General features: G+C 40.6%; 3 protein-coding genes and 1 non-coding gene across 6 annotated transcripts; 2 read left to right on the forward strand and 2 right to left on the reverse strand.

Annotated features, from left to right (window-relative positions):
- The first annotated feature begins 4,524 nt into the window (after positions 1-4,524).
- On the forward strand, positions 4,525-8,577 carry LOC133902968 (protein CUP-SHAPED COTYLEDON 3-like). The gene is made up of 3 exons (XM_062344297.1): positions 4,525-4,986; positions 6,173-6,438; positions 7,944-8,577. Exons 1-3 carry the CDS (start codon positions 4,815-4,817, stop codon positions 8,400-8,402), a joined length of 897 nt encoding a protein of 298 aa, XP_062200281.1. The 5' UTR covers positions 4,525-4,814; the 3' UTR covers positions 8,403-8,577.
- Positions 8,578-9,056: 479 nt separating this feature from the next.
- Positions 9,057-9,130, reverse strand: TRNAN-GUU (transfer RNA asparagine (anticodon GUU)). The gene has a single exon. It is a non-coding gene; the product is annotated as a tRNA-Asn (tRNA).
- Positions 9,131-12,116: 2,986 nt separating this feature from the next.
- Positions 12,117-41,372, forward strand: LOC133903285 (transportin MOS14-like). Of its 2 annotated transcripts, XM_062344587.1 has the most exons (27): positions 12,117-12,506; positions 14,417-14,494; positions 14,839-14,901; positions 20,515-20,562; positions 20,641-20,787; positions 27,908-28,039; positions 28,728-28,768; positions 31,128-31,219; positions 33,564-33,691; positions 34,471-34,546; positions 34,638-34,758; positions 34,834-34,933; positions 35,072-35,153; positions 35,261-35,343; positions 36,558-36,677; positions 36,865-36,916; positions 37,173-37,328; positions 37,694-37,817; positions 37,925-38,006; positions 38,111-38,199; positions 38,281-38,355; positions 38,458-38,512; positions 39,070-39,189; positions 39,263-39,355; positions 39,437-39,582; positions 39,740-39,917; positions 40,672-41,372. In XM_062344587.1, the coding sequence occupies exons 1-27, from the start codon at positions 12,378-12,380 to the stop codon at positions 40,951-40,953; spliced, it is 2,892 nt and encodes a 963-aa protein (XP_062200571.1). In that variant the 5' UTR covers positions 12,117-12,377; the 3' UTR covers positions 40,954-41,372. The 2 variants fall into 2 exon arrangements, with proteins under 2 accessions (XP_062200571.1, XP_062200572.1); XM_062344588.1 differs by lacking the exons at positions 12,117-12,506; positions 14,417-14,494; positions 14,839-14,901 and adding an exon at positions 19,556-19,740.
- Positions 41,373-53,703: 12,331 nt separating this feature from the next.
- On the reverse strand, positions 53,704-55,839 carry LOC133902953 (protein G1-like5). 2 transcript variants are annotated; one of them, XR_009907171.1, is made up of 3 exons: positions 55,528-55,839; positions 54,399-55,315; positions 53,704-54,159 (listed from the first exon to the last, which is right to left on the reverse strand). XR_009907171.1 is itself a non-coding variant. In XM_062344281.1 (2 exons), exon 2 carries the CDS (start codon positions 55,313-55,315, stop codon positions 54,698-54,700), a length of 618 nt encoding a protein of 205 aa, XP_062200265.1. In that variant the 5' UTR covers positions 55,528-55,839; the 3' UTR covers positions 54,225-54,697. The 2 variants fall into 2 exon arrangements, 1 of the variants encoding a protein (XP_062200265.1); XM_062344281.1 differs by lacking the exon at positions 53,704-54,159 and having other exon boundaries at positions 54,225-55,315.
- Positions 55,840-72,089: the final 16,250 nt, after the last annotated feature.

Consider the following 72,089-nt stretch of genomic DNA (forward strand, 5'->3'; position numbering starts at 1 on the left):
GATGACTGATTCTTCCCGTGTGGCTTATAAACCAGCAATGATGCCAGAAGCCACCTCTTTACTGGAGATGTTAGAGTCTTTTCATATGGGGTAACCATGATAGTGACTCTCCGATGCTCAGGTGAAGGTGCCAAAGGTGCAGACGCTAGAGACGGGGATGCCAAAGTCGCAGACGCTGGAGGCGGAGGTGCTAGAGTCATAGACGGTGAAGCACGATGCGAAGATGCCTGAGGCAGAGATAATGGGCAGGGCAAAGGTGTCTAAGGCAGAGAGGCTTGGCTCTAGGGCGGAGGTGCCTGAGGTAGAAATGCTGGGCGCAGGGGCGGCCGTGACACTGGCGATTGTGACTTCTGATGACTGAAGATGATATCTCGTCTAGGCCACAGAATGAAGTTGCCAAAAACCTCATCGAGAATCTTGATACCCTTAGGTGTGTTGATGTCTAGCTTGTACTTCATGAAAAGGGGTTGTACCAAGTCCATTTGTATCTTGGTGTAACTGGCTGGAATGTCTTGATTGTGAAACATACGACCTAGAATGGCCTAGCCCATAGCAGCCTCGACAGTGAAGTCTCCCTTACCGACCAGAACATGTAGCATGCAAGGGGTAGCCTCTGTGATATCATCCATAGCATATCTCTGGTTATCGACCTGCGTGGATCCGACGCTGCTCCAAAAGCCTGGGCTGGTTGGTTGCTCTATCATCACTAATGTCACCATTTCCTTCTCCTTTTCATTCCTTTGGTCACTTTCGTGGTCTTGGGGCTTTTGAAGGCTAAGTCCCTAGACTCGGTTCGTTCTGACCTAGCGTAGACCCAGTTCCTACTTCGCTCGTCACAATTTTGTAATCATGATTGATGAATCCTTTCTTTCCTTTGGTCCCTCTCCTAGACAACCTCCCCTCATATCGAGATACAGGTACACCAATCGATTTAGTATCTTTTATGTAATTGATTCAATACTCAACGACTTCTGTACTTAGCCCTCGATCATGGAACCCTCTGGGTGAGCATGATTTCGTACATAGCCATTGAGAATGCCCATGTATTGCTCAAACGCATACATCTAATGTAAGAATACAGGGTCCAGTGCAATTATTTCATTCACGATGTGAACCAAGAGGTGTACCATGACATCGAAAAAGGATGGAGGGAAGCACATCTCAAGGTTGCACAGAATCTCTATAATGTAACTATGTAGAGCACCCAGTTTTTTAGCATTGATCACCTTCTGAGCAATTGCGTTGAAAAAGTAACACAACCATATGATGACCACATTTATGTATCCTGGCTTGATATCCCTGATTGCAATAGGGAGCATCTGCATCATCATCATGTGACAATCGTGAGACTTCATGCCGATTAGCTTCAAATCTTTCATTGGGACTAGTTTCTTAATGTTGGATGAGTAACCAGTTGGGACTCTCACCCCACATAAGCACTTGCATAATGCCTTTTTCTCCTCGGGTGTCAAAGAGTAGCTAGTCGGGGGAAGATAATGTTTTCCATTTGGTCTGTCTTCAGGGTGTAGCTCTGGCCTGATTCCAAAATGCACCAAGATCTTACATGACTTGATTCCATCCTTTGTCTTGCTCGGTATGTCCAGTAAGAGGCCAAGGATGCTATCACAAATATTCTTCTTAAGGTGCATGATATCGATGATGTGGCGAACGTCCAAGTCCTTTCAGTAGGGCAAATACTTAATGAAAATCGGCATATTATTCCACAGCATGCCGGTCGACGTCTCACTTTTCTTCCTCTTTTTACCCTTTGGCGGCTTCCCAAAAACAACCTTGATGGTCTTGACCATTTCAAACACTAGTGCCCCGCTGTGAGGTTTTGGATCAGTACCTTCCTCAATCGTGTTATCAAAATGTTTCTTCATCTTGCGGTATCTGTGAGTTTTGAGTAAGAACCATGTCGGTGTCGCGTGTACACTACCTTCTGTGAGTACGGAAGGTACACATATGTGATTTCATCCAAGCACACTGCACATCCTTTCTTCCCTTTAACCTATGTCGATAGGGAAAAAAAGTCAGGATAATCACTTATGGTAATTAAAATCATGGCTTTCAGCATGAAGTACTGTCTTCGGAACTCATCCCACACCCGAACCCTATCGTTCCACAGTTTCGTCATATCTTCTATCAATGGTTTCAGAAACACATTTATATTGTTGCTAGGTTGTTTCGGTCCTTGGATAAGAATGGACAGTATAAGGTACTTCCGCTTCATGCATAGCCATGCAAGAAGGTTGTAGGTGGCCAAGACCACTGGCCAAGTGTTATGTGAGGTTCTCATGTCACCGAAAGGATTCATTCCATCGGTATTCAACATGAACCTTGCATTCCTTGGTTCTTCAGCGAAATCTGGATACATGGCATGGAACTTTCTCCATTGGCTACCATCAGCGGGGTGTCAAAGCTTAGTTCCATCCTTCTTGCGCTTATCGAAATGCCAACGCATCAGTTCAGAGTCCCTAGAGTTCGAGTACAAACGCTGCAAGTAGGAGATCACTGGCAGGTACCACATCACCATGGCAGGACTTGTTCTCTTCTTCTCCATGTCGGAAGAAGTGTCTGCTTTGTCACGACCAACATTACTCTTCTTCTTCTTCGCGTTGACAGAAGCATCTTCGTTCTCACAATCATAATTCCTCTTATACCGACTCGCATTGCATACTGGGCATCTATCCATAGCTTCGTACTCTTTACGTTAGAGGATACAGTGGTTCGGACATGCGTGTATTTTTTTACATCCAATGACAATGGGCAGATAAGCTTCTTCGCCTGATAAGTGGTGGTGGGCAAGGAGTTAGGCTTCGGAAGCATGTTTGCCAAGAGACTCAACAGGTCCAAGAAAATCTTGTCGGACCATCCATTGCAGGCCTTCAACCTTAGAAGTTCAAACACTGAATGCAACACTGTAAACTCCTTATCACATCCCTTTGATTCCTCATACAAAAGTTCCCTTTGATGCCTTCTGTAACGCCTCAAAATTATTTAAACCCCTTGTGTCCCTTAAACCATGCGGTTCTGTGTGGCGTAACATTTCCTCCGGATCAAAATCAGTATCATCATCCACCATAATATCAGTGTTGCCTTCGAGTCCCTCATCATCACCATCCACTTGATCAACAACGATGTCGTCGTTTGGTTCGCTTGTACATTGTTCGCTATGATTGGACCAACATGTGTAATCCTCGACAAAACCTCTCAAGATCATGTGTGATTTGACCCATAATTTCTAGTTCTTGCAGTCAAAACATGAACAATATATTTTCTTTGTCTTCTTAGTCAAAGCATCCTTATCGACGGCTTCAATAAAAGTAGAAAGTCCTTCGATGTATATTTCTCCATATCTCGGCGCATCGTACATCCATGCTCTGTCCATCTTTAACTTCAACAATAAAATTAGATGCATAAATTAATTAATTAATAATAAAATCATAATTAAAAAAGACTTTTTTTAAATATAGAAAAAAATTGGGCATGTTATGATCATAATATGTCTACGCAATTGAATCTACATTGGCCTAAATTTATGGCTAAAAATAATATGGATTCATTACTCTCTTCCTATACATCTAGATCTAGATTTAAAAAATCCCCATTCATGATAAAACCTCCTATAGACTAAAAAATATCAAATTGAAGCTACATTTTTTAAATATAATGCAAGAATTATGTGAATCTACACAGTTGAATCAACATTGCCATAAATTTTAGCTAATTTAAGGATCTAAATGGCTAAAAATATGAGCACTCTAGAACATATTTAAACCTAAATATGCCATAAATCTAAATCTATACTTTAAAAATATGCTACCTAGGAATAAGATACTCTTACCTTAGATGTCTTCTCCAAAGAATTCAAAAACAAAACGCTCTCCCTCTGTTTTAAAATTTCACAACCGCCTTTTGAGCTGTACTGTTTGAACAACAATGAGCTTGGTTTGAACCGAGCTACCCGCGGACAGGCACTATTTATGAAGATATTACCATAGGCGGTTTACATAATAAATCGCATATGGAAATAGCTCTATTTTTATAGACGGTTCACATAAGGAATCGCCTGTAAAAATAGATATTTTTTGAGATAATTCCTTACGTAAAACACATGTGAAAATGGAGTTATTTCACAGATAGTTCAGATAAGGAACCGCCTATGAAAATTAATTTTCACAGGTGTTTCAAAACCGTAAAGGCTGTAGCCCAGTACTCATACGATTTGTCATATGAATCGTCTATAAAAATAAAGCCTAAATATTTTAAAAAAAATAGTTTTTATAATAATGTGTTATAGCAGTTCCGAGAATTATGCAAGTTGATTGATGTGCGGTGGTGCCCCGAAGCTAAAGAGTTGCAGAGCTAGCTACAGAGTTTCCTTGCGATAGTGGGCCTGTGAAACTTCTTCCAAACACAGGAAGCGTGAGGATCAACATTTTTTTGGGCAGACTGACACGCCGATCGACAGGGACACATTCCGATATGTCTTCTATCCCTCCCTAAATCATCAAGAAAATAACTAGCTGACGCGGCTAACGCCACTTCATCAATGGCCCAGCTCTTGATTAATTCGCTAGGCAGGCCCGTGTGCCTCTTTCGCTCTCCCTATATATAAGCCTCCATCACTTCACATGTAAAGAAAGTATTGTTGCATCATTCTTTCACTTGCCTCTTGCAGCAAATTATAGTATTATTTGAATCAGAGGAATTACAGCATCTCACAGAAAGAGGAGAAGGAGAAGAAACTGTTAGCGGTGGCCTGATTTGGAGAGGATCCGAGAGGGTACGTAACATATATCATTCGATTAATGATGGGGCTGAGGGAGATGGATTCGGCGCTGCCACCGGGTTTCCGGTTCTACCCGAGCGACGAGGAGCTGGTGTGCTTCTACCTGCGCAAGAAGGTGGCCAACGAGAGGGTCGCCTCAGGGACCTTGGTCGAGGTCGACCTCCATGCCCGCGAGCCGTGGGAGCTTCCCGGTAAGATTAATGGCATCTCCTTCTTCTTTTTCGTCATCCTCTCTCTCTTTCTCCTCCTCTCTGTCCAAATCGAATCCAAGGCACCACCGAGCTTCGTTACACCTTTCATGTGGAGCTTCGTTACACTTATCCGACAAGAAATTTCACTACCTTAAATCCGTTATAGTTACGGTTAACCGTTCACTACTAGAGCTTCTGTCGCCAGTTTCCTGTCATCAGTTCACCAACTTCCTTGACCTTCTAACACTGGGTAAGCATCAAACCCCATACATGATCTTACAACTTTGTGGAGACTTATGTTTTTAGTAAACAGTCGTCTGAGCCTGGTCATGACGATCTCTCTCTGTGAGAGGCACCTCTTCTCCCAAAGTTATAGAGCTATTTTGTCGAGTTCCTTAAATAGAGTTGTCTCGCATTCATAGGTATTCTCTACCTACTCACGTGTGTCAGTTTTAGTGCACCTGTTCTTTTATTGAAGATTGTTCCAGCTTTTCCTAATAAGAGTATGGCATATGTTACATACTTCAGCGCCTGATCCGAGCCTTGTATAGGAATGGCTAGTCCTCATATAGGACTTGCTAGTTTGTATATACGTGAAAATGCATCATATACATATAATAAAAATTACCTTGAAAACAACATGTTCTTGCCAAAAGCAGATCCATTTTTGTGCTTCTCATCGTTGTCGCTCCTGATTAATCATATCAATGAAACAACTTTATAGCTAACCATTTAATCCCTTAGCAAGTTGCTTTAAAAAAAATCTATGCGTACAAGTCTGGTCGTATTTTAGGCTTAAAAAAGACAAGTCACGCAGGATCGATCATTCGGTCGATGTTGCTTCTAGCTTTAAATTCGAAGATACGGTTAGATAGGGACACATATAATTATAAAGACACATATAATTCGTTCGGGTTACTTGGAGCAGATGCTTATTAGCACCAATTATTTGTGATGTCTCACAAAGCTCCAACTCGCAAACGGCCAACCTGTCCACTTCTAGGGACATAACAGCGTCACTATATTGGCATTGTAGCACTTCATCACATGTGTACATGTGTACATCCAGTCACCCCCTGTTATACCTATGTGCTTCACTATAGACACGAATAAGGATATATAACACCCTAAAAAAATTATATAAGCAGTGGTTTTGATGAATGTCCTTGTAAAATTTTTTTTCCAGATGTAGCTAAGCTCACTGCCGAGGAATGGTACTTCTTCAGCTTTCGGGACAGGAAGTATGCCACGGGTTCGCGAACGAATCGTGCGACCAAGACGGGTTACTGGAAAGCGACGGGCAAGGACCGGATGGTCCATGAGCCGGGCACGCATGCATTGGTTGGCATGAGGAAGACGCTGGTATTCTACCGCGGCCGTGCTCCCAACGGGCAGAAGACCGGCTGGGTCATGCATGAATTTCGCCTCGAAACACCTAACACGCCATCAAAGGTACACAGATATATATATAGCTTTGATCATGAGACATAAATCTCGGGAAAAAAAATTCTAAAGGATCCGATCTCACAGAAAATCATCCTCTTATGTATATCACGTGTCTCTATTTTTTCTCTCAATTACACGTATCAACTGTTATATAAAAATAATAATAATATAAATCAAAATCTTATAAGGATTTTTCAATCCATAAATCTCTAGGACTATAAGACAGCATATGCTAGCTTGGCTGTACTAGCTAGCCCTCTGGATCATGTGTTGCCAAACAAGACAATGTTTAATTCATGCATTATTAGCTCTAGGCACCGCACATTCTCACACAGATGTTTTTCCTTATATAAAATGTATTTTCCGATATTTATAAATATGTGTACGTGAAATGTTTCCCGAAGAGTATAATGGCTAGAATAGTGCATTGCGCCGACTTGGAAAACGACGAGTAGAAAAGGATGCCAAACGCATGCATGCATGTTATGCTCAGGGTTGAAAAGTACAAGAGAAACTTTTCGATTGCGGGGGCTTCATATGCATACACGTGTAAAAAAAATCTTTGGAAAGGCTAAATGTCGTACAAATGAAAACTAGAGGAGAACTCATTAGAAATTGTAGCCACGGACGGATTTGTTAGGAGATTTATGCTCACCGTGATTATAGAAATATTGTCATCTTCTTCTATGAGCTTAGGGTTCGGAGTTAGGTTAGGATTCTGGACTTAGATGGCACTAGATTTTGAAGAGATTGTTAGTGAGGTCAGCCAGCCCGATGATAGTAGTGTGTGGCAAGCGGGATGGCTAGGAGGTAGTGACGCCACCAATGGATGGTAATGGTGATGAGGGTGTTGAGCTCATAGTAGTTAGGAGAGGATGCGGTCTAGGACGACGGATCTGATTACGATGATATTGTCAAAGTTAGTTGAGGTGCCAGTGAATGCGAGGAAGCACACATCCATGATCAGCGATGTGAAAGAAGATGTGCATGGAAGCTGAGGTGGAGGCGACAGGGACAGCGAGGGCCAGGCAGTAAGGGCAGACCTGAGCCATTGGATTTCTATCCTAGGGTGCAAAAATCGAATGTTTGGGGGGTGAAAAAAACTTGCGACGGCTAATTAGGGCATGTTTGTTTCAGCTTCGGATTGTAGCTTTCAGCTTTTACAATCCGAAGCTGAAACAAACAGACAACTTTTGGTTATAGTTTTTTAAAATCTGCTGGTTGGATTGTGGGAATCTGAGAGGTGGTTTTTCTCAGCTTTTGATAAATTGTGAAAGTCCATTTTACTAAACTGTCCACCAATTTTTTTTAGAATCTACAGTCTAAAAACTTTTCACAATCCAGCTTTTTACAATCCAGTTTTTCACAATCCAACCTTTATAAGCTGCTTTTCAGAATCTCCAGCTGAAACAAACAGACCATTAGACAGACAAAAAAATATCTGCGGAAGCACCTTCAAGTGTGAATGCATCTGGCATTTCCTCACATGCTATTGCACGTGTGGCATGCAGGAGGACTGGGTGCTAAGCAGGGTGTTCAACAAGAGGAAACCGTCAGAAGCTGAGCAAGGCAGCAGCAGTTGCCACAACCATGCCGCCATTGCCGCTGGCGCTGGTCCCTCCTCACTGCCGCCTCTCCTCGACTCGCCGTTCGACCCGACGGCGGACAAGTTCTACCAGCGCCAAGCAGCGACGAGCAGCCATTGCGGCAGCTCCGGCGCCCTGCTGATGAACCAGCTGGCAATGCTGCAGCAGGACGGCTTCTTGGAGTACTGCTTCCCCTTGGTGCGTGATGACGTGGCGGAAGGGGCCCACAGCGCCGGCTGCACCAGCGGCAGCGATGCGATGGTCATGGCGCCGGAGCCGGCGCTGGGGCACGTGGGGTTTGAGGAGCACGGCATGGGGGAGATAGAGATGGAGTACTCGCAGGCGCAGGGTGGCTACTGCTACAGGGACATGCTCTACTTCTAGCAGGTAGCACCACGGCCCACATGGGGCTCATTGGGTGTGTACGTATTTACGTCTGGATAGTCATGTACTCATGTGGGCATGGTATAGAGTCTAGAGGGGTGTGATAGTTTGGGTTAACTAGAGTGTACTTTAGTGTGATTTGCGAATATATGTATGTATATCAGTAATTAGTTTACCGTGAGAAATTTAGTAATTCGTTTGATGTATTTGATTTTTTAAGGAGTTTAAGAGTATGTTTGGATTGTACCCTATCTAGCACCGTCAAAATGATGGCTCACCCAAAATTAGCGAGCGATTTCTTCACCCCTAATTCGCCACATGGGCTTAAAAATGAACCGTGTGACCCAACGCTGATATGAACGAACCAATAATTAGCGCTCATCCAAACAGCCACCTCATATTTTAATGGCTACGGGCGCCAATCCAAACTAATCCTAAGGTACTCACTTACTTGTACAGCCTAGGGAACTTGGGAAGGCCGGGTCATGATGAGTTCGGCTTCAATATCCAAATTGCAGGTTCATTTGTTATCGACCGATTTGCGTGCGTCTCAGAGAAAGAGGCGAATCAGGCCCTGATTAACTGGGCCTGTTACATGGTGAATCATCCCAAAAAGAAATGGGTTTCAGTCTGGAGGCTGCAATAAAAATTGACCGCTAGAAGGAGGGCTTGAACCTCCGACCTTGTGGTTAACAGCCACACGCTCTGGCCAACTGAGCTATTCCAGCTGATACAATAGTGAGCCATGTAGTATACATTTCATTGTTTACGAGCAACTCAATAGTTTCAGTACCCACTCCCTGTTTGCAAAAAATTGTTCACCAGCTTCCTTCTTCCGCACTGGCGGGCGTCAGGCGTCAGCCCTCATACATGTCTTACGACTTTGCAAAGACATGAAAGAGAGGGATTCAAACCCTCGTATAAAAAAAATTGTACAACGGATTAGCAATTTGCTGCTTTAGTCCTTTTTTTCTTTTTTTTTAAATGTATCTATTTTTTCTTGAATTTTACTAGTCATGGTATGAGATAATGTTTGGTAGCTTTCTAAATGAAGGAAAGGAACGATTATATTGGATTTATCCAGTACCATTCATGCATTCTGACAGGCTACGTCATAGAAAAATAAATCCTACCTTCGCTAGTCATAAATACTTGCCATTTTGACTAAAATTCGATTAAACTTTTAAAACTTTGATTATCAATAGCTTCTGAAATATTTAGTTTCAAAACATAAAAATAATATGTATAAATTTTATCTTGAAAAATACTTTCATAATATTATATTATATTAGATATTATAACTATATTATAATATAGAATAATGATCAAAATTTCACATCGAAGAACATAAAAAGTCAAAAATGATAAATATTTGTGACCCGAGGGAGTACAAAACTTTGCACTACTCTGGTACATTTGTTCTACTACTCTCTATGCGCATTCAATGGAACAGTGCAAAATTCTATGAAATTCGTGGAAGGTGCTATGTTGCAATTAAGCTCTAAACATGCAACAGAGTGTGGTGTTACCAATAGGGACACGCGAGCAAAATGTATAGCGCCCAGGTGCAAAAGCTAACCCTTAGCAACCAAAGCCGATGGAATGCACAATATTGAGGCAAGAGCGCTGCTCTTCTCACTTCGTACTCTCTTGCAACGACACACTCTCCCCTGCTTTTAGCCGAAAGCTTCTCCCCCAGCTACTCTAGAAGCCCCAAAAGCCAAAAGCTTTTGGCACTCCAACTACTCCTAAGAGCTCCAAAAGCCAAAAGCTTCTCCAAACAAGTCGTATTCTCCCACAATCCACCATCCCCACAATCTCATTTTGTACAAGTTAGAAACTGGTGGGAGGAACTCGGACGATTGTTGCGGGTCCGATTTAGGGGAGCTGGAGATTATCCAGAATCCACTTGTCTGAGAATCTAGCTGGATGGCCTAAGAATTTGTTGCTGTGAGAAGTGCTGGTCTAAGCACCTATTTGAGATAAGGGATGGTTCATAACTAACTTATAGATGATTTTTATCCTTCTAGCAACAAGAAATAGCTTCAGCACAATGCAAAAATTCAGCTCTTTAACAAAAATAAAAAACAAAACAAAACTAAAAAACTTGTAAATATGCAAGGGAGCTAAGAGAGTAAAACTAGAAAGAGATGAATATAAAGGTAAGATGAAACACAATATTCATTACTTATAGAGGAACGTCTTATTTTTGAATGATTATAAAGTGATTTTCGATAAACAGCTCTTATCTAAACCATAGGCTAAGCATTACTATCTCTCTTCTAAAACTTTAGAACTCAACTCTCAAATGAATGGCCAAGTAGGCTCTCATAACCATCCTCTCATATTTATAGGTCCTGTGAGCTTTCTTACATCTCAAATTTTCTAAATTTCTTACATCATAAGTTTTCTAGATTGCTTGCATCCCGAGTTTCATAGATTTCTTGTATCTCAATTAATCTTATTGATGATAACAAATGTATTTTGTCTTGCGATCTCAACAGCTGACAAATCTCTCTCACTCTCGATCCCTCAAGCCGCCTTTATCACTTGTATCGGTATCCTTTTTCATTTGACTTTATCAATACATCGTGTTCATCTATCTTCTCAAACTTCACTTGCTCTCCACATGTACAGCTAGATCACCTTTGACTTCCCTCCGCCTCCTTAATCGTCTGACATCAAGCACCCCGCTTAGCTCCAATCATTCCGTCGTCAACTGCAAAGTTGCACCTATCACCTACATATCATAAGACAAGCATACAAGTTTCTCCAACTTCATTTCACTACTAGAGAAAATATTTGCATAGACGGTTTTTAAACTATATGTACAAATAGTTTATACTGACAACTCGTGATTAGAACCGTCTGTTCTAATCATTTATATAGACTGTTCTAATGTTTTAGAATCGTCTGTACAAATAATTAGTACAAACAGTTGTAATTTATAACATTTGTACTATAGAAAAAATAAAATAAAATAAAATTATAACCCATACTTTGATAATTGACTGAACACTATACTAAACTTATACAAAATGCGTAGATCAACGAACTTTGATCAGACAACATAAATGAATTACTAACATTAAAAGAACATACAATCGGAGATCAATTGTACTTTTACAATTAACATATAAAACTAGTAGCAGCAAAACATACCAAAATTGAGCAGGAAACTGAAAATGTATATTGCAAACTCATTAAAGATTATACATACGCGAACTGCATCAATATTAAGCTTAGTATTTTTGTCTCCAATAGACATTATATAAATACATATGTCTAATAATATAAGTGTACGCGTGTCTGTAAATTATAGAAATGTTTAAAAAAAGAAACCTATAAACAACCACATAAAGCTCCTACCATTATATGAGCACCGGGCCACGTGCATAGACAGAAAGACAACTCACGCCAAGCACCATGACCCATTTTAATGCGGAAAAACAAAAGAAATAACTTTTTAAAATTTCATCTATATTCAAGCTTTACATCTACTGTGTCAATAAACACTATCTAAATACATACCATACGATGGTGTAAATATATACGTATATCTACTCGTTATCTATATTAAAAAAAACCTATAAACAACCGCATAAAGCTCCTACCATTAGATCAGCACCAGGCCCAAGTGCATAGACAGAAAGACAACTCACGCCAAGCACCATGACCCATTTTAATGCGCAGAAAACAAAAGAAATAAAATTTTTAAACAACTCCATCTCCTCCATCTCGACTCGTCGAATCCCGCACGCACGCGCAAACAAGCACAGACAGACTAGTCCCCTGCTCCCCACCACTCCCCTCTCCGTTTCAAAAATTTCCACTCTAAAACTCTACCCATTCGAATCTCCCAGCTCCGGCCCCGCAGATCCAGCGCGCCGGAGAAATTCACCGGGAAAACACATCGCGCGGCGCCGGCGGCGGAGAGAGGAGGGGCAGCAGGTGGGAGCGTAGGACTCAGGCGCCATGGAGGCGCAGGGGACGGCGACGGTGAAGGAGGCGCTCGCGGCGCTGTACCACCAAACCGACGACGGCATCCGCACCGCGGCCGACCGGTGGCTGCAGGAGTTCCAGCACACGCTGGACGCCTGGCAGGTGCGTCCGCTCCTCGATTCGATTTTGATTCGCCCCCTCCCGAGCAGTCTAGTCGAGGGTGATGGGATTGATCCCCGTGAGGTGGCGATTTCGAGGGTGGGAGGCTGCGAATTTGGGTCGGTGCCGAGGTGGGATTTGGGTGCATTTGTGTGGATCCGCCCTGAACTGGGGCAAAAGTGCAGGAAGCGGTCCTGTAATCTGTAGTATGGTAGGTTCATTGCAGTGGTTGGGAAATTGCGGCTAGTTTTCTCGGAGCAGGCTTTCGTTCTGCTGCTCTAGTGGCTGTGCGTTTTGTCTGCTCCCGGCCTGAGGCTGCTGATGGAACAGGCAATGTAGCATTTCCTTGGTCTCTATTGGTGCGTCATAATTTAGAAAACTTACAAGAGTAGAGCTTAGCGTATTTTGGCAAGGAATCCTATCAGTTCCTTTTAGATTAGGCTTGATTTTAGCTGGTTACTGTAGGTTACGGGCCGTGTCGGAGTATTAAGTAAGGGATGTCTTGCCTAACGAGTCCTACGAGAGATATAGCGACCGGTGGGGATATTTTCTGAGTCCTGGCCCATCGCACGACCAGATCAAGGCTCGCTAGACTAGCGTCGTCCCACGAGGGATATGGCGACCGACGGGGATATTTCCTAAACTCTGGCTCATCACGCGACCAGATCAAGGTTCGCACGACTAGCGCGAGGCTTGCGCGACCAGTCTTCTTGCGATATATTGTGATCCCACGACCAACCCTTCTCGAGGCACCTCCATACCTAACCTATCTAGTCATATTTATTGATTTATATTCAAGTGTTTTCCTTCTCGAGGCACCTCCTTTAGCGACCAAAGTCGTGGCTGGTGCAGATGGACAGTGCCCCGTCCCATAGTATTAAATGCTACGGAATAGGGTTTTACGGACCAACTTGGCACCGTGTGACAGATGGGACAGGGTCTGCAGGACGACTAGGCAAGTGGATGAGTTCGCAAACGGACTCACGGAAGGTTAGGACGGAACAACTTAGCAGATAAGCTTGTGGCTCACGGCTAGGGGACAGGCAGGGCTACCGAGATAAAATAAAAGCGGAGGCGTCCAAGAGGATGGGACGGACCCTGTAGTAACACCAGTGCAAGGTGCAGCGCGCACGCTCCGCGTGGTGATGTCCTGAGAAAAGAATATCTAGTTAGGTATGGGTCTACTGAAAGGGATCACTTGTAAGTTCTCATTCTCTTGTATATAAAAGGGGAGGACCGGATCTAGATTTCGAAGGGAAACTCATCTGTAACTAGTTCACAAACACTCATAACAAAATACATAGGATGTAGGGTTGTTATCCTTCGGAAGCTCTGAACCTGGATAACCCCTGGTGTTCTTGAGTTCATCACACCGTAAGCGTCGTTCACGGGCCTATCGAGTGGTATACCCCGGAATCATTGTCTGGGATTAACCCACGATATACCATTTAGATGCCATAAAACTGAAAATTTTAGGTTCATTCAAGCGTTGTATTGGACTTTGCTGCAATTCCGATGTGCTGGACATGCAATTACTTGCCATCTTAGTTAGGTTCTCGCTGTTAGGTTTGATTGTGATGTGATGCTGCGGCTATCCAAGCTCTTGGACTGACCACTAATAGGCGGTGATTGAAGAAGATGAAATGAATGTTGAGCTTGTGTGCATTGATGATGCGTGCATTTGTCACTTGTTGGGAATTCACCAAAAGTTGATGCTCTCTCAGTATTTTTAATTTCTTGATCTATTGTGGGCACTGTGTGTGTTCATATAAAATTTAGAGTTCCCTTTTCGATTTTGAACCTATTTTGGTTTATGGTAGGTGATTTTCCCTTTACATTGTAGTATGTTGTCATTTTATTTGTGGCAAGCCACTTGATCACGTTTGAACGTTTTCCCCATTCTCCTTACGCAGGTAGCTGACAGTTTACTTCACGATGAAAGCAGTAACTTGGAGACTCTCATATTTTGTTCTCAGACCCTTAGAAGCAAGGTAAAAGCATAACTACAATTTGCATGAACTATATAGAAATTTTATAGTTAACTTAGGGTCTGCTTGTTTTAGCTTTAGATTGTAATAATCTAGTCCAGTCTGTAGAATTCGTGAAAGCTCCTTCCCACCAGATTGTGGATTATGAGATTTTGTAGTACAATTTGGCTTATGAATTGTGAGAATCAGCCTTTATATTGTGATACAGCCTTTATATTGTGATAGTTTGTTTTTGCCTTTGCTTTTAGGGATAAAATCCATAATCAAAATAAAAAACAAACAGGGCCCCTAGTTCTCCAGGTGGTTTTTAAAGTAATCTTAAATAAATCATTCTGTCCTATTTTTAGGTGCAAAGGGACTTCGAAGAGTTACCCTCGGAAGCATTTCGACTATTACAGGACTCTTTATACGTAAGTGCCATCTTTTGAATTTCTTTTACAAAATATCAATGTTTTAAATAGAGGAAAGCGGTTTGCTAGCAGCCACCCTACTTTGTGGCATTATTGTGGTTCGTTACCTTCAAAGTGGCTTAACAATACCACATATAAATATTTGTATATGCGACATGAATTACAGAATACAGCACACAAATAAACTTTTGAGTTTCAAATATATCATATTATTTTTCATAGAAGGGCATATTTTTTAGGAGTGTAAGCGATTACATGTTAATTGAACAAAACAGTGAAAATAAATCTACAAGCATATAACATACATGCAGGGCTGTTCAGTTCGGTGTATTAGGTATTTCGGTATAATACGGTATTGTATCTTTGGTTAATATGGTATTTTATAAAAATATGGTTTGGGATCGGTAAATACCATTTTATTTTGGTTCGGGGTCGGTAAATACCGTTCCTACCAAATTTGACGCGAATTGAGAATGAGAAGACGTAACACGGCAATGCCACACATCATCAGACGTCACATGATTCACATATGTTATGTACTTCTGCTCAAGCTCAAGTGTTAAGGGCTTCAGCCAGCAGCAGCAGACCAGCAGTGCAGTCGTGCAGGTGCAGTGCAGCACAACATTCACTGCAAGCCTTAATTCTGCAAGTGCTATAAAAAAAACTTCATTCTGCAAGTGCTTTACAAAGATTAAGTGATTCACGGATCAATTTCAGAGCTATACCGCATAGCACATACCAACAACATGCACATCTGATAAAATTCAGCACAGGACACAGCAGTACAACACATTTAAGATTTAAAAAATAATCCATAGTGGCATAGTGTAACAAACAATCCAGTGAATCCACGAACACTTTTACAGTCCATACTAAATTACTAAGAAACAATCCACAAAGGCACAAATAGTGAGTCCATACTAACAAAGAAAGTTTATTCTACTAACGAACAGTCCAATACTCCAATTGCCCGAGATGGCAAGATAAACAGTTCAACACATCAATCTTCAACCATGAATGATGCATCTGAGGGAAAGGTACTTATTGTTGGAAGATTGTACCCATCTTGGCCTACAGTATCCTCAATGCCTACATGACACAAAGAAAATAGTAAGCTAAACATTACTAATAAACAGAAACAAGATGCATCGCAAAGTAATGAAAGTATAATACCTTCAAATTTAGACAAATTAGGTATATCTTCGTCAATGTTTTTACGTTTCGAACCCCGCAACCAATCTTGTGCACAAATCAAGCATTCAAGTGTAAGTGGAGTCAAGGAGCTTCTAAAATCATCAATAACATGACCACTAGTGCTAAAAGTTGATTTTGAGGCAACAATGGATATGGGTATTGCTAATATATCAGCAACCATTCGTGAAAGGATAGGAAAACACGCTGAATTGTCTTTCCACCAATTGATAATGCCAAAATCATCACATTCCTCTTCTACATCTTCACCTAGGAACTTGTCCAATTCAGATTTACCATGGGTGGTCTAACTTCACTAGAACCCCTCATTCTCTTGTTGTATACAGACCTCATAAAGTTCCTAGAATCAGATTTTAATTGCTCCGTAGCACTAACACTAGTAGTTTGTGAATGTGATGCAGCCTGGCCTCCAACTGGAGAGTAAAAATTCGTGTATTCACCAAATAGATCAGAGAGTGCCTTTTGTGCCTTGATGGCTTCATCCATATCTTTTCACCAATACCCAGGCTATATGTCGAGAGAACAATGCCATACAAATACTGTGATTGCTTGTTCCTTGCAGTTTACATCAACAATACACAAAAATCTGGTTAGCTAATAATAAACAAGAACAACAGCCGTATCTTGATAATAACTTAATAAGCACAAAAAAAAGATAAGACTATAAGAGAGGCTTGTATGGTTGTACCTAGGATCAAGCATAGAAGCAATAAAAATCATGTCATTCATCTTCAAGGAATCTCCCAAATACTTGTCATATTTTATCTTCATTTGAGCAGCCATGTGTTTGAACATATTATCATCATCATCCTGATGTTGGCTCATATTGGACAACAAATAATTCACTCAAGCAATATCTTCAAAGAAAGTGTTGGAAGTAACACACTTAGAACCTGAAACCTTTTCCGTAATATGTTTGAGAATTTTCTTGAACTATTCCGCAAACACCCAATCATCATGTGTTGGTATTCCTGTAAGAGAATTCAGTTCTTCGTTATAGGAGGGTTCCTCAATTCAAGCCTATCAAATGCCCTCTCAAACCTCTGGGCAGTCTCTAACATAAGATATGTGGAGTTCCATCGAGTGCACACGCCAAGACACACCAAACCTTGTTCTTCGACCTTGCTGATTTGCACACAATGCTTGAACTTATTCATTCATGAAAAGGAGCTTCTCACGTACCTGATGGCATTACGGATTCGGGTGATAGAAGGGGCCATTGTCTTCAACCCGTCTTGGACTGCAAGATTCAAAATATGGGGAGTTTCTCATGTACTTGATAGCATTACGAATTTGGGTCATAGAAGGGGCCGTTGTCTTCAACTCGTCTTGGACCACAAGATTCAAAATATGGGCTACACATCTCATATGGAGATATTTACCGTTCGCAAAAGTGCCACCTCGATTAGCTAAAGAACTACACATATAGCCTACATCCCCATCATTGTTGTGAGCATTGTCTACGGTAATAGTGCGCACATTCCTAATGCCCCACTCAATCAAACATTTGTCTATTGCTTTTCCAATATCTACCCCTTTGTGATTGTCCACTAAAATGAAGTTAAGAATTTTCTTGTTGAGTTGCCAGCCTTTATCAATGTAGTGTGCAGTGAGAACCATGTAATTTTGGTTTGTGAAAGAAGTCCAAGTGTTAGTTGCGAGGCTAACCATTTGACGTGAATCCTTGAAATATTTCTTCAACTTAACTTTTTCATCTTCATAAATACATAGAATATCTCTATACATTGTTGTTCTAGATGGAGGTTCAAACTGAGGACAAGCTATAGACATGAAGTCCCTAAAACCTTTTTTTTCTAGAAATATAAAAGGAAGCTCATCTATGATAATCATGTGTATAAAAGCTTTCCTAACTGCTTCAGCATCCCATTGCTAAGGAACTACTCCCTCCATTTCGCAATGTTTGTCCATGGCCTCGGGAGTATCTGTCTCAAATTTGTTTGTCCATTGCGGTAACCAAGGATGCTTTATGTTCTATTTTCCTGCAATGCTCTTGAGTGCATGCATGCATTTACTCCAACGCTAGTGAATTACTTGCACTCATCCTTGCATTGATTAGGGGTAGCATGGTCATCTCACTGTATTTTTTCACTCGATTTCAGTATTCCTTAGTTTGTACGCAATGGTGGGCGTGGACAAACATTGCGAAACGGAGGGAGTAGAGAAGAACTGTACTACTTTGAAAGCTTAACTGCACTTGTATTGACTTGTTTCTATCAGGATGTTTCTTGCAAGTTTTCATATGAGATCTCAAAGAGGATACATTCTTGGTCGATTTGCAGCAAAGCACCGAAGGGCAATAGTGTAGGGGTTGTTTGGTTCTTGTCCCCAAGAAGCCAAGTCAAAATTTAGCCACGCCTTCGAAATTTGGCTTCCGTTTGAATCAATGCCAAAATTTGGTCACGCCCCGAAAAATTTAGCCGGCCAAAATTTTCTATAGCAAAACTAGGCAAGATTTTGGCGTCTAAAATAGTCGCCCCATTTTTTAGCGGGCCAAAATTTTAGCTTGGCCTCAAACCAAACACTAATTGATATGACCAAATTTTGGCTTGGCTTCTTGGAGGTGAAAACCAAACAACCCCTTAGCATGGTCTATGTCATCTTTCAGTCGCGTGAAGTGTTTCCACACCTTTGATCTAGTAGACATTTTCCGATGGCTTGCTTCAGATGCTTCAGCTTCATCGGGTCCAATAGTTTCATCATTTAGTGACCTCGTACCAGCACTAGGATGAACACTAGCTATATCATCAGACTCAGACACGGGACATTTGAAATGCACACAAAAAAACGAATAAGCAATTGGTATTTCAGTATTTGATAGAAAAAATTAAGAAGGAAATTACATTGCACGATCCTATTGACTCTATTGCAAAATCACCTTCTAATTGAGACTTCAATTTTGACAATTTCCGAACAAATAGCAGCCCAGCTTCAATATCCAATAGATCTAACAAAAACAACCAACGCAAATACATCAGTTAATCATTTGCCTTTGCACCAGCAACACAACAACATGGCAACAGGCAACAACAACACTCTCTTAGATGGCAATTGAAAAGAAAGGCACTCATACAATCACACAGATGCCCCTAGTACTACCACTGTAAGTACTGTTCATAGCAGCATCTGTATGTGCTCGCGTATAAGTTTTTCAATTGCCAGCAACACACACACTCTCTCTCTCTCAAAGTCTTAAACAATCATACAACAGGAGCAAGATCAACACTCACTTGTCACCTTGTTTCAACTTGCAAGTTCCAATCGAGCGTCTGCTGTCTGGGATCTGCCGAACTGAGAACTAGAAAGTGGTTTGGCGGCGACGCAATCGGCGCTCGGCGGGCTTGTGGCGGTGCAACACCGCAATGGCGCACGTCATCTGCATGTGGCAGCGGCGCACCGCACAGAGCACCCAGCTGCTAGCACAGAGCAGACTACGGTTGGTGCGTGGTTGCGTGAGTGCGTGTGGACTACGGTCAGCCGGTCAATCCAATCGACATTCATGTCTACATAATTAATGTCTACCTACAGCCGGTCAATCCAACAATCGTGTTACAGTTCAACAATGCAGGCACAGCCAACAACCCACAGCGGACAGCCTCTACCTCACAGGTCACAGCCTAGACAAATCAGTATCTTCGGTTTTTTCGGTTTTCAGCTGGTTTTTACCAAAAATCCCGAACATTGGAAAACTATACTTCATGTCTACCTAATCGAAAGTCGAAAAACTGGTCAAACTAGTTGACCGATTCAATTCGGTATTTTTGGCTCGGTATTTTCGGTTCGGTTACAAAGTGCACAACCCTACATACACGTGCATCGTACCAGAAAGAAACAATTTCAAAGGCATGCAAGTTAGCATCTATACCCTACCCAATTGCACAAAATGTAGGACTAATAAGATTCTAGTTGCATCTAACCATGCTAAATATACAGCTACACATTTCCAAACTAAAAGCTATTTTCTAGCCTCTAGCCGTTTGTCATCTGTCTCACTCCCAATAGGGGCAAGGCCATTGGAATTATTAACCCTCAAGATTTGGTAAACTACTATACAAGGGCACATTTCTTTTCATTGAGCCGAATAAACACCTTTTTAGCCCTTCCAGGCCTACCAAACCGCTAAACCTCGAAATTTGACTGCTGCTCACAGATCAAGGTAGACGTACCACTACCTTGGGAGTGGCTGCTACTTAGATACAGTGCAGGGTATAATTAATGCCACTTTGCGTGAGCTATGAAATAGGATCAATTTTCAAAAGTTCTATTGCAGTGTATACTATGTTCTCCTATCATAATTTCTTGATTTGTTTGCCTTGTTATAAGATCTGGACAACCTTTTTGAAGAGCTCTGTTTCTTTTCATTTAACTTGGCTGCATCTGCAGGTATTGCTGAAAAAGTTTAATAAGGGACCACCAAAAGTTAGAACACAGGTAAATTAAAGAATTAAGCAGGTATTGTTTATTCTAACACAATTATTGTGACACTACCACTCTTTGTATCACCTTCAGATTTGTATTGCAATTGCTGCTCTGGCTGTGCATGTACCTGTAGAGGACTGGGGAGCTGGTGGAATTGTGAATTGGCTAAGCGATGAAATGAAAGCTCAACCAGAATTTATCCCAGGCTTCCTTGAGCTGCTTATAGTTTTGCCGCAGGTACATAGCAATTTTGTTTCGATATGGATGTCTATAATAGCCTTTGTTCTTTTACCATTGTTCTGATATCTCCAAGTTTCTTTTTGTCTGTTTCTAGTATCTTAAATGTCTATGAGCCTATTCATGAGATAAACGGGTCATTAAGGAACTAATTCACAACTAAAAGTTCGATACGGTCATGTGGGAATACAATGACGTTTTTCACGCTTTTCTCAAACACTGACGATCCTATGTTAATATGAAAACATGATTTTGTCACCTTGTACATTGGGCTTTCAGCCTCTCTTCCCCCACCCCTTTTTTGTTTCATATCCTGTGCAGGTGACAGTAAGATTTGTCAAAAACTGATTTGAGGGAAAGTAAAACAGGGGCTCTTTCTTGCTCTCACCATTTACTTTACATAAAGGAGTTTTAGTAAAGAAAGAATGGTTTTATGAAATTGAAAGATCACTGGTTTAGAAATATAACATCGAGGCTTTCTGATTTTAATACCACTGGAAGAATCCTCCATTAACGTTTATACCACTTTTGTCAAAATTAGCCTCCTGTCACCTCTGGCCGTCCTGCCCATGCCGAGGGCGTGATCTGGGACCAGCTGTGCCACCCGCGCACAACCCAGCACACATCAAGGCGCTGCCAGCCTGCCAGCTGCCCACACTCCAGCTCCGATACTTGTCCAGCTGCCTTGCATGGATGGCCAGATCCAGTTTAGCAATCATAGTTTTGTATGGTGCTAATGCTCAGTTTAACTTCGATTTTCTGCTTGCCGTGCTATGCGGCTGCGGAGACTCTGAACTGCCAATCAGAGAAGCCAAGGACGACGATGATGGCTTGGGGAAGGTGCCCGTGCTGTTTTGTGGTGAGGAAGAAGAAAAATGCGTGGTTGCATGCTGCAATTGGGAGGAAATCGAAAGCTCTCCAGTATTCAGTTGTTGTATTTGAATTCTAATCTGTGATCCTTGTGCTGCACATGGTGCTCGTGTGCTTTTAGCACGATGGAGAAAAGGGCTTCGTGGAGATTAAGATCTCACAATAGAGGTGATTTAGTCCAGAGAATTGGTTCTATACTTGGTTGGTCTCAATCACGAGGCATGTGGCATTTTTGGAATTTTACATTGGATTTTTGGCAAGGAAAGAAGGGAAAACTAGAAAAGGGTTGTCGCCAGTGTTACATGGACATGCGTGTCCAAAATTCTTTCCAGTGTTGACATGTATCCTGGTGTCGACGCTTGTCAGACATGGCACAACACACATCGGACTCTTCCCGAGCGACTCTCACCCTTTCCATGGTTGGAGAGGTGAGAATGGAGAAGCGTGTTCTGTTTGCGTGAGGAGGAAGAAGGGTAAAGAGACTCGTATTGGGAGATGTGTAGTAAAGGTTGGGAGACAGGGGGAAAGGAGGGAGGTAGAGAGCAGCCGTTCAGCTTTTTCCCGCTTTGCAGGAGACTTTGCTACTGTGCTGCACTGCTGCTAGACTTTTCTTTGCCTTGGGACTATTGTATGGGATCTTCTGTGGCTCTAGTTCGATATGTGGTGCGTAGATCCTATATCTATATTCCATTTAGTGATCTGGAATATGCAAATGTAATTTTAAAATTAAATATAAATATATATATTTGAATAGTCCTTGAATCCTATATTTTCAAGTTTGCCAAAAATTGGACACCCATATCCGTGTCGGACTTCGACACCCACACCAGTGTCCCGATAACATGGGGTATCGGGAAACAACAGAATGGTAGAAAGCAGAACAACGACATATTTTGGTGGTATTGAAGTGTACCGGTTCTTTGGGTGGTATAAAACTCAAATGTATGGCACTTGTGACTCCCTCCTGTCACCAGAACATGACGTTTTGGAAGATCCAATCCAACTATTAAAACTTTGACTATCAATAGCTTTAAAAATATTTGTTTGAAACATGAAAACCGCATGTGTAAATTAGTCTTGGAAAATATTTCCATAAGATCATTTTTTTTTTATTTTATATATGTAGTCTAAGAAAAATAGCGGTCAAAACTACGTTTTGGAGATCGTGTCTGGTCTAAAACGTCAAGTATTTGTTGTTAGAAATAATAACTTGTATTCCTTGAAGGCGCCAAGCCAATTTATATACATGTACATATGACAATATGTAAAGAGCCCCTTATATGATGGGGATATTACACAAATGACTATATTTATGTCTAACCCCCCCCCCCCCTCAAACTCATGCGGGATCAACCACACTGAGTTTGGAGAGATAAAACTTGTGTTGAGCTGTACTCTGTGCTTTTATGAAGAAATCAACCAACTGAAGCTCTGAAGGAACATACCGAAGAGCAATCACCTCATCTTATATGTGTGTCCGTGTGTAAAAAGCCTCCACATCAATATGCTTGATAAGCTCATGTTTCACCGGATCTCGAGCAATATTAATAGCACATGTACTGTTTGAGTAAAGAGAAGTAGGTACAGGAGACAAAACACTAATATCCTCAAGTTACTACTGTAACCAACTTAGCTCCGATGTTAACAATGCCATGTGTGAGGAACCATTCAAATAGTATTCTAATTAATCATCAAGACGATTATTTACTTAATCACAACTATGATGATTAATCGGAATACCATCCCGGTAGTCCCGACACACGTTTTGTGTCCAAGATTGGAACACATGTCTTTCCAACATATAGCATCACAACAAAACTTAAGAAAGAGCGAGCAATTAAATTATATTACAAGTTCTTAAGCATTCAAACATTTACAACAAAAGATTAAAGAAACTACACAGCGAAAAAGTAACACTTATCAACACCAAAAACTAGGTAAAGCTATATGCCCTTAGTCTCCACCTAAAAGCACGTCACACGAGTAGTTTGCACTACTCATTCTTGCCACCTATATAGGCGGATGTGAAGTAGCCAAATATGAGCTCCTCACCGGTAGAACCTGAAAGAGCAGCATGAGTACGAAGGTACTCGTAAGACTTAATCCATATTGAGTACATATAATTACCCGACTCCAAGGATTTTGCAATTGAGTCATTAGCAAGGAGTAGGCCACAAGATTAAGTAAATTCATATGTGTAAGCAATCTTATCACCTATGTGTGAGCACCTAGACTTAACTATATATATCTTTTTACTCTATAACCAACAACAGGAACACAAAGGTAACTGGAACCATAACAATCATAGCTGTGAATATAACCATCTCAACCACAACCCAACATACCCTACATTCCCAAAGTCGAAACTCTACGACTACTAAAAATGGACAGAAAGCATGCTCATGACTGAGAGTGTGATAATTCGAATTTTTTTTACATCCTGCAGGGGTACTCCTGGATCCACACGACATGAGACCACCACCCACACAACCCGTCAGTTGCGAGTGATGATTCACGTACCAACCGTTCATGTACCTACCCCGAACATTTGTTCCCATGTCGAGTAATGCGGAGGCCACCTAGATCCCGAGCGTAAGATGACTTACCGGTCACAATCTCAGGCGCCCCTAACAGCATTCTCGCTCACATCTCGACTCATGGGTGAAATGAACGCGGCGACTTACGGTACTTGGTTTACCCGTCTCATATTCGGGTATGTGGTAAGTACGGAACGTGCTTAAGCTAACTGCAACAACGATTGGTGTTTAACCAATGCAAGCGGTCTACGGTATCTAGGTTCCTCTCCCGAACTACACCGATGAACTCCTCCGGTGAAGAAAATGCCCCTAGCACCGCCAACATCTCGTGTAGTTCTCATATTTCATACATCCTAATATCATAATTAATATCATTGTGGACAATAAGTAAGCTCTAAGCTCACGAATAATGGTTGCATCATCGCTCGACTTTTACCGATGACCTATGCATTCCTAAGCATTTCGAATAATTCTTAAGTTAGACATCAACAATGTTATTAAGATTATAAGGATATGAATCATCAATAACTCAAGGTAAAGTTAATGCAAATCAATATAGGTTCTACCTATATAAGCCCAACATCAACATCGCTCAACATGCAAACATGCATACGCGACAACTTATCAATTTAGACTCCAGTCAATTCAACTAAAGGATGCAATATGCTTAAATGCTTACCTTGCTGCTCCAGGTGCTTCGCTCACGATCAGAACTGATTCAGTGTCAATCTCGACCACGAAGAAAGACGACGCATCACTCTCTAAACAAAATACGAATGCATCGAATAAATAATCAAACGATGAAAAAGTGTGCATATGATGCATGCTTGAACAATAGTAGAGCACCGTGTTTCAAAAATATTTGCAAAAGACCGCCAAAATATTAGGGTTCCGAAGTTTGAAACCTCGGATAAGACAACCTAAGTGCATATAACTTTAAGTGGCTGGTGGTCAGATCGCCGGCGTGTAGAAGGTTTTGGCCTCTGATGGTCAGACCGATAGTATGTCGGTGATCAAACCGCCGTCTAGTGGTCAGACCGGCCCTAATGGCGATTTGACTCATGTATAGGGGTTTGAACTTGATGTTCCGGTCCTAACTACGGTTAGACCATTAGACCTTGTCGGTAGCACCTTTGCGGGGTCGTCGACGAGGACTCCGGCGAAATCTTCAACGTCGAAGGGCACCAAAGTACTCCACAAAACTAGGGGAACGTTTTACGTGTTTGTTGGACAACATGCACGGTCCAAACACGTAAAACCCCCAAAATGAGATCTAGATCTAGCTTTCACTAGGGTTTCTCGATGAAAATTACAACGGCGATCACCTAAGGCTTGGAAACGATGCGAAAACGGAGGGGATGTTTACCTCGGCGTAGAGGAACTTCCTAGCGGATTGGAATCCTCTGGGAGAGCTTCAATTCTTGGATCAGGCTCCTGGAGCGGTGTTGGAGCTCGCGGTGGGAGAATGCCCGAGGAGACGATTTCCACGGGGAAAAGAAGGGGAAGAAGTTAAGGAAGTCTTCGGGAAGCTCGGACAAGTCTTCACCGACGATCTCCGACCTTCAAACGCGATGGACGGACCTCACCTTCTCTCTGTAGGGTTTAGGGAAAACGGGAGTGAGAGAGGGAAAATGAGAGAAGGTGAGAGAGAGACTGATCGATCCTCTTAAGTGAGCCTCTGCGCTTCTGGCAGTCAGACCGCGGGAGACCTCGGTCAAACCGCGAGAGCGGTCTTGTGTTGAAAACTTGATTCTATTTCCCAATTTCTTTTCTTACAGAGAGCTCTAAACTATATCCAAGTACTTTTGAAACATGTTTAACTTAATTTAACAACCAAATACGTATAAACATAACGTCATGATGATTATGCATGTTAATTACGTAATTAACATGTTGGGATGTGACACCATGGCTCACAACTCAGCCTTTGCACTAGAACGTGAAATTGCGGTCTGCTTTTTAGTCTTTCAAGTAATGAGAGAACCACCAACCACCAAGGAGAACACAATAGGTAGAAAGAGACATGTGATCAGAAGGATCACTAGCCTAAGTAGCAATGTAGCATCAGAATAAGCACGAAGCTATAGAGAACTTAATAATCTCAGAAGAAAACTTAGGCTCCACATTGGCAACCAGAATAGCCATTGCACGAGCATCATTATCCATCCACTGAGCACAGTCTATCATGATACAACTCCTAAGCTTCCTGGTAAGCGGAGACAACCTTATCATAAGCAGCGGTGGTGGCTTCAGTAGCTGCTTTGTCTCCTTTGTTGGTAGAAGGATGCAAAGGTTCTGTCATAGGATGAGGGGAAGGCGGACAAGGAACGTTGCTGGAGAGAACACCCTAAAGACGAAGCCCATGCATGTGAATGTGCATATGCTGCGGGAAATCCTGGTAGTTAGCACCATCAAATATCACCGAGCATTGAGGAACTGAAACAAAGCTCGATGACATCCTAAGGAAGGGACGAACGACGGCGAGAGCGCAAAGAAATAGCAGCGGGCAACGGCAAGAGTGCAAAAATAGCAGCGAGCAACAGTAAGAGCGCGAGCTAGTAGCGGGCAAGTGACGGCGAGAACGCAAAGAAAAGCGGCAGCTGCTGCGGGTTGAAATTAGATAATCAACCGATGCGATTATAAGATCAGGCCTCAACTAGATGACACGACCGAGTGGCTTCTCATCCAGATCCAGGCGCCTGGGCTGGCGGAGAGCGGCGCAGTCCAGGGTAGAGCTGGCGGAGCAGCCGAGTCGGGAGGCTTAGGCGGTGCAGTCTGGATTGGGACAACCTTGGCGAGGAAGGCGGCGGGGGTCGGTCACGGAGATCAGCGAGCCAGGAGAGCGTAGCAGACGGGAACATCCTGTTGAGGTCTGCTGACTTGAGGATGAGGCAGATGCAGTAGTTGGTGAAGCTGACAGGAGGTGGTCTTGACGGCGACGGTGTGGTCAGAGCAGGTGTGGGCGTCGTAGGGGAAGCGTCGGCTTCAACGTCGCTAGGGGAAGCGCCGGCTTCAGCGGCATGGGCGAATCACCAGGCAGGGATGTGCGGGCATCCGGTCGAACCAGAGGCGATGGGCCGGAGAAGAGCACGTCTAGGCAGTGGGTGAAAGGAGAACCGGTTTGCTGATGGAAAGCAGCCAAGTTGGGCAAGAAGAAGAATACGTGGAATAGATCTAGATATGATGAGTTGTTTCAAAAAAAAAAAAACTTAGTTATAATACCATGTTAAGGATAACAACTTGTATTCCCTGGAGGCCTTGAGCACTATATAGTATATATAAATGTACACGTTACAATATGCATATAACTCTTATATGATGGGGATATTACACAGATGACTATATATATCTATCATTTGTGACTGGAGGGAGTAGTAACAAAGAAGATTTTTGACGAATCACATTAATGAGCACGTTAGAGTTTTTTTTCGAAGGTTTTGCATATCTTTCCAGACATTCTTTTTAAACCATGAACTACTACTTTTTTTTTGTTATTTTGCCATGTCAATCGTGTGATTATGCTCAACCTCAGCTTGTGGTTTATGCCAACTGCTCATTTTTTTCCTAGCTCATATTATTGCATTAAATGAAGATTTGTCCATTCAATTTTAGTTATCAGCAGCGACTCGTGTGTTACACTAATTATATATTATGTTGTGTGTTGGTCACTTGGTCTTGGTGAAATTGAACTTTGTCCATTTTTGTGGTGACAGGAAACTTCTAGTTATAAAATCGCAGCTCGTCCTGAAAGGCGCAGACAATTTGAGAGCAACCTTTGTTCATCTGCTAATGTTGCTCTTAATTTATTCACTGCTTGTTTGGTTTTTGATCAGCTGAAAGGACAGGTCAATTTCCTCCTCTTCAATATTTCCTTTTATGGTCCTTCGGTGCTAAAATGCTGATGAAAGCAAGTTATGCTTGCACATCAAAATCTCTCAAGAGAGCATAGCTAATTTTTTTTAACCGAATAGAGATCATAGCTAATTTATTTATTACCTGTTCGCTTGCATGCATCTGCGAAGTGCTTCCATGATTTGGTTCTCTATGGGTTACTTTCCTTTCTTCATGCTGTTGGGACATAAATTTGAACTAGTAGTTGTCCTTCAATTCATTTGATGGTTGTCAAATGATGTCTTCACCTCTTCAATAACTTCTACTATCCGTATTGTACTCAGGAGGCATATTGTAGATTTGTAGTTTCTGGTCATTACTGTTTATATTCTGGCCTCTGCACTATGGTGTTTAACCAAGAGGTGGAGTGTAATGTGCTATCCACTATGCAAATGTGATGTTTTATGTTGCATACCATAGTTCACTTTGTATAAACTCCCTTATATGTGTGTTAACAGGCCTTCTATCTTTTCAAACAGCAACCTCACATCTTTCTTTTGTGATGTGCCACATCCATATTGTCACTTCAATATAATTTCTTTTTGAAATATAGAAGTACATAAACATGCGATTCCTAGATACATTTCTGCAGTGAGATGACCATCTGCATTTTATAGTTGATCTTGATTGTTCTGTTTGCAGGTTTTGGAGGGTTTTGCTTCTTGGCTTCGCTTCTGTCATGGGTATGCACCTTCTGTTGTTTTGATATAATGATACTTCATTCCTCGAAAGTGTAGCGGTTGTTGTACATTGAACAGTTTGTATTCTTACACTACTGCTATCTAAGGGTCTGTTTATTTTAGCTTAGGATTCTGAAAAACAGCTTCTAGATTGTAGATTTTAAAAATAGATTGTAAAAAGCTGAGGGTTGTTTGGTATTCTACATTTTGGGGTGGGTTGGATGTTTCCTTTGGGTGCGTAATGTCCGTAATACCTCTAGTTTTTTCTGAGTGCATATTTATGTCTATTTAACCTTGTCTCCCGGAACATGTGAAAACATCTTCCAACTATAACGGTTTCAGTACTGGAATTCATTTTCATGCAAATAAATCGAGATGCATTCTCCTTTCCAAACTTAGAACTTGAAATTTATCTAGCTATTTTTTATGCAATTATGTGCACAAACATTGAAACAAAGAACAAGAATGGAACCTGGTCCAGGAATTAGATTAAAACATAAACATAGATAAGAAACACATCGCGACTACAAACTACAGATGATAACGTAAAGTTCATAGAAAGGGATTCTAATGTTATAGTTTGCTAATATAAGAGTGAATTGCACAAAATAAACAAATATTGTGTCATTTGTAACACAAAACTACAAGTACCTAGTAACACAAAATTACAAGAATTGTGCACTAATTTCACATAAAACCCGGTTTTAATTAGATTCATTCCAAAAATGGTCTTATGTCTCTTCAAAAATCCTAGAACTTTTTGTACGTGTTTCATAATCTATATACAACCTATTTTAATTGGATTCACCCAAAAAAGTTTGTAGAATTTAAACTAAAATTCTCCAAAAAGGCTACTTTTATAACTCCTAACAATTTTTAGGGCCTCAAATAAAATCCACAAATATGGGAAATTCACCAATATTCTTCTTATATGATGACCTAATTTCTAAAATTATTTCTAGCCCCTAGGTTATATGGTGAAAAAGTGAGTTCCTTTATAAATACAGCATTTAAATAAAGTATTACAAAGAAACTCACTTTTTCACTATATAACTTAGAGCTGCAAATAATTTTAGAAATTAATCCATCATATAAGAAGAATATTAGTGATTTTTTCCCATATTTTTGGGATTTTATTTGAGGTCATAACAATTTTTTGGAGTTACAAAAGTAGCATTTTTTTTTTGGAGAATTTTAGTTTAAATTATACACAGGTTTTTTTTTGTGTGAATCTAATTAAAATAAGTTGCACATGGATTATGGAACACGTATAAAAAGTTATAGGATTTTTGGAGAAATATAAGATCATTTTTGGGTGAATCTAAATAAAATCGGGTTTTATGTAAATTTAGTGTACAATACTTGTAGTTTTGTGTTACAAATAGCACAATACTTATAGTTTTGTGCAATTCACTCCTAATATAAATTTCACCGAATTAAGCTCTTAAAAAGTTCACAATCCACGATGCCAATAACTACAAGAACTTAAGTATTATAGCCCGTGTTCCAAAATAAAAAAAATCAGGGACAAGGTCCTCCATTATTTGCCTATAGTTACACTTCGAAGTCAAAGCGAATGAAAAATGTAATACCCTTGCAAGTTTGCAATGTAAAATATTTATTTTGTTACCATTTACAACCGAAGAGGATTAAGCAACATGTCGAGATGGTCCTGGACCATCTCCTAGAAGAAATCGTTGAGGATAGTCTCGTAGCTTGGCATCTTGGCGTAACCTAGGCGCGTGCACGTGGTTGAGCTTGGAGACGACCTGGAGTATGGAGATGCGGTTGCAGTGGCTGTCGATGGCATGGGGCGGGTCGACGACAGGGATGGCTAGGTAGCATGAGGTGAAGGTTGAGCTTGCGCTAGTTGTCGCCGTAGAGCTTGTGGATGAGTGGATGAGGAGGTGGAAGGGGCCCTGGTCGTCCATGGGCCATGAGGCGTCGACGGGGATGAGGTTGATGCTGCGCGTGGCGACCCACGAGACGAGGGAGGGCTGGATGAAGCTCTGCTGCTTCTTGGGCATGAGCACGTAGCTGATGGGAGGATACAAATAGAATAGAAGGACGGGGAGGAAAAAAATAACAGTTCGGGAATAGTAATGGTATTTGTGGGTAATTACCCTAGGCTTGTGTGGGCACTTCTATTTTTTTTCTATAGTCACAATCTGTAAAAAACTGGTGGAAGGCATCTTATAAATTGTGGTAGAAAAGGGGTTTAGATTTTGAAAAGAAGATTGTACAATCTACTTGTTTGTTTTAGCTTCAGCTTTTAAAAGCAGCTTTTTGTAATCCCAAGCTAAAACAAATAGGCCATAACAGTATCGACTTCAGGAATTGACTAAAGTCTTCTTTCTGCCAGAATCTCTGCATCTGAACTCGCATCACATTGTTTGGTCCATACAGCACTCTCTTCGTTGAACTCAGATCAATTTTTGGAGGCAGCTGTAAATGGTATTGTTTGCATATGCCTGTAATTTCTTTTGTATTGTAGCTAATAGCTATGGACCTTTTGTTACCTTATAGGTTCCTCTCCATCCTTTTGCCACATTCGACTAATTGCCTCTTATACACGCTTCTGTGACCATTTTCTGGTGTGCTCTTTGTATCATGTTTATACCTATTCAGTTGCTGAGACTATCAAAGCCTGAGATGTCTTTATTTTTTATTTCTGAATGCTAATTGCACATTCAAGATCCTGTGCACAGAAACATATTGCAATATTCACAAATTTCTTGCTTTTTTATACCAGTATCTCCAGGTGACGTAGTAGACACTAGACAGTGACACTGACACGGTCTTAACATGACTTTGATCACGAATTTCCGTCATATATATATTGGCAACCTAATAAAATTATAATAATATTAAAGTATTTCAAGGCAAATCAACGCATGTCATTTACAAGTGGTGATCTAGATATCCATTATAGATATTTGTTGATCAAATATAGAATAGTTCCTTTTTGCAAGGCGAAACTATAATAGTTTGACTGCATTCTAGGACTTCACCTCAATATTTTTTCGTGCCTGGAGGAAGCATGTAGGTAATGTTTAAAAGGAAGAGTAGCATATAACCACTTTTATCTGGATGTAACCAGCTAATAATATTGTTTTCTGCCTGGAGGGAGCATATGTATGATCAAGTTTAATAGAAAGAGTAGAATATAACCATTTTTATTTGGATGTAACCAGCCAATAACATACTCATTAGAAATTGCAATGTAACTGGTACCAGGTTCAGGTTCCAGATATCAGGATTCAACCTGTTTCAAGTTTCAGCAGGTTTCTGTTGAAACCTAGTGAAGGTTTCAAGTTTTTAGCCAAACACTGCAGATTTTGGTGGATTTCAACATGGGTTCAATATAGGATCCTATAAGTTTCAATAACGAAACTAACTTCAGTGTGGCTTTTAAGAGGGTGGTGAAACCTGGGTGAGTCTTAGGGCAGGATAGGCCTCGTGGATATAGGATCCTATAAGTTTCAATAACAAACTAACTTCAGTGTGGCTTTTAAGAGGGTGGTGAAACCTGGGTGAGTCTTAGGGCAGGATAGGTGTCGTGGAGATAGGGCTCAAAGGTGGTAGTGCAATCTACATATTTGACTCAAAGGTATTAGTGACCCGTTGGTTGGAGGTTGGCTGAGTCTTAGGGCAGGATAGGCGTCGTGGAGATAGGGCTCAAAGGTGGTAGTGCAATCTACATATTTGACTCAGTATTAGTGAGTGACCCATTGGTTGGAGGTTGGCTGTGGCATAGAAGGGGCTCAATGATGCAGCACACCTAGATCCAGCTCCAGGGTTTATGGTGGCTACCTCGCTGGCGTGCACATACTCACTTCCTTGCTACAATCATGAACCGTGACTTCCTTGTGGGCTCCCTGTGCAGCACTCTCCCTGCATTCTTGTACTTGGCAACATCATGTTCTCCATGTTCTCACAGAAGACGAAGCTACTGAACCTGGCAAAGCAAACCCTCGTTCTATCCTGCCCGTCACAGAGGTCACAGGTTTGTGGATTGAAGAGGGCAACTTCTTTTCAGATTAGGCTGCGCTTATTGCCAACACAGGCGGAGCTTTTCTGGCTTAGTCCAGATACAGAAACTGCAGCCATTTCTTTAGCAAAAGCCTCAACTCAAACCCTAGAGCTTCTTCATCTTCTCCATAAGGCCTCCCACGCCCTGTACGCCTATGTTCCTCTATCATTATTGCTCCACGACATGGAAAGTCCAGGCTATTGCTCATGTCACCAGCGCCACTACTGTCAAGATTGCGAGTGTCAGTCCTGCAGTTGCCGCTTGCCAACGAGTTAATGGCTTTCCATGGTTGTATGACTGCTGCGCTCATTGCCTATTGCCAAGATTGGGGTCTACAAGCTGGCATCTCCTTCACACGCCATTTTCGTGAAAATTAGGGTTTGCCTTCCTCTGCACTGCCACCTGCCGCTGCATGAAGTATCCTATCCGCTCGGCTCTCATGCATGATTCTATTAATGAGTTCCACTGAGATTAGATTGACCTGAGTATGCCAGGATGGTTAGTAATATGCCTTTCTTTCTTGCTTAATAAAAGGTAGAAACATGTCTCTAGTCTACCCCTCTTGCTTGGGACTAAAGGCTTTGTTGTCAGTAAGCTAGTAAAAGCTGGTTTATTGGATAAGCTAAGCTTGGCCAAACCTGATCTTTCTCAGTATTACTATGAATGCCTGCAGCTCTTTATGCCTAAGATGACCAATCTAGTAATCCTTATATGTCTATGGTTTCGTTGGCAGCTCACTAATATATTTAACCTTCAACTTTCCAGTTGCATCTGAACTGATAAATGTTACTGTATCTCGTGGCTCCGGTGGTTTCGCTGAACAAATGCCGCTGATTCAAATTCTTGTCCCTCGTGTTATGGGTCTCAAAGAGCAGCTCAAAGACTCATCTAAGGTATGGTATCTCTGACCATATTCTGCATGGATGTTCATTATATCTATTTGCCAAATTCTCCTTGATCATGTTTTGGCATTTAATTATGTCTTCATGCTTGTACATATCATTTGGTTGGACTAATGTACTTCGTTGGTGAACCAGAAAAACTTGATTTGTCTGGTAAAATTATGGCACTGCTATCGTAACTTACAAGGACTCACTCTAGCTCTCTTTTGGTTACCTTTCATTTGGGATATGTCACTTACTTAGAATTAGTTACCTAAACTCAATATTTGTCGTCAGTTGCGTTGGTTACCTTCCAAGATTTCCTGGCTAAACCAAACTTTTTTAATGCTTTTTTGAAGGTGCATGTAATCTGAGTTAACTAACGCTACCGAGCTTCTGAAATAATCCTATCCTACAATAAAAAAATACCAGTTGGCCATATCATAGTAGAAGGTAAAATTAAAATGTGGATCTTTACCTTGCTTTTCACTCTGAAAGGGCACTTAATGTCATGCAGCTTACAATAACATCTGAAACATGCAGCATGCATATTCTATTCACTTGTTTACTTTTATCTTTTTATTTTTATATTTATATATTAAAATGTGGATCACTATTGTTTTCTCATCATCTTTTTAGTTGGATCCTGTGGGTTTCATCTCTAGCCTGTCCCAACTTGCTTGGGACAAAGGCTTTGTTGTTGTTGTTGTAGCTTCAGTGTGTGGTAAATATGTATGTGTGCATGTGTTGTTTTATTGCTATCTTTGATGGCTAATTGGCACATTTTTCAGGATGAAGAAGATGTAAAAGCTATTGCTCGTTTATATGCAGACATGGGTGAATCCTATGTCGACTTGATTGCCACAGGTAAATTTCATGGATGATGATGATGATCGCCATTGAGATTTGTCTCATGACAGTGACCATTTATTTTCTTTTAATGTGTGAGCTTTAACAGGCTCAGATGACTCAATGCAAATAGTGAATGCACTACTCGAAGTTACTTCTCATCTGGAATTTGACATTTCGTCCATGACGTTTAATTTCTGGCACCGTCTTAGGCGTAACCTGACCAGGAGGTAATTTACTAACTTCACAAAAACATTACTAGTTTTACTTGAGAAATAACCTAATCAATGCTTCACATATTTTAGGGAATCTTATGTTTCATATGGATCTGAGGTGGCAATTGAAGCTGAGAAAAACAGAAGATTGCAAATCTTTCGTCCTCCATTTGAAATTCTTGTCTCTCTGGTATGTATTTGAGGGTGCTGAGGATTGTTAGTACAATTGTTTTCTGTGTATAATCTGTCATGTAAATAAAACCTGCAACACTAGCAGAATTTTTCATTTCATGTGTCTGGCTTCACATTGTTTTGATCTCTGAATCAGGTCAGTTCCCGAGTTGAATACCCTGAGGACTACCACACCTTTTCAGAGGAAGACCGCAAGGATTTCAGACATGCTCGATGTGGTACAGTAACAGATTTCTTTTAGCTCATCTCCTGTGGCAGTTCATGTTGGCTATTTTTGGTACACTAGTACACTTGTAAAACATATTTAGGGCCATTTTTTTTTCAGCGGTTAGTGATGTGTTACTTGATGCAACCGATGTTCTTGGGGGTGACTCAACACTGAAAGTACTTTCCACGAAGCTAGCTCAGGTATAATTAACTATTTTTCTTCTTTTATTGCTGAGATCTTGTGCTGAGTCTCTTCGTAGGTTTGGTATTTTCCTTCCTCAATGAAATTTGTAATTTGGTTCAGTTTCTTGGTTACTTTGGCATCTTGTGCTCATTACTACAACCAGAATCTCTTCTCAAGAAGGCTTTATTTTTTAATCAGAACCATAATTTTATGTCTGGACACATAGTCTCAACAGGATGGTAGTGTGTTCTAATATAGGTTTTGTGGGCCTTTTTTTGTTGATATTAAGTTTCTGGGGCTAGTTGCTCAGTAGTATCACATGACCTTGCAAGTTAAAAACAGTATTGGTACATCACTGAGACCTCATTTTAGATGTTACTAGTGTATTTACCACACTTTGCTGTCGGTTGCTTGAATGATGTCTAATCACCTACGCATGATTCTAGATTATATATAATTTTTATTCACCTATGAACATTAGTGTGTTATAGAAATGAATATATTTTCATGACAGGGCCCCTTTTCATGAAAAATTGTGTAAGGCTTCACAAACTTCCACCATTTCAACCTAACCAAAGCACCTCTTAAGTACTTGGGATCTGGTGGTTAACATTCTTAATGATTTTGATCCGATGGTTGTAGTTTTAATGGTGACATGACATATTGTGGATGCTGCGTTAGGAGACAGTTTGAGAGTAAATAAGAATTTTCCAACCCATACATCTACAGTGTTACTGAACTAGTTTTCCTTGCATTAAATGATGGAACATATGAATTAAATCCAATATTTGTAATTTGATTAATCCGTCTTTTCTGGTTGGGCTTGTTTTTCGTACTTACTAATTTGTATGACAAGTAGCCTTTTAGCTGTGTGCATGGCTCATGCTAATCACAGGAAATCATTTGTTTGGCACCTAAACAATGCAGACAATGTGGAGTTGGTTCATCCAGTTAATCTAAATTTACTTGGATATAGTGAATGTATATTACATGGGGCTCACTTTTAACCTCGTATTATAAGTTCGTTTAAACTGTTTATCCACCTCTTGCATTTCACCATTTGTCTTCTAGTTTTAAGTTTTTATGCATATCTGTTTTCGAGACAGTAGCAAAATTACAGTGATGGCTATTAACCTCAGCTGTCTTTCACACTGACTATTACCTACCCAGATTTGCACCAAAGAAATTTATTTAGTGCTCTATGATAAAAGTTTTACTCTTTTGTTTTTAGGCATATGGAAGCTGCAGTAGTGAGCAGAACCCCAAGTGGCAACCTGTAGAGTCTGCCCTGTTCTGTATACAAGCGATTGCGAAATCAGTCTCAATTGAAGAGAGAGAAATTTTACCACAGGTATGAATGGAATACTGAGTGTCTCCTAATGTTGTTGGTTGGTGTTCTTCCTCAACTAGACTAGATTATCTACAAGATCTTCCTCTTAATGGTTACCTTTCTCTGTGCTTGGAACATGAATTTGCTGCTGTTGTTTGTTCTGGATGCTTATTCGGTGTTGATAATGTGCTGTTATTGTTTTCTGAAGGTTATGTCACTGCTTCCCAGCCTTCCTCACCATGAGCAGTTGCTGCAGACAGGTTTGTTTCAGTTTGCAGATAGTTCAGAAGTCCTTGATCTTTGCTCAATGTTTTTGATTTTACACTGTCTCTAGGCGTAGCTTGTTATCTCTGTTGAGATGTTAGTGTTTATGGTAAGTTATGGCTGTTTGTTCCCAGTTACTGACCATTTATTCTGACTTTGGTCTTTAAAACCTGCATGTTTTCTGCGCTGCCATTGCTTTTTGGCTGTTTGTTATTGAGCTGCTGGTTACTCACTTTGATAATATACTTGCAGTTTGTTCAACCATTGGAGCATTTTCAAAATGGATTGATGCTGCGCCAGCTGAACTGTCCATTCTGCCACCTTTGGTCGGTATTCTCAATAAGGGTATGAGTACATCAGAAGATACAGCTGCAGCTGCTTCTATGGCATTCAAGTATGTATGTGAAGGTATGTATCCGCATATGCTTAACAGAGTCTATCATAGAGTATCAGTTTAACATAATCATCTTCCATTGTTCATATATGTCTTTTTAGCTTGGTATTGTTGATATATTGCCTGTAAGTGAAGGAAAAATTGAGGATCTTCCACTCTATTCAGGCCATTTATGATTTGTCACACCATTGTCTCGTTGACAATGCGGCCACGTTGAGTGGCAAATTCTGAAGTGCCATTGAATAGGGTGGGAAAACCTCAAAATTCCTGCTTGTTTTGAATTTGCCCAAGGATGCGTATTGATCTCATAAACTATTCTTTAAACTGATGTCATAAATTATTGACAGCTTATTTAATTTGTCTTTTTTCCCATGATAAGACTGTAGGAGTAAGTTCTCAGGGTCATTGGATGCCCTTTTCCAAATATACCATATTGCAATCAGTGGAGTTGGTGGTTATAAAGTTTCTTCAGAGGATTCGTTGCATTTGGTTGAAGCCCTAAGGTTACTTGGTTCCCCAATTCAGTTTTGCTATTTTTGTTAGTTAACCTTTTTGGTTGTACTCTACATCTCATCTTACATGCTTTTGCATGCTGATACACTCCAATTAGTGTGGTTACTACATCGCTTCCACCAGAGCCTGCTACAAGAGCCCTGGAGTTGATCTGCCAGCCAGTAATTAATCCATTGCAAGTAAGTAGCAATCTTTTTTTTCTCGAACGCGCGTAAGTAGCAATCTTTGATAGTCAATAGATCAGTCTGATGTATCCATTCTAATTTGTTTAATTCAATAAAAGGAGTTAATCCAGCAAGGTGATCAAGTTCTTCAACAAGTTCCTGCTCGGCAGTTAACCATGCATATAGACCGATTATCATGCATTTTCAGGTGGTGACTTTTCCATTTGTGTATTCTATTATTTTTGCCATCGAATATTTTGTTTTTATAAAATCCTCCAAATTTTTGCAGCAATGTGAAGCATCCAGAAGTAGTTGCTGAAGCTGTAAATAGATATTGGCCTACACTCAAAAGTATCTTTGATCAGTAAGTATGGTAACATGGTGTTATTAGCAGAAGTTCCTATTACTGTTATATGCATGAATGATTATATCTGCTCATACTTTATCAATTTACTCTTCTGTGCAGACGGGCATGGGATACACGTACCATGGAGTCATTATGCCGCTCTTGCAAATTCGCTGTGAGTTTATCAGTTATTTATGTACGGTACTAATTGTTTGATGTAATTTATGCTCAAATCTGATGCAAGTACTGACAGGAATTTGTTATAGAACAACTATCTTTTATCAGATATATTGTTTCAAATAACTCTGGTTCCTGACCTTCCTTGGCATTGTTACTTGTAACTATTTAACTGAAAACCAGAAAATCTTTCTGATGCTTTCTGAGTAGAATGGAGCATGTGCCACTTGCTAGTGCACTAATGAAGCACATGCCCCAGTGTGTTAGGCATAAAGATGTGTCAGGTACTCTGTATCCCCTGAAATTCAGGGATTAGTATATTAGTATTTCAGTACTTCCCAAAAGGTAAAATGATATTGCACTAACAAAGCTGTGCCCGTAGTAATGGAGTAGCAAGTGATTGCAAATAAGCCCTTATTTTGATTCAAGTTTGTGCTTTTCACTTCTAAGGAGAGCGCTGAAGCTGATTACAAATATCTAATATGTTCATTTCAATATCATCTGAATATTGATTGAGTGCTAACTTTGTGCTAACTTTCTTTTTCTGGGGAGTAGGTAAGGACATGTGGAAGGTTCATGGGAATAACGATCGGTGCAATGCTTGAAGAAATCCAAACTCTATATCAGCAACACAATCAGTCTTGCTTCCTTTACTTGTCCAGTGAAATTATCAAGGTAATTTTATTTTCGAAGAGTCAAGTAATGAACTTTTAACTGTATTTTCTCTCTGACATCTTTTTCTTTACAGATATTTGGGTCTGATCCATCTTGCGCGAACTATCTTACAAGTTTGATACAAATACTTTTCAGCCATACAATACAGCTTCTCCGAACAATTCAAGTATTCCTGCCTTTCATTCCTAGTGTGACAGTAACATTGACAACAGAAAAATTGACAGAATTATGTTATCTGCATCTGCAGGATTTTACATCTAGACCAGACATAGCTGATGACTGCTTCCTGCTAGCATCAAGATGTATTCGTTACTGTCCCAATCTATTTGTACATACAGAAATGTTTCAAAGATTGGTTGACTGTGCAATGGCTGGTATTACTATACAGCACAGGTAATGTCCTGAAGATAAACCAACAATTGAACAAGATCACCAGATACTTGAACTGGCTCAACTCTGTAATGCTTTATATATGGGCATGATTCCTGTTCCTTGCGTTCTATCCTGCAGTATTGAATTCTAATTTTGTTGCCTATTTTTTTTATATCAGGGAAGCCTGCAAATCAATATTGTCTTTTCTGTCTGACATCTTTGATCTTTCAAACTCATCTGAAAGGGGAACGTACCGAGAACTTATTAACACAATCGTACTTCAGCGTGGTGCAACCCTCACTAGAATAATGATTGCTGCCTTAACAGGGGCGCTGCCATCTGGTCGTTTGGAGGAGGTACGTTGTATGACCGTGTCTAATATGGTGTTCTCTTTTGCTCTACATTGTTATGCTTCTTGGAAAGATGTGAACCAACATTCTTTTGTGCTATCAGATAATTCATTAAAGATTGATGCAAGAGGGAATTGTAGCCCACATTTTTTCATAGAATATTGTAGAACACGTCGTTTTGTGACTTCATTGATATTACCAGAACGTATGTTTCCAATTTGGTCGCCAAAGTACTGGGAATTCCCTTCTGAGCAGCTCATAGCAGCATTTTGGATTGGAATTTCAGTTTCTTGCTAAATTATCTTATTAGAATCCTGAATTAGTCACTATTTGCCCATCATTGTTAGTCATTTAAAAAATGACTGTAACCCCTGAAGTCCTTCGTACTAGAGTTGTTTACATGCAGCTTGTGTTCCTTCACATTTCTGTCAGGTCCCAGGTGCAAATAAGTCACCTGCCTTTTAACTTCCCCCTTACATCACATTTTGTCCACCCCCCCAAACACACAAAAAAAGGTAAATAAACCGTTCTTTTACACCCTGCTGCACATGGTTGGTCCGCTCCAAGTGTAAGAGTCGTGGTGTGGACAAACAAGTCTGCACTTTGGTATGAAATGGAGGGCATGAAATCACCGACTGCACTTTGGTATGCAAGCGGCCACTGCACATAAAACTAGACCCACAAACACCAATTGTACCGGCCTTACTCTTAATCATGAAGTGGATGGATGTATTTATATCTTCTACGTGTAATTTTGCAGATCTCTTACGTTCTGCTGTCACTTAGCAGAGCGTTTGGTGAGATGCTGAATTGGGCAAGGGAAACCATTAATCTTATACCACCGCAAGCCCTAACAGATGCAGAGCGATCACGTTTCTTGCAAATTATATCTGACGCGGCATTGGGGTCTAGTCTTCATACCATAACGGATAGATTTGGGGAAATCTCAGATGTTTGTAGACGAAACAAAACGGTGCAAGACTTAGTTCAAAGTGCTTTGCGGCCTCATGACCTGAGCTTCACGGTGGTTCCACAGCAATAGTCATAACTGGATGTTTCCGCAAGGCCAGTTGAAAAGGCCAGAGTCGTGTCGATGCATGACTCACATCATCTTGGCATTTTTTTATTTTATACAGGTTTGAGTTGCGGTGTCATACTATTCAGATTTGTTCAGAGCATAGATAGGTCGGTAGCCATTGTAATTCTTTCGGGTTTCACCTTTGTACATGTGCCATACATTGTGTATGTGGGGAGAAAAGTTGTGTTGTATTATCTCGAAAGCAGTGTTATACTGGTATAACTGGCAGATCACGCGGAATGGTGATCTACCATGGGCCTGATTTTGCTTTTGGCCGGCCAGCTTATTTTTTTTGTAAAGTGAGGTGACCATCCATTTTATCATGTAAACTTATACCGAATGTTCCAGGATGTCATGAATCATATCTCAGTTATCTTCCCTTAGATTCTTTTCTGTGTGAGCCCCAATGTGATGGTCTTCTGGTCTAAATAAACACGCTGATTTTCTCCTACGTTCAGAATAAACTAGCAGATTCCTTTTTTTTCGCACAGAACATGAGAACATGACAAAAAGAAGACTAAACAAATTAGATTCATCAATTTTAGGCATCTTAATATTTATTTATGAATTTATTAATATTTAATATTTTTATTTTGTTAAGGGGAAAACGGTAGTATTTTTATGTATGCACATAATTTTAATATGTAGATGACAGTAATACGAATCTAACAAAATTTGTTTCATTTTTTTTAGTTTTAGATATTTTTCTGTGCATTTTAGATTATTTCAGCTGATTTATCTGTAAAACTATTATACCTTTCGCTATTTTTCTGGAATTTCTAAAAATTGTATTATACAGATACATATATGTATATGTATACGGATATATACGTATACATATATATATATACATATGCATATAAGTATATATGTGTATACATATGTTGGTCCCACATGAACAGTAGCTACAATGCTACGGGCCCTGAGAATCCAGGGATCCCAGGCACTTTAGTATAGAGTAATTGATGATCGTGGATAAAGGGGGGCAAGGAAGTTCTGTCGGCATGACTGAACTTTGAACTGACTTAAATCCCTAATATTTGTCACTAACAAAATATTTTGTAATGCCATAGCTAGGGTTCTATTATTGTTGAAATCCTATTTAGTACTAACCTCTGTTTCTATTTAACTGACTATTTTGACCAAAACACAAATCCCAAGGCAATCATCATTTTTGTATGAAGGGACAAAAATACCTCTGAGTAAAAAATTAGGGCCCATGAGTGAAATGGTGAAATTTCTAGAAGGAATTCGTGCAGTCGTCTGACGCGTGTGCTGTGCTAGGGGCAAAAGGAAATAAAATCTTGAAAAGCGCGTAGTGCTAAGTATTTAGAAAAAAATAAAGTGGTCAAGAAGTATTCAGGAACAGAGGTCGGTATACTAGGTCACGGAAGGCACGTCCATCTTTCAAACTGAACCACAGTCCAGTGGTCTTGGAAAGCCGTTGCCTGCAACGATCCGGCTCGTCACACTCTGTTTTGGAGGCCCAGAAGATCTGACAACAGAAGAAACTCGAAGGAAGGACACTACACGGTTCACGAGTCACGACTTATGCACGGACCAGAACAGCTGCGGATGCTGTATCACTGGGAGTCTGGTACCTGTGAGAATGGACATGACGACCGGTCGAACAATCTCTCGATCGGGAACACATGCATGCAAGGTTCAATTCAAGGAACGGACAGGAAGGAAGGCAGGCCCATAATCAGACACGTGACCTAGAAGCAAGCAACGTACGGAGTACTATCGAATTTTCAAGAGGCTAGGGCAAGCTCTAAACCGATCGACAGACATGACCGGGCAAATAGAGAGAAAGAGAGCAGGTCGATCGATCATTGACACGGGACTGATCAAGCAGGTGTTGGAGGCAGTGACACTATTGCACGAAGCACGGTAAAAGGAGCAAAACACACGCGCATGACACTATTGCAGCACAGGAGAATCGCGTTCCATCCGTCTGGAGCTCCAAACATGTCGCGAACAATCCATCGGCGTACAGCTTTGATGGAATCGCCCGCACCGCTGACGCGCCCCTTCGGGAAAGACAGGGACACATCGCCCGTGCACGCACGCACGCACTAGTCTCCAGAGGCAGCCGGTCCGGTCATTGGTCAAGCGTCAGTACCAGAAGAAGCTTGTTTTACCAAAAAAAAAAAATAGCTTTTTGATTGATCTTAGAGGGCCGTGAAACAATTAATTGTATTAAAATACGTACCTCAATAAACTAACATCACATATATATATATATATATATATATATATATATATATATATATATTATATGTTTGTTTTTAACAGTAATTTCTTACTTTCTTCTTCTTAGATATTACTAAGAAATAAAAGATTGGAAATGGCCTAACATCTATCATAATATAGGACGACTATGGATATGACTAGTTTTTTGTGCTCATTTGCTTAGGTCACTCGCGAACTCAACCTTGAAAAGTACATGTCCTACAGTACGGATTCAGAAAAAATTGACGGCATATTATATATCATATATACTGTATCACAAGTATAATAAAATTAAGATTTAAATTAAACAAAATACAATACAATTTGTTCACAACGCTACCCGTTTAGGTTCGATTCTTGACCGGACATATGTGTCTTATCGGGGTTTTCCCCTTTAAGATACATATGCGTGTTCAATGATACTGCACATTTTCACGTATTGAATATCTTAGCCTCGAAATCCCTTCTCAGTGTGTGTATGAATATGGACGCATATATGTGGGTATTGTGCGTCCTCTTTAAACCCTCTAAAAATAGTTGATCATCCATACAATTTCTCAACTTATTCTTCATAAAAAGTAATAGCAGAAAATACTCTTTCGACAGTCATTATAGTCACCAGTAGAAGTAATACCAATTTGAAAAGAAAATATATCAAGTTGTATGTCAAATACTTTTGTGTATGAATAAGTTTAACACAGAGCTCACCAAAATTCTTTAGATTATTGAACCTACTATCACTTCTTCTGTCAATAATAAAGTTATTAAGTTAGAAAGAAAGTCTTATCAAATCTACACTTGAAAATTCTTTGGAATAAAACTTAACAATCAACCGTAAATAATTTGAATGTCATTACTACAGGTCAAATTTGAAAAGCTAGGTCACCTTAATCACCTTATACTATGAAAAAATAGCCAGTCATGTTCTTGGTAATGCAAATTGAAGCTCTTGTTTCGGTACAATGGTAATCGAGGTTATACATTAGTTTTGCACAAAATATTCCATGCACAACATAAAAACTGGATCGGAATACTTTGAGCTTCTAATCAGATAGCGGTGTTCAATCGCCAAAATCTAATTTAGACAATTTAGCTTCGGTTCATAGCACGGCTTAAATCACTTGGGATTTTTATCTACCACTGGTGGGCGTGCTTCTTGCCGGAGGCAGCAGGGCGACGCTGTCACGTGGACCGGATGTTTGGGCGAGGACGCTCAGCGCGACGGCGGCTCCGGCTCTCCGCGACTGCTGAGCGACGGGACGAGCAATCGAGTAGGCCTGCAGCCTGCAGGGGCGCAACTGCTCTGGCTAAGCGAGGCAGCTCAGCAATTGTAGATGGGTGGGTGCCGGGTGCGTGGGCGTGAGGGTGAGCCGGCGAGGGGGCGCGGTGCGGAGTGGATGGTGCGCCATATGCTGCCACTGCACAGTCAGGGAGATGGACAAGGGAGACCGCAAGCGGAGCTGCGGAGGCAGAGCATATTGTTGCGCAGCGAGGGCATGTGCCATCGTGGGTTGGAGTGCACATGAGCTGGACTTCTTTGCGCTGGACTGGATCCACTAATTTCTAAAATTTTTGGGTGTTCCCGGACCCACCTGGTGACCATATTGGATTCACCCCTGATGGCCGCCTATACTTTCTGATTCTTGGTATCATCTTACTGCGCACACATCATCAAGTTTTGCCGAGGTGAGGTGAGGTGAACTCTCCTACAGCTTTGACTGGCTAGGGGAGAGTAGTTCCATCTAGCCAGCCTAAGTTGAGTCCTCCCTCCTCCCCTCCTACAACTTAATGAGATCTCCGGGGACATCATTCTTCTGCGGTCTCATGTTTTATAAAATAATATTATTTTATTAGAAAATTGCAAAAATATAATTTAAAATGAAAAATTGTAGATATAAATACCAGTTGGCACTCTAATTGCCGATTAGTCCCTTGTTAGCTATCTGATAGTCTATCAACATTCGATATGCCGACAAGAAACCTGTCGGTATACTAATTGCTGACAATTCCTATATCACGTAGACGATATTGAAAGGAAAAAATCACAACTTTTTTATAGAATCTCGAATAAAGATGATTTTTATATGAACATTGTACATATAGCCGGTATCAACAACTTTACGATTAAGCATTTTTCATTTGAATCCATTTAAACTCCAAAAAATGGCTAGAGATTTTAGATCATTTAACTGATTCAAATGAAAAAGTACTCAACTATAAAGTTGTAGATATCATCAATGGATACATTTTTCTTGTAAATATAATCTTCATCAAATATCATATGAAAAAGTTATAATTTTTTTTAGTAGCATCAATGGGACACATGATCTGTCGACAATTGATATACCGACAGGTCCCTTAAGAATTACTTGTTGGCATATCAAATGCTCGATAGGATATCGAGATTGCTAACAAGAGACTACTAAGCAATTGAAGTGTTGACTGACACCTATATCTGTAATATTTCTAGTTTGAATTATTTTTTAAAAATTTCTAATAAAATAATATTAATTCAAAAAAATATTTTTTTAATCTTGCTGAGGCGGAAGAGCTGCAGTTGGTCGGCGGCTAGGCCAATCTTCTCGAATCACAACTGTAGAATCCGGCGTTCTACATGATCAACTACAAATTTTAGGCCTCACGCTTGGACTCAGTCCACAGGAAACCTAGCTATGAAATTCCCACGTTTAAACTGAGGCCTTAAGTTCTAAAAAGAAGAAGAGGGACATGAACCTAGGACAACACACCTAGCTCTTTTAGTAAAATGTTACCTGGGTTCTATTGTCGGGTCTTCTCTAGAGTTGAAGCATGCAGGAACAAGTGCATATCCATTTTCTGTAGTCATAGGGAATCTTTGGAACGCACGATTTAAAACACATAGTAATAGGAAAAATGCTGGAATTTGATGCCACGTATAGTTGATTCGTACATGAACTAAAAATAGAAGAGTTGTGAAAATAGTTGTTTGGATGCTCTTCGAAGAGAGTGGGAGAGACAAAGACACATTGTGCTTCGGACTTCAGAGTAATTCTTCGAAAAACTTCACTTCAAAGCGACTCTTAACATGAGGTTTGACCACATGTTTAGAATCCTCATAAAGGTGGAGGAAAAGTAATGAATCTTTCAAGCAATCCTATTTTCGAAAGGCTTCTTATTCAAGTCCTACAAAATTCCGTTGAAAAGTCTTTGTTCCTTGGAGACCTTAACACTTTGTCCACAAAGCAGCCCAACAACCATGGGAACCGTATCACCTGGCTTCATGGTAGTTCACTGTATCGTGAGGCGTTAGATCTCAAATGAACAGATACGATTTATACTACAGTATGTGAACAGTAATATTACTATAGTAGTTAAGATATGGTACTCTTTCTGCAGTGTTTGACATTAGTTACTGTTCATCACCTCATAAATTATTATTCATCTCTGACTTAAGGGGGGGGGGGGTAAAATAAGAGCATTTGGATCCACAACCATGGCCGTAGATAGGTTATAAGCAGGATACGATATTGAAAAATCTTACCTCTGACTCCAATACCCAATCTAAATGTTCCATTTCGCAGACCTCAGATGCCCAAAATTCAGGAAAGAATCAGGGCTTTGGAACTACTAATCAAGCATCTCCAATGTGAAATCGGTTTCCTTCAACTATCTCCAACAGAAACTTTAAAAACTTATCCCTATAATATTATTATAATATTTTCTAATATTATTAAAATACTCTTTATTTTTTTTATCTTAACAAACAGTAGTTATCCTATTTATTAGCTTCCATTACTTCCATCCTGGGAACAATGTTGCGGACGTCTATTTCTTCCAGCAAAGTTACGTTATTCTCTCTCCACACCGATTCACTGTAACAGTCGATACAGCATCTCTAAAGCACTTTGTGGGCAACATCAAGCAGCATCCTCACTAGCTCCTTCACTGTAGCAGTGAGTCTAGCCTTAGAGCAACTCCAACCGGCTGCTACTCCCTTCCTTATCCTAAATTTTAGCAAAAACGGCAAAAAAAAATCTCTCCAATCAGTTCTCTATCCAACTTCCTATTTTTAGACTCCAGATTTACTCTATCTTGCTCCTCACATCTAGCAAATGAGAGAGGTTCACTATCCACTGGTATTGCTCTTACACAGGTGAGGAGATGAGAGGGAGAGAGAGAGCAGGTGAGAGCTGATAGGTGAACATGTATTGTAAGAGTAGTTACCACACAATCACACATATTGTAAGAGCACTTACCTCGTAAGCACATGTGTTATAAGAATTTGTAAAAGTAGTTACCACATAAGCACATACGTTATAAGAATAATTACCATATAAATATACATGTTGTAAGAGCAGTTGTCATTCAAGCACATATATTTTAAGAACAGTTACCATATAAGCACACATATTGTAAGAGCAGTTATCATATAATCACATACGTTGTAAAAATTTATAAGAGTAGTTATCACATAAGCAGTTGAAAATATAGTCTAAAAATAATATCGTTTAAATATAAAACTGTTATTTATTGACTACAAGATATTAATAAAATAGAGGTGAGTGATTATCAGAAGGTAAATTTAGAAAATCGGTTAAAGCACCTTAAAAAGTAAGGAAAGAAATCTAGATTCAAAAGAATAGAGAAGAAAAATAGAGAATTAGTTAGAGTTGCTCTTCCATCCTTGGTTTGCCTCTTCCTGGACATGGTTGCCTTTTCATGAGCCTCCTCACCACGGCGCCACTGGATGCCGTTAAAGAAGCCATTGGGGAAGCTTTGCATGTCACATCATCTGTGATGAATGATCCCGTCAACCTCCAGCGTACAAAAGGAGCGGCCCTCTTTTCTTTACCATCTACACCTTTAACGATCGTAATACTGAAGTCTACTCTACTTTTAACAAAAAGATTCAAATGTACTCCCCTCCTTCATTCTCAAACTGTTTTAAAATGTCGATCCATAATCGAGGACGACTTAACATTTTTTGTCATGTAAGCCTGTTGCGGCCCTCTACTACCTGCCGAAGGAGCAATTTCTAGTACATACTACACATCTGACAGTGAAGTTCCGACACAGGGACACACAGACAGCCACCTGTCAAATCGAGTCACATGGGTGCTAGTAGCATATACGGCAACCGTTGAGGAATGGTGTTGTACTGTTGTCTCATATCCCTGATCCGATTTCCATCCTCCCGGCAGCAGATGGGGGACGCGGAGAAGGTAGAAGATGTCAGTTCCCTCCAGTTCCCACGAACACAAATAAGAAGAAACACACAGAAGACAACTTACGTAGGTGGAACTCAACTCCTGTTATCCTCCATTATGGAGGCACACAATTTCATTAAATAAATGAAAATCCTCCTGGAATATTTTTGGTATTTGCCCAAAAAAACCCCTTAGAGATAAGGTTCTCAACACTCGAGCGAATATCGTGACCAACTCATGCCTCATTAAAACTGTAAAAAATATAGTGAAAAAATAGAGAAAGAGCACATAATTACTGCCAATGCATTGCACTTCCTCGTTAAAAACTTTATGTTAGAAGCTTCAAATGTTAACTAATTATAATTGTCTAGAGTAAAGTGTTTCGAATTTTCATGATGCAAGAATAAGGGACACAATTCAAGGGCGTTCTTCCCTAAACTCTCTGCAAGTCTCTAAGTTGTCACAATCTTTTCAACACATCTTGGGATGATATTTATTGATTGAACTGGAATTTCTACTTGGATGAGTTACCTTCCCGGGACTACTCAGAAGTGGTCTAAAATCTTGACTAGATGACCTACCTTACTTGGAGACTTAAGTTATCACTAAAGATTGAGGCAGTCTGTTGAGATGCTTTTCTTGATCAAGCTAAGTTTCTTATACATATATGAATCCCTAGGGATCTCCTAAACACTCAGGAGTATACGGTCTTGTTCATAAAATCGATGGTTTACCGATAGTCGACACCACCAAAAGCTAATAAAGCATGTCTAGGTGAGTTGTAAATAAATAAATAAGTTTGTTATGGCATCTCCAATAAATACTCTAACAGACCATCCCTCATAACAATATTATATTATCTCATAATACTATTACAATTCTCTTCATTTTTTATATCTTTAGCTTCGGTTACTTTCTCTCTCTTCAGCCCATAATCAGCTTCGGTGAACAGGAATGCGGCCCTCTCCCCCTGCCACATTTTTGCCACCCCTATCTCTCCCCATTTTCCTGTAGCGAGCGATGCCGGCGTTGCTAGCTAGAGAGCTGATGCGGGACACCTGAAGGAAGCAAATGAAGTGGATAAGGCAGCAACTAGCAAGGAGGACACAAGTTGGCCGTGCCTGCTGAAAGACCTGTAACCTAACCGAAATAACTCAAATAATTGATCAATGAACCAAACTAAGGTCTTTTCGACCTAATCAAAACTCTCCTGTAATGGCTATATATATGTAGTATGTACGGTTTCTCATGAAATCACGTTATGCATCTCTCTCTCTGCAGGTACCGACGGTGCGCGAGGTGGTGCCGTCAAGAGACAGGGTGGCCGTACACGGGCGACTATTTCTTGCATCAATGAAAGATATTTTTTTAAGCCATCAACGAAAGAATTGATCAGATGCCTGCTAGCTAATTTGAAGGGGTAAGTTTTGGTTGCATGTGTGGTCAAACTATTAAACTTTAAACATCAATTACTGTAATTTTTTATATCGAGTTTGTACATTTGAAGATGAAATGAATAGATATGTCCCCGAAATTAAAGTAGTTACATTACATTATAACTTTGTTATATTTCATAACTGATAAGCATATATTATAATAAAATAGTAGTCAAATTAAATTGCCTTTAGGGACTTCGTCCAACGTAGTGCATACATTTAGTCTATTTTAATTTCAACTAGAAATATCACCTCAACTATTTAGATTGATCATATGAAATTACAGTATGATTTTGTCATAAACACTCTTATAGGAACATAAATTTATGGTCAAGTTGTAGTCCGAGGCGTTTATTAATGTCCAAAAGAGGGAACGTTAGTTCTAGTCGAGGTTTTGCCATTTATATACATAAATTATAAATAGTTAAACACTGGAAGTGTGTTTAATTTTGAACTCTGGAACTTCACAGAAACAATTCATTTCGGGCAAGAACTACATAAAAATTACATATTCCTAAACGGAGTGGAAAGATGTTCACAGCATGGTTCTGAACTGAAATATACAAACAACTACACTTAGCAACTTATAGGATCATACTGTTTACGAATGTAAGTACTATATGTTTAGCTACAGTTTTGCACATAAATCTTATTTATCTTAATGAAAAGGTGTTTCCCTCAAGAAACGAGACACGAATGATGTCGAAGTACGTACAGTCTTGAGTAGAAAACTCAACCTTAATCTGATCTAAAATAAACTTCAACCATATATATATATATATATATATATATATATATATATATATATATATATATATATGTGTTGTACATGTCAACAATAGCAAGCAATTAAAAAGTGGAAATGGGACTACTATGTTGTGGATATGTAGAGTCCTATACTTCGTGTGCCAACTGCCAACTAACAAAGACCCCACAGAGATAGAACTGCACCGTCACTGAAAAGATATCCCTAAAAGAAAGCTCAAATGATGCTGTATAGATACTGTTCAAACTTCAAATGCACTCCAATTGTATAGCTCAAAGCTGAATAGTATGCATTTTATAGCAATATGTTGTGGGAAGCGACAAGAGATCGAGTGTGTGTATGTGCAGTAGCTCAGTTTCTGTTGGCTGAGAGTCTGGGAGACTGACACTGGGGTTTTCTCTCTTGCATTTAACCCATGGACAAATGGCCACAATGCTAGGGAGAACACCCCGTTGGCAGCTAGCGAGATCCTTGCAAAAGCTTTACAGCCATGCTTCGATTTGATGTGAGGGAAGCAGTGGGATGGGCATGTACTGGTCAATCGTCTCTCTTTTTTGGGATCAACAGAAGCACCAATAAAGGAAGAAAGCAAGCAAGCATGCAGTCTGGCTTAGATGGTACACTCCTGTTACACTGCAGACTAACTGCCAAATACACTACACCGCACTAGTCTTGTTTTCCTCAAATACGAGGCTCTATATGTGCTTGGACTTGCATTGATCACTCCATGTATAAACCACAAAAGCTAACTTACACATTCAACTCGGAATGATGCAGCAGGCAAAGCTTAGGCAGCCTGCAGCAACCGGACAAAACTTCTACTTATAGTCTTCTACCTACTACCATAAAAAGCACAAAATGTATATGGCAGTGAGGAAGGCATCCTAAATAGCGACCAGTATAAACTTTGCAGACAGAAACACAGACTGCACTCACAGACAAAAACAAACGGTACTGCTACAAACTGAAGGTCCCGTAGAATGTTGCATTCATGAGAAAATTAGGTTCTTTTTTTTTAGGCTCTTTTCTTTCAACGTTCCATCTCCTAGCTAAGGTAGTGTTTCCTATGTAAGGTAGTGTTTAGTTAGCTAATATTTAGCTAAGGTAGTGTTTCCTATGTAAGGTAGTGTTTAGTTAGGTAATATTTAGTTAGAGAGTGAAATAAAACTATATATATGAAGATAAGATAATTTTATTCATATACATAGGATAAAATAATGGATAAGATGAAACAAATCTATTTTAATACTTTGATCTTCCCGTCAGTGTCACATTTAAAATGAAACGACTATATTTCACTAGTTTTTAAACGATTGTGTCTCGAGTCTTTAAAAAGTATTTTCTAATTCCAAACTATTTCATCTCACTCCTCTCCATCTAAACAGTTTAAAAACAAAATAAATCCACTTCATCCCATTACATGAACATAAACCAAACACTTCCTAAGGCACCGTTTGGATCAAAGGATTTTCACAGGAAAAACGAAACAAACCAAAACGGTGGAAAGGAAGACGAGCAGAGCGTTTGGAACGAAGGAACCGAGCAATCCCTTTCCTCTGGAATACTGTAGCTCGGATGAATTAGTTATTGATTTTCTCGCATTTTTGATTCGGTCGGTTACCGAGCGGTTTGGCTCGGTAACCGCTCGGTTTTCTCGATTTATCGAGCGGTTTTATCGAATTTCAGCGCAGTTCAACAAAAAATCTAAAAAAGGGTTCAATCTTGTAAAATCAATAACTAATTCATCCGAGCTTCAAATCAAGTGAAACAAATTTTGTTGGATTCCTTGTAACATGATCTACATGATAAAAGTATTTATACTCATAAAAAAGTTCAAAATTTTCTGTGAGAAATTTTATTTGTTAAACCAAGGTAAATGCATAGTTTACTCTTTGCTAATCCAAAAATCATGAAACTAATTTTGTTAGTCTTCTTACATGATCCTATATCTTTTAAAAATATATGAACTCATGAATTAGTTATTGTAACATGCATGATTGTGTAAATGTGTTGCGACTAGATTAATTCATAACTGATCCATCACACCTTAAAAATTAGTGAAACCACTTTCATTAGCTTATTTATATTATGATTTACGTAGAAAAAATAATAGTAGACATGAAAAAATTAATTACAGTGATTTTTCTTAACATATTCACTTTATGCTTGTGAACTTTGTAAAAATCATAGAGAATTTAATAAAACTCTAAATAAAGTGAAATCAATTTTAAAGGTTCTCTTAAAATACGTTTTATACAAGAAAAATATGTGTTTGCATGTTACACTTTTCCTTAACGTGAGTTAATAATTGAGCTGCACGTTTCAATTTTTTTCAAACTTTTTCCCTATAGAATATGATGCAAACGACATTATTTTTGAAATTGTTTTTCACAGAAGTTCTTAGAATTGTGTCTAGTTTTTTTTAAGATTTGTTTTTGAATTTTTTTGAATTTTTTTTATTTTTTCGAATTTTTTGAATTCAAATTTCGGTTACCGAGCGGTTTTTGAAATCGGACCGGACCGGGAAGGTCGGTAACCGCGATTTTTTGAACCCTGCTCCCACCTATGGTTTTCTCTTCCTTCGCGTAAGCCGAGGCAGACGTTGCAGCCTGTGATGGCGCGATGCCTTTCGATTTCAACCTCGTGGGTCGTAGGACCGTCGCTCTCCCTCCAACAATTGATCTCTAGTTGCTTAATCCGAACAACCCAAAATTTTTACAAAATTTTTATTACTGTGTTTTAGATTCACATAGTTTTTCACTTTTTACTCTATCATATCCCTATATTTTCACCATTCCTTTATTTTGCATTCCTTCTTTCCAGCCTAAGCATTCCAGCTCCTAGCTCTATTAAGCATCTAGTTTTAGTCTAAGAAAAAACATGATGAGTCAGCCAAACCACCCTCAAGATAGGTCACCCAAACACCCTCTATGTTCAGATTGCTCCAGCTCTACCAATTTTTAGAGCTAAAGATAACCAGCTTTAAGAATTCTTCTAGCCAACTAGACCTTTAATAAGCTGTTTTCTTACTATTTTTTTTTTTTGCAATATCCTATGAAATTTATGCATTTCAAGCATGCCATAAATTAGCACTAATACATCAAACAACACATGAAGAGCATAAACTGATCTCATTATCCTCAAATTCGGCCACTGAACACACACGAACCAAACCTTCATGATTAGAAGCTAGTAATCTGCTTCTACTATATATGCATACATTCCAGTCGGTGGTCTCCATGGCAGGCACCCATGATGACCAGGCAACCCTAGCTACTTATGGTATGAGCAATACAAGTACCATAAAAAGCAATGCAAAAGAGCCCCAAAAGAGCAGCAGCAGAAGCAGCCTAGCAGGCTAGCACACAGCATCGCCATCGCTGGCTGCAGGCCATGGACCTTTGAATCCATCCATCCTTGACCCTCATCAGCAGTACGTTGATTCCAAGCGAGGACGATAGAAGCTGGCATGACTCAACGCATCACACCACCTACTACTTGTGGCAAGAACGCAAGAACTACAAGAACATCACACCAGCTACCTGATCTACTTGTTGCGAGAACAAGACGATCAGGTAGAGAATAGATCAGCAGCGAGAAACAAGCAAGAAAGAATCATAGAAGGTGATTAACTGCACCGAATCGATTAAAACAAGCCATGGAGCTACCAGATGGCATATCATCACAAACAGCATGAGGAATTACACAGGGAGGAGCAGGCCAATTGAGGAAATTAATCACCAGCAAATAGTAGTCATCAAGTTGGGAAATGATCAGAGAACTGACCTAATTAAGGAGGCAGTAGCAGTGCCAGTAGCGATAATAATACCAGTAACAGGCATGAAAGAGGAAGTGACTAACTTGTAGCAGTAGTCCATGAACTAGTCGTAGCTAGACTGCTAGAGTAGCTAGGGATTGTAGCAAGAAGAACTCGCTAGAGATGGTGGTAGTAGTAGTAGATGAGGAGCTAGCTAGAGCCTAGAGATCGATGGAGGCGAGTAGTGCACGCGGCAGCACACATGGGGCGCGGCCGCGTGGGTGGGTGAAGGCGCGCAAGCAGCTCCGGCGTTCTTGGACATGGATGGTCACGCCGCGGCGCCGGGCGGCGGCGGCGGAGGCAGGTGGTGTTGGCCGTTGCCGTCATGGGAGGAAGAGGAGATGACGGCGGCGGGGACGGCAGGGTGCGCCGCGGACTTCTTGCGCTTCTTCTTCTCGTAGCTGACGCCGCGCGCGCGGGACTGGTGGTCGCGGACCTCGCGGAGGTAGAGCCTGACGGCGCGCGCGCCGAAGGGGTTGTTCTCGGGCCGCCCGCCGTTCTCCTCGTAGGCGGCGCGCAGCCTGCCCACGAGCGCGTCGAGGCTGCCCCACGCCTGGCGCAGCGGGCACGGGCAGGGCGCGGGCGGCGCCGGGTGGCCGAAGAAGGGGCACGCGGGCATGTGCACCTTGGTCTTGCCGAACTGGTCGAGGTAGCGCAGGAACTCGAGCACGTGCGCGCCGCTACACCGCGCGAGGGAGAGCGGCGGGCGGTGGTTCCGCAGGTACTGCCCGAACGTGTTCCAGTCTCGGCGCTTCTGCGACTCGTACCGGCTCGGCGACGCCACCGCCCCCGCAGCCGACGACGCCACCGACGACACGGACCCCGCCGCCGCGCCACCGCCGCTGTTGTCGGAGTGCGGGCTGTCCGGGTGCGGCACCAGGTCCATCTGTTAATAACCAACCAAGAACCGAGACCAACTGATCAGCAAGCAGCGATCTTGAAAGCGTCAGAAGCAAGCAGAGATCTATCTATCGAGGACTCCGTGTGCGCGCCCGCGCGGTGGCTTCTTGGGGAGCTGTGGTCCTGTGAGAGAGAGAACGCCGCACGCACGCGCCCCGAGGGTATAAATAGTGTTCGCGGCCACTACTACTCACTCACCTCACTTCACCTCGCTTTGCTCCCTTCTTCTCCTCGAGACGGACCTAGCCGCCCAGCCAGACCGGAACGGCCTCGCCTCCAAGATCGCCGGAGATCACGCGAAATAGACGACGACAGATCGCTCGCTCGCTCACCGCATGCTGGCCCTCTTTGTGAGGAAGCGGGAGGTGGGCTTGGGGTGGAGGGGGAGGGAGGCGGGAGGAAGAGGTTGGGGTGAGTATTAATTGGAGAAGGGGAGGCCAGAGCAGCGAGGGCCGAGGGCGATGGGGGAAGGGCCGGGGAGGAGACAGTGGGCAGTGAAAGGTGATGTGACGGGAGGAAAAGCAGGTTTTTTTAGCGAGGGCAGGCGGAGGGGGGGGGGCGGTGACCAGGGAAATATCATTCATCGGTACGGCGAGGGTTTTAAAATCTGTTTGCTACACCGACAAGCCGGGCGGGGAGCGGAGGCGGCGGCCGGGGGCGGAGGAACTCGGCGGATGGGTCTGCCGGCGTCGGTCACCGCCGCAGGGCCGGGGAGTGGTGATTTGTGTGTTGCTGGCAGCTGATTGTCGGTGTTCACCTACTTGAATTGTGACCGGAATCGCTTCGACTTACGGAGATCCACCTGTGCTTTGGTGGGATCTCGACATGTTTATCCTTTTTGTGCCTTGTGTCTCTGATAGAGGTTCTAAAAAAAGTTTTGTGTGGGAATTTTTTTTGGTATAAATTGCACCACGCGGTTACAACAACTTGTGTGGTGGGTGCAGCTAACGATTGCTCAAATGATTCATATAACTTGTTTAAGTTATGCATAGCATATCAATATCTCACAACGTGGCATATCTATGCACGCATGGCGCTGATTTGGCATCACGTCATCCGCTTCACCTTCTTCCAATGCTCAAGAGAGTAAAACAAATGCTCAAACAATAAAAAAAACTCGGAACTGGGCAGATTGAATTATTTTTATCTCTCACGGATTAATGACATACGCACCAAGTTTTCCTCCACTCGGCAGGCTTTTAGAGCTTATCCACAATTTTTCTAAAATCTGATGAACGAGAATGGAGGATACAAATCAGAACAAAGAATTAGTGGATTAATTCATGAAGAGTGGAAGATCTTGAAGTTTTTTCATCTTGATTCTCCAATGCTATCGTCTATCTTTCGAGAGACAAGTCTATGTTCCACTATACATCCCTTAATGAAACGTACAAATTCGCAACTAAAGAATGGGAACGAGATGAAATAGAATCAATGCTGGAAGATTTTGTTGTGTGGAGTCAACCATTTTAAATTTTGGTTACAAATTGTTTTTTATATATTGAGTTTGAATATTTAAAAATAATACAATTAAATTTATCTTAAAAAAATACTTCCATAATATTACAATAAAAGTAGTACTAATTAAAGTTTTATTTCGAGGATCATGTCAATATCACTTAACTATGTCTCTTTTAAGCACAGTTCGCCAGAATTGAAAATATACATGTTGCTTACGTAGTACGGCCCATGCAGGAATTCTCGATTTCTTCAAGGAATTGATTATTTCATGTAAAAGTCTTGCAAGACTCAAGTGAATTCCTACGTTACAAAGTACAAATAACGGACCCTAATTAAAAACATAGTTTAGGGCCAAGGATATGATGGTAAGGAGAAAAAGGACATGACAAGCGGACGTTTCTCCTATGTACACTCCGTGTATCTCTCATTTAAGTGCGATCTTTTTTAATAAAGCAAGCTTTATAATTTTGTATGAAATAGTGTTCCGGTCTCTCCATAGGAGTAACACACGTAGCCATTACATAGAAAAAAAGAAAATAAATTAAACTAACAGAAAAGATTGAAACTCTATACACAAAGCAACAGAAAATCTCAAATCGAGCTTCAATTCAAAACCACCCTGCACTAAAAAAAATGCTTGATCTGAGTTAAGTAGTTTTAACCCACCTTAAACAAAAGTAGCTAGATTTAACTCATCATTATCTGGGCCCTAGCTTGCTAGCTCCCAACAGTGCAGGTTTCCCTTTTGATGGAAAGCTTGATCAGGGCGCAGCAAGACCCACGGGCACGGTTCGCTCCCCTCGGAAGTGGTCTTTTTTGGTTCATTGCAGTGTTTACTATTCTCTCTTTGACTCGTAGGACAATGGCTACTGCTCACTGCCGTGACCAATCATGGACGCCGCTTGCACACACAACAGTAGATGCGACTATGATGAACCAGTGCACCTTTGTGGGTATTGTTCTGGGTCGATTGGTAATCCCATCTTGACTATATACATGTAGTGTATATATACCACATAAAGTGAATTCATGCATCACTGTCTAACTCTGAAAATATTGTGATCAAATGTTTAATAGGCACTTTCGACCAAACACACGGGTGCCAATGAAATGGTTAATCAAATAAAATTACGCGCACAACCACTGATTTAAAATGGGGAAATTAGGTAGAATATAATTAACGGGAGAGTATACCTCGATAATCGGTGAACATCATGTGTTCGTCAAGAACGAAGGGAGATCCTTCTCTCGAGGGTTGCCCATATATCCTAAACCTTCATGGTTGAGATTATGGATTTAATAAGCACTACCGATTCATATTAGAAGCAAAGACATGTAGCCTCGCTCAATCAAGGTTCACAATATTGTTTGAGGTATGAAAATTGGTCCCGGCGATAACCGGAAATTCACGGTTATCGTGAAAACCGCATAAAATTCGGTGAGAGTTCGTTCAAAATTCACTTGTTAAATTTGTAATTCGGAGAAAAATTGATCGAATCGGTATTCAATAACCGTTCGAATTGGACTGGTTACCGAGCGAACTCACCAATTTAGTTTAGTTTTTCTAATTTACCTCATGGTTTTCTCAAATACCGAGTGAAGTTAAAAAAACAAAAAATAGCCTAATCTTATAAAATCAATAATTAATTCATCTGAGCTTCAAGTCTATTGAAACTAATTTTGTTGATTTCTTTGTAAAATGATGTACATGATAAAAGTATTTATGCTAATAAAAAAGTTGAATATTTTCTATGAAAAAATGTATTTGCTAAACCTAGTTAATGTATAGTTAACTCTTTGCTAATCCAAAAATCATGAAATTAATTTTGCTAGTCTTCTTTACATGATCCTATGTCTTTTAAAAATACATGAACTTATGAAATAGTTATTGTAACATGCAAGATTGTGTAAATGTATTATAACTAGATTAATTCATAACTAACCCATCACACCTCCAAAATTAGTGAAACCACTTTTATTAGTTTATTTATACTATACTTTATGTAGAAAAATAATGATAGATATAAAAAAGTTAATTACAGTATTATTTCTTAACATATTCACTTTATGCTTATGAACTTTGTAAAAATTATGAAAAAATTAATAAAACTCTAAATAAAGTGAAACTAATTCTAAAGATTCTCTTAAGATACGTCAAAAAAATATATATATTTGTATGTTAAGCTTTTTTTTAATATAAGTTAATAAATGAGTTGTACGTTTCAATTTTTTTTTCAAACTTTCTCTCTATAGAATATGATGCAAACAATATTATTTTTGAAAATCTTTTTCACAGAAGTTCTTAGAATTGTCTTTATTTTTTTAGATTTTTTTTTTTTGAATTTTTGAATTCAAATTCGAAAACCTCTCACATTATAAATTTGATATAGTCCGGTAAACTTGATAATCGCGATTTTCGAAATGTTACCAACGATAAGTTGAATCCAGCACGTGCAATCTCATTTCTCTCCGAACAAGTTTAGGGTTTGTTATTTGGAACGGTAGATCCTGGGATATGATAGTACCTCACTGCACTGGATGAAATATTCAGCACTAAACAAGTGCCCGAACACACATGCTACTAATCCAATAAATCCTTACATATTGAACACCTATAACATGTATTAAAGGACCAAGAATTCACGGCCTCTCATGATTGAGTTCCTGAAGCTACTGTAGCAGTAGGCTCCTGCTATATGTATATGTATATATACATATACTTATATGTATATATGTGTACACATACATATATGTATATATATAATATAATTTTTGTTTTTGGAAAATTTCAGAAAAATGTCGAAAGGAATATTAGTTATATCGATAAATTGGCAGAAATAATAAAAAATATAAAGAAAAATATCTAAAACTCAATAAATATGAAACAAATTTTGTTAGATTCGTATTACTGTCGTTTAAATATTAAAATTACGTGTATGCATGAAAGTACTACTATTTTCCCTATAATTAAGTGAATATGTTAAATATTGATAAATTTATAAATAAATATTGAGATATCTAAAATTGATGAATCCAATTTTTTTAGTCTTCTTTTATCATGCTCTATTAAAAAAATGAGCACGGCGTAGGTGCGCCAATTAGTCTAATTTCTTTGACAAGTGCTTAATTTTCCGTTGTTACGGTTACACAGGTTGTTTAGTATATATGACGCTCTCCATTCTCCAACTGCAAACTGGTGTTTGATTTCTTCTGAACCCGATTAACTTGATGTATTGTTCATCGTCGCCGATCGAACTAATAGAGTGACGCGGTAATTTGCTATAATTAATTGTTGGATATAGCTTTGGAGAACCCAAATTTCTACAATTTATTATTGGATATAGCTGAGGAGACCCACCGTAAACAATTGCAGAATGTGCCAGTCTTTCCAATATATAACGAGTACTTTATGCTGAGCTCATGCAGTCATACTTGCGTGTACATACACTAGTTTAATTTCTATATAACTCCACCATTTCTCCTTAAAATATGGTTACGGAATGCAGATTTCATTTACGAATGATCTTGAGCAAAGAGAATGTTTCCATCTATCCTTTTTGTCCAAATCGGCGTGTCTCATTTAGCTTCACTTCATCACGTGATCTCTTTTCGAGAGAAGCAGTCGAATAGTCTATTGAGCAGAGGAGTTAATGGCACTCTTGATTTGTTCAGTGTTACAAGTTACTCCCTCCAGCTAAAATTATTTATACGTTTTGGATATGATATGGTGACCGATGCATATTTTTATTACTATTTTCTATTAGAACATATTTGTAAAATTCAATAGAGTTACGGTATTACGAAAGTATTTTTTAAGATAAATCTATTTACATAATTTTTATATTTCTAAACTAAATATCTTAAAAGTTATTAGTAGTCAAAGTCTTATAAATTTGATTGAATATTATCCAAAATGTCAATTATTTATAACAAGAGGGAGACAACATCCGTGCCAGCTATTAGGCTATTACACCTTTTGGCCATTGCTTCTATATTAGCTAAGCTATATATGGAAAATATAAGTGTCATGACCTTTTGGCCTTACTTTTATATCACCTTTTGACGGCAATATACTAGTACTATTTTCATATGACAAATTAAAAATATATATTATTAGGGGTCAGTTTTAAAAGGGTGACTGGATGGATCTAGCACGAAAGTGAAAAACGGATATAACAGCCACATAATCAAATGGGCAATTAGGCAGGAAGGCATACGTATGTGGTACGGCCGACCAATTAAAAGGTTATTAGGCATAATGTTGTCCTTAAATAGCTATTATATTCTAAGTTAAGGAGCAAGTATGTACTCTCACAAATAAAATTCTGCTATTTGCGAAGTTCAATTTCCGATGATGCTAGTTAGCGCTGGAACACTAAAAAAACATACAATCCCTGACACCATGAGAAATTTGTTAGCAAGTTGGTCCTATACTCGAACATGGTTGAAGTCTTGAATAGCCTCTTGCCGTTAGACCACTGCCTTTCTGCTTTTCCACCTACACATTGTAATATTGCATTAAATCTTTCTTAAGGTGTTGTCCAAAGAAAATCACTTCCTCGGGAAAATAATGACTCTCCCATCATATGGATATAAGCAGTGGCGGATCCTGAGATTTAGGGAAGTTTGGCGGACTTTTAGAGGAATACAGAACCGAGATTGGTGATTAGAGTAGGTGAATAGATACATCATAAAATTCTTTCGAATCAGATGCCTTTCTCATTTGTTTCAACCAATGCACTTAAAATTTAAGCGGAAACAAATAGAGAGAAATAAAGAAAAGAACCATTAACATATGACTCCATAAATGAGATACGAATACAAGGCTCTTTTTAAGATCATTCTACGACCCTAGTTACAAAAAGCTCACAACTAAGAAAGAAACTCGAGAAGATAGTCACCCGGTAAAGAAACTCTCCAAGTTGATGACTTAAAGGCAAGAGAATGCAAAACCCAAATTCGTATTATTGTATGCGCATTTTATGCCTCTAGCAATAAAGATATAAAAAACTATAGCTCAAAAGGAAAACAAAATTCACAATTGAAAAAAAACTGGCAACAAGCAAAGGAACTAAAAGGAGATTAGAAGGAGATGAACACAAGCTCATACGAAAAAATAAGCTTCATTAAGCCCAAATGTCAGTCTTATTTAGGCAGATTACAAATTATTTTTCTTTCAAAAGCTCTAATTTATTACAAAGGCTAAGTCTATCCTTTCATCTTCTCCAAAACCTATCAATATACTCTCAAATGGCTGGCTCAAGCATTCCCTACAGCCTTATCCCTCTATTTATATGCCTAGGGAGGTAGCTTAGCCTTTAAATATTTTTTTTCAAAAAATACCCTGTGCTTATAATGGCCGTGACACCTTCATAACTTAGTTTCATCTCGACGCTAGCTCCATGATGACGCCACGTGGACTTCACCCGTCCACAGTTGAGGTCAAACGACGAAATCGCCTCACATGCTTCTTAAAATGTGACTCACATCTACTTGCTTTGACCTCAAGATCCTAATATCGACACTTGTACTCTGTCTTGCAATCTTGACCGCCGGTAAGTCTCTCCCACTCCCGATCCCTCGGGCCGCCTTATCAGTTGTCACTTGCACCGGCTTCCCCTTCACTTGACTTTATCAATACACCTTCTTCATCACTCCTTTCAAGCTTTGCTTGACCTCCATGTGCACAGCTAGAATCACCCTTGACTCCACCCGGTCTCCTCGATTGTCTGGCACCAAGCACTATGCTTGGCCCTCATCATCTCGTCGTCAGTCGTTAAGTTGTATCCATCACCTACACATCATGAGACACGCATACATGTATCTTCAAAACACAATGTAAACTTATCACAAGTTAGTTCAAATCAAATCCTTATTGATAAAGACAGTCCAAAGAAAAACGAGAACGCCAGATATTCTGATGTATACAATCTCTGAACACCGGACCATCCAATAAGTACAATGATTAATTCTCTGAAAACCTCTTAGAAACCCTCCAGTGAGTACAAGGTCCATCACCGGGTCATCTGGAGAGTACAACTGCATCAGACATCATTTTGCAACATCTCTGTTAAATGGTCTGGTTAAACCTCCGTTGCTCACATAACTCACCATCGAACTGTCTGGTGTGCATCTTCTCTCTAACACAAAAACAGACTTCTCTGAAAAACTTTCCGGTGTTCACATCCCCTGAATACCGAACCATTCGGTGCAACATTCAAATTTTGCCACCAAAGAAAGAATACTCTAGCGTGCACTGCCTCTGATCACTGGACTATCTGATGTGTACAGTTTCCTACACACTAAACCATTTGGTGAGTACAATTTTCCTGGACTCAGAAATAAAAATATAAACTTCATTTCCTTTCCACTTTAGGTTAGATATGATTATATTTGCAACATATAGACATGCTCAAGCAATTCCAAATCATCAAACTAAATCCACAAACTTGTCAATCACTCATCACATATAAATCAAGACATATTTCAACTTGGTTTTTTATCTACCCCTTGATGAGTGCATTGACACCTCACAAAGAACAAAGAATGGTTTGAAGAAGGCACAAGAAGTTCATCCAAGTGACCAAAAACTCGAAAAATAGTAAAACATGTCACTTCGCATAAGAAAGATTGCAAAAGTTTGAGAAGAGAAGAGAGGCAAGCCAAAAACGTTAAAAGCTCAAATGCATATGCTCTGTAACAAAAGTAAGATAGAGTATGTACAAGAACAACTTCCTCTCACACAAAGCCATAGGGATGAAACACTACAAGCTCACCCCTCAAATAGATAAATCTTGTTGCATCTAGAGGCTTGGTAAAAATATCGCTAGCTGGTGTTGGATATCTATGTAGCTCAACTTAATGGCTCCCTTCTCATTGTGGTCTCATAAGAAATGGAATATCACATCTATGTGTTTAGTTCTGGAGTGTTAAACTATGTTATTTGCAAGGCTTATGGCACTGGTGTTATCACACAAAAGTGGCACACTCTTAAAGTCTAACTTACAGTCTCTCAAAATAGCAACCATCCATAAAATTTGTAAGCAACAGATAGCAATAGCTACATATTCAGCTTCAACGGTAGACTGCGCAACGCTAGACTGCTTGCGAGAAGATCAACACAGAAGAAAAGTACTCAAGAAATGACAAGTACTAGAGGTACTCTTCCTGTCAATTCTACAGCCAGCAATATCCGCATCCGAAAACCTTGAAGAGAAAGAGAAGAAGATGCAGAAAACTAAATACCATACTTGAGAGTGTGCTTGAGGTACCTTAGAATACGTTTCACCGCTTGGTGGTGAGACGTCCTCGGTGATGCCTAGAAGTGAGCATACAAATAGATGACAAAGTGGATATCAGGTTTTGTCGCTGTCAGGTACAGGAGGGAGACAATCACGCTCTTGCACTCTTGCTGGTCCACCTCATCTCCCTCTTCATCCGGATCAATCACAGTCGAGGTAGCTATTGGTGTCGCTAAGGGCTTAGCATCGCTCACGTCAACTTTTTTAGCAAATCCTTGGTGTACTTCATCTAGTGGACGAAGGTACCTTGCTTGCATTGCTTGATTTACAGTTTAAGGAAGAAGTTGAGCTCGACCATCATCAACATCTCGAATTCTCTGCTTATAGTTTCTGTAAACTTGGCCACAACTGCATGAGAAGAGCCAAAAAAATGATATCATCCATGTAAATCTGAACGAGTAGGAAATCATTGCCATGCTTGAGAGAGAATAATATTTTATCTACTGACCCCATCTCATACCCATGTTCTAGCAAGAAAGACTTAAACCTATCATACCAAGCCCTAAGTGATTGCTTAAGCCCATACAAAACTTTTCGAATCTTGTACACTCTTTTTGGGTATTTGGGGTGTTCAAAACCGGGGAGTTGCCTAATATAGACCTCTTCTTCTATGAAACTATTTAGGAAAGCATCTTTGACATCCATTGATATAAATTGAACCCTTTGGATGCAACAAATGCAAGGAATATCCTAATGACTTCTAAACTAGCTACCGGTGCAAAGGTCTCTCCAAAGCCTATCCCCTCTATTTAAGTGAAACCTTGTGATGGGATTGTTGGCCTGATCTTTCGATAGGTAGCGATAAGTCGGTAGGTGGAGAACTCGACGTTGATGATCCAAAGGCTTCGACCCGAACAGATCGTCTCTCTTGCAATCACTACACCACAGCTCCGTTGGTTATCAACCGTGTCGCGCGGTTGACCTCGCCAAGAAGGCTCAATCCCTGCAAGCGTACCGAGAACACAAGTAAGAACGTAGAAGATGCAATCTGAAATATTGCAAATAGAATTCAAGCACTCGAAGTTGGGGTTACACAAACACTTGCGGCGGCCTAGTCGGTCCGGAACAAGAGCGAAATTTTCACAATCTATGTGTAGATCAATATCTAAGCAAAACCCAACCCTAATTGGGGCGGCGGCTACTGTATATAAGAGACTAGGGTCGGCCAAGGACCCCTGGATGCGTCCCTAATGGACTCCAACACGTTACACGGCCCAACGGGTCAAAAGATGGTGGCGCAGCACCCTGACAGATTCTAGATATCCACTTGTTTCGATGATTCCTATTTACTCAGAAAGAATTTGGATATGGGACCTGTCCCGTTGGAAAGCCTATCTCCTTAGCTTTCCAACCATGTGTAGAACGTCGAAAACGGAGTCCGTATGCATCCTGGACGACGATTTTAGTGCAGTCTGGTCCTGGACTCCGAAACGGACTCGAACTTGATTGGACCTCCACCTTGGCTTGGGCGCCCTTGCTGGTCTTCTCCCGTGTTCTTAAGTAACAATACATCACAATTATTCAATAGCATCCCATCCTTATCAAAATATAAAGAAACACTAAGGAACGAGCTCACCTCATGATTTAGTTGACGTGCACGAGCTCGTGTCAATGGACCTATTGTTGGAGGAATACTTGGTGTGTGTGTGTATCCGAAAGAGTGATGTCCTCATCACCTTGAGCCACAAGTCTAGTATTGTTTCTCACTACAGACCCATCCTCCCCATGTTTATTTTTGATAACCCATTTTGTGCATATAGTATGAAAATTAGGGGGTGGACCCAAACTTGGTTTCTCTTAAAGTTTTCAAATTCCTCATTTATGGCATTGACTCAATTTGAACCAGATAAAGTATGTCCAACACAAAATCAGTAAAGTGAGTATGAGAAGCAGATTTGTACCGCGTTACCCTTTTATTGATGTCGCCGGTCATCATCTGTGGAGGTTGTCGCCACTGAATGTGTTGAGTAGCTTCGCGCTGCAAGATGATCTCCCCCTCAAACAATGCTGATGCAGGCTCGAAAGCAGCTGAAGTGAAAGTAGAGACTGTAGGACCCTTTGTTGGTATAGAAGAAGTAGGAACCAGTTCGGGAGCAAGTGCGGTAGTAGGAAGTAGTCGATCATCCTCGTCATCAGAGCTGGAAGGTCACCATGTACAAAGATACTTTCGCTCATCTCCTGATCACCTGCACACTGAAGAACAGAGCTAGCACAAGGGGTTGATTCATTAAAAGTCACATCACATGACTTCATGATGGTGTTAGTGTCAAGATTAAAGACCCTGTAAGAATGACCATGAAGCGAATACCCCAAGAAAATCCCATCGAAAGAGTATGACTCAAACTTGTCAAGATTGTCATCCTTTACGATGAAGCATCGACAACTAAAAACTCTCAAATGTGAAACCCTCGACTAGATGTCAAACTCAAGATTGAGCGCAAGAAAATCCAATTGGAGATGTAGCAAGCGGTGCTAATAGCCTCTCAAAACTTTTGAGGAGTCCTATGCTTATCGAGCATCGTCCTAGCCATCTTCACCAAAGTTCGATTCTTCCTCTCAACCATGTCATTTTGCCAAGGAACACGTGGGGTAGAAAATTGATGCTCAATGCGATGTTCAAGGCAAAAAGCATCAAAGAGATAATTCTTAAACTCGGTGCCATTATCACTGAGATTCTTTCAATGCACCAGGAAGTTCTTTGAACAATCTTAAAACCAAGCTCAAAAAGTGTGAGAACACTTCATCCTTACTCATAAGAAAGAAGACAAGGAGTAACGAGAGAAATCATCAACAATAACAAGAACATACCACTTCTCACTTGCCGAGCAAACCCGGAAAGGACCAACAATGTGCATACACTATGTAAGAAACCATTAAAGAATACATGTCACTAGTGACAGCTTCCCAGTACGTGTCACTAATGCACTATTAGTGATGGTTCCAGTGCCAACCCGTCACTAATGTGTGGTTCGGGCTCGACCGGGCAAGACATGTCACTAATGAGGGTTCATTAGTGACAACGAGAGAATGACCCGTCACTAAAGATATTAGTGACGGGTCACATTAAAGTTCGTCACTAATAATTCAGTCATTAGTGACGAGTATATGGGGCACACGTCACTAAATGTAGTCTACTCATTAGTGACGGATCGTTATGAGACCCGTCACTAATATTAAATAATTAGTGACGAGACATAGTTGTTACAATCACTAATGAGTAACTCATGAGTGACGGGTGTCCTTGTCACCCATCACTAATTTCTGCCACTCATATATGCTCGATCACTCTTATCCGCCCATTTCTCTCTCTCGACCACTCTCATCTCTGTTCACATCCGCTCACCTCCTCCTCCCACTGCCACTGCCATTCGCACCTCGCCACCGACGCTGCCGTCATCCTCCCCCCTCCACCACAGCTCGCCGTACATCGCCCCCCCTCTACCCGCTAGGGTTAGGGCGATGGATCAAGGTAGTGGCAAGGGCAGTTGCCGTCGCAATGGTGGACTTGGATGGATCCCGACAACTCCTCCATCAGCTCACGCACCAGGCGTACACTACTGTCGGTGTATCAGGAACTGGGGGTCCCCGAATCCCGAGGCCAGGCCAGCCATCCGCCACATGGCGCCATCCCCCGGAGTCTCTCCCGCGAGGTAAGAAAGATCGAGTCCCGGGAGAGGGCGCTCGGGGCCACAGTCGGTGGCCTCCGAGAGCCCCAATTCCCCGATGATCCACGAAACCTAAGTACAGGGAAGAAAGTGCTTGGGAAGGTGTACGGTGACCCCCGAGCACCCTAGTCCCCCGACGATCAGGAGAGCTAAGTTCCGGGAGAGAGTGCTCGGGGCTGCGTGCAGCAGCCCCCAAGCACTCGGTTCCCCGAGGATCCGTACAAGAGTGCCCGGGGAGGTGAACAGTACCCCGAGCACTCGGTTCCCCGAGGACAAGAAAGGGTATTCTCGGGAGAGAGTGCTCGGGGAGGTAAACAGTACCCCCCGAGCACTCGGTACCCTGACGACCCAGAAAGCCCCCTGGCAGAGGCCCCCGAGGGGCCCACCGATGAGGTATCAGCCAGTCAAAGGCCCGAGACCGCATTTAAAGAGCGTGCGTGGCCTATCACCTCCAACTGCTCCCGCCGCGCTCAGCATCAGTTCCTGCCACATTCTGGCAGAGAGGCGTGGGGTTATTAATTGCACGGGTCCCGTCCCGTGCCATCTGGCCCGTCTCAGGATAACGTCGTAAGGGCCGAGGCGTTCCGTCTGCCGCGTTGCTGTGGAAGGGGAACAAGATAGGACAGGCACGCCGGGCCGCTCTGCGGTTGCCCGGTGGGCCCTCTCCACGGCGCCCGTTGCCCTGGCATTTATGGTGACGGATGACCGGGCGTGTGCCATATTTTCCACCCCCGGTCACTTCGCTCAGAGGAAATGATGACGTCCTTTCCATTTATGGCGTCTCGGAACTCATGCCCCCCCTCCCGTTCGGGGCACATTGCTGCTGGCGGGTATTTAAAGCAGCCGGCGGCACAGAAGGAAACATCTTGAATATATCCTTAAGCTCAGAGGACACACAAGCATAGACAAGAACACAGCGCAAGAGAAACACGGCTGAGAAGTGAGCAGCACGAGACAGGCTGAAGAACAAAGAGCCTCAGGCTCTAAGATAGACAAACATTCTTGTAACCAGCAACATCCTTGAGGGACTTCCTCAGGGCATTTATAGTATCCATACAGGAGTAGGGTGTTACGCCCCCGTGCGGCTCGAACCTGTCTAAATTCCGGTGCATTTACTTCTTTTTGCACTAGGTCACACCACCACCACCGGCTGTTACATTCATTCCTATTTATTTCTCCGACGAACAGACTCAGGATCATCCCCCCGGCCGAATCTCTAAAAAGGGGTCTCTCGGGATCCCTGCGACTGGAGTTAATCCTCCGACAACTACCCTCTAGGCGTTCCCCCACCAGCCACGATCGAGACTGATCATAGTAACATCTTTTCTTTTTATCCCTCATTGTTAGGCTTATAGTAACACTCATTAGGATACAAAAATTTAATTGAGTTGATAGTACATTTGGCTCAATTAATATCATCCTATCATGAAGGTGTTGAAACTGATCCTATAGCTTAAAGAGGTAATCTCTGCGATAGGTGGTATTGTACCTTTGGTGCAATCCACTCTAGCTGAAAGGAATTTTGTAAAGCTATCTATCTCTTTTGACATACGTTTAAGGGGAGAAAGTAGTGGGGATATCACTATTAGGGCATGTGGCAAGGCATCACCGATATTGTTGCCCGAAAAAACCGCCGTTGAAGGGTGCGTGAAAGTGTTTGAGGAGCATGGGTTCATTTTGCCTGACTACAACTATTTTCGAATAAAAGCGCTTGAAAGGGGTGAAGAGGATTTAGATTCGATCATTGAGAGGCTTGTTCAGTTCAATGAATATGATATGGTACAATAATATGTAATCTAGTTATTTTGATATACATGATTATTACCTTGTATTATTTTCATAATTTTATTTTCTTTGCTTGTAGGATATTTTTGGTGACACGTTTGCGGCAATTAGCTTTCATGCTATCTTAGATCACGCCATGGAGCATCTTGGGTTAAACTTTTATGGCCCCGGAGTGGACTTCATTGCTGAAGGCAACTTTCAGGTTGATATAAGGTTTCATTTAAGTGGAAATGAATCATCTAATAAGACATTGTTTACTGTCTATAGTGAAGCATCAGGTTTTCCATGTCAAGAAAAAGAGAGTACACTAATTCATGCGCTAATGTATATCGGTGAAGTACTAGGATACAATATTGTAGATTTCAACTATGTTAAATATCAGAGGTTATGTGTTCCGGCAGATGCTCAAGTGTAATGATGTATTTATATTTGCATAAGTACGTAATGTATGCATAACTATATTGTATAACTGACTTGAGTTAAATTCAAGTTTTTGGATGTATATCTGTGTTCTTGAATGTGAAGAGAAATCCTGACATTGCTTTAGGGTGTCGTCCATCGAAGTTTAGTTTAGTTCTGTTGAATGGGATGTTGGAGTACTCTCTGTTTGCATGCATGCCTCTATTATGAAAGTTGATCTCTTCTTGTAAAAGTCATAACTGACGGTTTTTAGTTTTTACCCGTCACTAATATGTCATTAGTGACGGGTATCCTTATCATCTGTCATTAATGTTAAATAATTAGTGGCGGGTGTTCTTATAACCTGTCACTAATGTTAAGTCATTAGTGACAGGTATTCTTATAACCCGTCACTAAATGTAGCCTTAACGGCATACCTGCTAGGGTAACTCATTAGTGATGGGTTGTTATGAGACCAGTCACTAATGGCAAGAAAATTTTATAATTTTAATTAATTATCAAGCTCTAATATAGAAAATTTAGGTATGTGCATACTTATTTTTTTATTTTTAAGGGATTAGAAAATTTAGCCATGATATTTAGGTATATAACAAGCTCTAATTATTTTTTAGTTAATTAGCATGATCCAGTATAGAAACTTTAGGTATAATCGTATTTATATTTTATTTTCAATGAACTAGAAAATTTAGCCATGATACTTAGGTGTGTAGCAAGATCCAATTTTATTTTTTATATTTTATTTAATTAGCAAGCTCCAGTATAGAAACTTTATGTATGAGCGTATTTATTTTTCAATTTTACTTATTTAGTTCTACATAAGGGCTGAATAATAATGAAAATTTCTAGGTATGCATCAACAAACACTCATCGAAAGTGGATACAAAAGCATACAAAAGATGACTCCTCAAACCCTAGCCAATTGGTAGTAGGAGATGATGAAGTAATTTATTTGTTGGTGATTACAAAATCTTCTAGATATTTTGAATATGGATTTATAATAATGATATAATTATAGATAGACAAAATATGGATGCACGATGTGAGCCGTGTGACCGTGGAGTACAAGAACAGCGTGGAATATTTTCTGATAGTAGCCACGGCACACAAGTCAAATACACAATCTCAATACATGTGTTGTCCATGCGTCAATTGTGCGAAAAAGCAGTTTTCCACCACACAGCAGATACATTCCCACTTGATGCCAAGGGGCTTTATGCATGGCTATACCTGTCGAAGGTTTTTCCCTGACAATATATTCGTAAGAATAATGGGGTTGTCTTCATGATCCTGGAATCAAACAAGAGACGAGGCACATGCTATGTATACCGGTTCGAGCCCTCGATTGGAGTAATACCTTGCATCCTGTGTGGTTGATGATATATCTGTATCCACTCGAGTATAGGCAATGTGTCTAGATCTGTTATAAGAAGTAGATGAGATTAAAATTAGACTAATGATGAAGTCGCCGAGTATCTCCTGTGGCCCTATTGCTTGTGTCGAGTTGCACATGAGTTGTGTTCCTCCGGAAAAAGAGTCTCTCTTCAGAGGTCTGGGTCCTCGCCTTATATAGGGGTCTTGTATCGCCTCGTATCTCGTTGTAGTAGATATGGAGTCCTTTATCTTATCCACCAAGAAAGATCAGATAAATCCGGCTGGGATACTAGTTGTTCTCGAGTTGGGTAACCAATCGAGACCTTCCTATTATGCGCCTTCTGGATCTCCAGGAGTATCAGGTACAGCAGATTCGGTTCCTAATATTCGGAGTTGTTAAGCATGCATACGACATACCTTATCCATATATGGTATACTTTTTATACGTATATACCCTATAGTTAGATATTCGACAGTAGGCCCCTAACTTTGCTCGGGAGGAAGAGTTTCTGCATTTTCCGACTCAAGTACCGCCAAGTCTAAGCCTGGTCGAGTAAGGTGGTTTAGGCTTATAGTTGAGAGAATCGAGTAAGAATAGATCCTATTCAAGTATCGAGTGGAAACACAATTGGGTCGAGCATCCTGCTATTAACTGCACTCGAAGCTCATGAAAGGACTAAAAGCTCGATTAGTCGACACTCGATTCTAAGTAAAGTTAAAGAACCTTTTGAAATTTAAACCGATGGATATAGTTGCA

The sequence above is a fragment of the Phragmites australis genome, chromosome 21 (genome assembly GCF_958298935.1).
Source record: "Phragmites australis chromosome 21, lpPhrAust1.1, whole genome shotgun sequence".
Taxonomy (NCBI): Eukaryota; Viridiplantae; Streptophyta; class Magnoliopsida; order Poales; family Poaceae; genus Phragmites; species Phragmites australis.

Bases quoted from the DNA above. Each gene is read 5' to 3' on its own strand.
- LOC133902968 (XM_062344297.1), top strand. From the start codon at position 4,815: ATGATGGGGCTGAGGGAGATGGATTCGGCGCTGCCACCGGGTTTCCGG. The intron at 4,987-6,172 runs GTAAGATTAATG...TTTTTTTTCCAG, and splicing joins CGAGCCGTGGGAGCTTCCCG to ATGTAGCTAAGCTCACTGCC. The intron at 6,439-7,943 runs GTACACAGATAT...TGTGGCATGCAG, and splicing joins CACCTAACACGCCATCAAAG to GAGGACTGGGTGCTAAGCAG.
- LOC133903285 (XM_062344587.1), top strand. From the start codon at position 12,378: ATGGAGGCGCAGGGGACGGCGACGGTGAAGGAGGCGCTCGCGGCGCTG. The intron at 14,495-14,838 runs GTAAAAGCATAA...TCCTATTTTTAG, and splicing joins CTCAGACCCTTAGAAGCAAG to GTGCAAAGGGACTTCGAAGA. The intron at 37,818-37,924 runs GTTACTTGGTTC...CACTCCAATTAG, and splicing joins CATTTGGTTGAAGCCCTAAG to TGTGGTTACTACATCGCTTC.
- LOC133902953 (XM_062344281.1), bottom strand. From the start codon at position 55,315: ATGGACCTGGTGCCGCACCCGGACAGCCCGCACTCCGACAACAGCGGC.